Source organism: Coturnix japonica, chromosome 2 (genome assembly GCF_001577835.2).
Source record: "Coturnix japonica isolate 7356 chromosome 2, Coturnix japonica 2.1, whole genome shotgun sequence".
NCBI lineage: Eukaryota > Metazoa > Chordata > Aves > Galliformes > Phasianidae > Coturnix > Coturnix japonica.
In genome coordinates this window covers 24,264,480-24,327,946 of record NC_029517.1, presented here as the reverse complement: position 1 = coordinate 24,327,946, position 63,467 = coordinate 24,264,480, and the positions used below count along the sequence as shown (strand labels likewise).

Below are 63,467 nucleotides of genomic sequence, written 5' to 3'. Positions count from 1 at the left end.
ATAGGATAAAGCCTTACAGCTTTTCAGAAGAAAACAAAACCTCATTTCAGCTTCAGAATATGTGTAGTGCATGCTGTAGAACCAAAACTCAGGGCTGTGAGTAGCTTGGCCCTACTTTCACCCAGATTGAGCCCAAGAGCTTCAAGCATTTCCATTGAGTGGTGCCAAGGGAGTAGGAGCTGACAAGTGTTGCTGAACAAGTACATCTAATTGAAGCCTGCAGGAGCTAATTACTAGCCATGCTAAATGAAGAGGCTCAGATGTTAAAGCGAGGTGAGGTTCAATCGTTTTAAAGCTGTGATGCTAATTTTTCCCATTTCCTAAAAATTTCCCCTTTATGATCCTTCAAGGGATGGAAAAATCTGCTTTCCTCTTTGGAAGTAATTTCAGCTGTTAATTAACATTACAGGTAGAGGTTTCTACTCTAGGGCTAGGGGTGAATTTTTTTTCTTTGTATCTTATTGCCAGACCTTTTTGAGGCATTTTCTAGCTAAAATTAACCCAAATAAAATCCGATTTTATTACAGCCTAGGGGCTGTAGTTCAAAGCAAAGCCCTTGCTCATTCGGGCAGGTGGTATGCATACAGCATTTAAATTCAGGGCACCTGAATTTCACTCAGTGAACTGAGTACATTTGCTCCTGTTTCTGAAAGATACATCATTAATTAAGCAAAACGCTTAAAGCTAGCCATGAAGTAATCCATGAACCAGAAACTTCCTGAATTGACTCTTTTACAAACAACCTTCAACCATATGAATGAACATTCTTTGAGTTGGGAAAATGTATCACTTCTCTGTGCTGTACCAGTAGCAAGAAAGAAGGGCAATAGGATGGAGGCAGAGAGCTGCCTCCAAGTGACTATTAAAGCACTTCCTTAATGTCTAGGAAGCCAGCAGAAACTGAGGAGATTACTCTAAATATCGTCAGTGTCTGAAATGGCTACAGCATCTTGGCTGTGCACTGGAGGACTCCTGTATCCTGCTGCATAGGGCTTCTGTATCTGGTACATGTCCTTGTTGATGCTCAGTGGACATAATTTAAGGGAAGTGCCATGCAAATGCATCAGAGCAAGATTAAGAAATGAAAGTTTGCCATAGTTGACTGCAGAATGGAATTTATATTGCCTGTCACTTGCATTTTACGTTATCAACCCTGTGAATTTGTTAAGGCTTAGACATGGCTATATGGAGTGCTCTCATCCAGAGGCAAACAAGATGCACTCGAGATGTGGAGGCTGCCATGGAGTTAATGCAGAACTGGTTAAAAACACCCAACAGTTACCAGGAGCAGTTGTCAGGCATCTTCAGATAAGGTGTTGTGCAGAGGGTTCACTGGGATTATGGTTCATGGGTCTGTACCTCAACCAAACCCCAACATTACTAGCAGCTATAGTCTGAGAGGAGTCATCTTAGATACAAAAGAAAATTATATGCATGAAATCTGAGGAAATGATGAGATTTTGTGCATCCAGCAGAATTTAAAAGAAGGATTTCGATCTTCTGTTTGTGTTCTTTGGTTTGGCTTGTGTGGTTTATGATTACCAGCACACCTAGCAGCTCCTGATGTTGTAGAAATAGGAATTTCTTTTAATTCCATAGCAGTGTCCCAGCAAGTGTACCATATTTTCGGAGGGTGGTTACATTCTCATTTTCTGATTCATTCTGACTTCAGCCCCTAGCACAGAACAGATTTGTCTTAAGGCCCCTTTAGCCTGCTTTCATGGGCTACAAATGCTTCTTAGAAGGTGCAGCACTGAGGTTCATCCACATGTCCCAAGGAATCTGGAGATTCCCTCTTAATCCTAAAATTAAATGAGACCTGCTTAACCTTCTCCCTCTGGATCTTCCCCTCATTTCAGTGATTCTAAAGAGGACCAATAACTGTGGTCTGAAAAGTGAGGAAATGCAGGCATTTTCTTCCATGTTCATGGGAGCCTGTAGCTTCATTCTGAAGCAGCTGGTATTTTGGAACTTAAAAATGAAACACAACGCCAAGAAAAATGTGCACGTTCTGTGTTACTTGATAGCGTTTTCTATGAGTACAGGACACACTTTCAGCCCACTTACACCTTTGTGGCTTGGTAATGAAAGTGTATGTGAAGAGAAAAAACAGAGTAGTTAAGCCTAGAAGCTAGTCATTACTCTTTTTGTCAGGGACTGCATCTCAGTGAACTTTATAAGTAATTCATGATACTTTTTTTTTTTTTTCTTCTTACTCCACAGTTTTCATACTCCACTGTCCACTGAGACTGTGATTCCTTGTTGGGCTTTACAAAGAGTCAATGGTTGATCAAGAAGGGACAAAGGAGTTTTGTGAATCTGTGTTGAACTGAGGGGCTATTTCATTTTTAACTAAGTTTGAGAGGAGGAAAATGTCATCTAGTAACAAAAGGACCATGCTTAATCCATATGTCAAAGCCTAATAAATCTTGCCTTTGATTTTGTGATTTGTGAATGAATCAGTTAAATGGATCCTACATTCCTGAATGAACCCTTGTAGTTTTTATCCATTTGTGACACGAACATGCTATCCTGAGCGGGGTTCAGGAGGCGTGTTCATACAAAGAGCTGTTGAGGCCACTTTCATTTCCTTCTCAAAGAGCCCAAGTTTGAAATGGTTTCCAGAGAAAATCAAACATCAAGACTCCACACTTCCACAAAGTAAGCAGTGAAGCCTCTCAGCAACTGAAAATGAAGTCACACAGCTGGAAAAACGGTAGAAAGTATATGCAGAAGGTTTTCATTTCATTTCACTAGAGTATTTCTGTCAGGTAAAAGGTCTTCAGAAGCTATGGGCCATTTCTTTTCTCCCTTGAACTTTCTATAGGGCAGGTATATGCTCCTTCCTGCCTTCAAGGTGGTTTTTTTTTTTTTTTTTTTTTTTAGGTCCTTCAGCACAGTATAGTCCTTTTTTTTAGGTGACAGGCTGTGAGTGCCATGAAGCCCAGGGGAGAGCAATAGTACCAGGACATAGCATTTCTTCTGCTTCCTGTGACCTCAGTGGAGGCACGTTGATCAGGACAGTGGAAGGAAGGTTTAGTTGCATGTTGCATTTAGAATCACAGAGTGGCTTGGGATCCTCAAGTTACAACCATCTGTTAGTTTAAAACCATTCCCCCTCATCCTACTGCTATTAGACTATTTTAAAAGTTGGTACTGTCTTCCTCTACTTTGCCCTTGTGAGGCCTCATCTGGAATACTGCATCCAGGCCTGAGACCTCCAGCACGAGAAAGCCATAGGGCTGCTGGAGTGAGTCCAGAGGAGGCCATGAGGATGCTCAGTAGGTATGCTGAATATTGCTGAAGTTAGTCTTCAGCCACTGGTGGAGCAGGACATAAGTCTCTGAAGCTGGTGCCTATTCATGCCATCCTCCTGCACCAGCATACTAGTGACTCAGCAATCAAGCTTGTTACAAAAATTAGATTCAAATCTGATTCATCAAACTCACAGAGACTCATGAAAGATGCCTGTGTATCTCAAGAATAAGCTCATTCACTCATTCTCCCTTCATGACTACATCCTACATCTGTAAGGCGCAGGGCAGAGAGGTTGCCAAAATCCACTCATCCATATGACATTAATTCACTGAATCCTCCATGATGCTCTTCTGCTGCTGCACTGCTTTCTCAGATGCTTGAAACTCAGCACTGTAGGTCCTTTCTTGATTTTTGGACTTTGCATGAGGAGTCACTGAGCTTCCATCTCACATGAAATTGCAGGGGAAGAGGGGTTTTGAGGCCGTGGCTGAGATATGGAGAGAAAGCAAAGCAGAGCCCCATTTCAAAGGAAGCCCTGCAGGAGATTTGCAAAGCTTCTCTAAATTGAATTAATGTGAAATCACATCTGTGGGTGAGACAGTGAATATAAAACGATTCTAATAAAAAAGGGACTATTGGTTTTTAGCTTGATTCTAGAGAAACAAATTAATGCATATGCTTGGTCTAGCTGGCTGGTCTCAGCCTGCCTTTTGCCCTCAAATCCATTGGATACCATTCACCAAACACAGAGATGAGGGATAGGTTGTAGAGATATCAGGTGCTTAAATGTGCTGCAAAAACTGATGGCTGTATAAAAGAAAAGGATCCAAAAATATCTTCATTGAAGGAAAGACAGAACCAGGGCATTGCAAAATATCTGATCTATGGGAAGCTGCTGGTTTATCTTTCTGAAATTCCTGCTTTTAAGAAAGGAGAAGAAGAAAGTTCATGACTTATTACAATAGTTTTGGGAGAAGGAATATTAGGGGTGCCCACATTTCCCAAACAAGCATTCTTTTAAGAAACATGTGGATTAATAAGTGCCATGAATTAAATAAATAAATAAATAAACCCCACATTTCTGAGTTCCACAGAGACAGTGCCAAGAGTTGGACATCAGGCAAGCAAGTTCGTTGCACACCCATGGACTGGCACAGCAAGCTGACTTGAGCTTAGCTCTGTGGCCAGTGTGCAGTTGGCTGAAGAAATGTGTGGCTTGTAAGACTGAAGATAGGCCTAAGAAAGAGGAATATGTTAAGATCCATCAGGGTTGTCACTCATGTGACACATAAACAAGAAGAAACTCTTCGCCTTTCATTCCTCCCATCTGTTAGCTTTACTAAAGTGATTTGAGAGAGTTGTTAGCTCAAAATTAGAAATAGCAATCCTTTTTAATCCAACAGCTGGACAGATTTAACATGTTATTCCACAGTTCATCTGCTTAGAGGAGTGCAGAATACCTGTAGAGCCAGGAACAAGTGACTCAAAGTCTACTGTTAATTCTCAGTTCAGTCATGGTGTTGAAAGCATAGCAACAAGAAAAGCAAGTTTTCTAGCAAGAGATTTGGGAAAAACACAGTTATATTGGGTTGACACATCTATACATACAACTCTATGTCTTGATTCAGTCAAGTTGGCTGCAGACGGTACACTGCATAATGCCCGGTGAAGGGTAGGACCTATATAATAGAGCATATGTATCTCTGTGAACTCTTAGCCTAAGAAATGTATTTGTTTCTCCCTGTGAAATAATTAAAATATGTTTAAAATGTGTTACAATTTTGTGGAAGGCTTGAATTTATCACGGCACATTAACTCATCCTAGCATATGTTGTTTGACTATGTAAAACAGAATGGGAATTAAGTGCTCAGTAAGAGCCCCTGCAAATTTGTTATTTATGAAGATGTGGATGCATGGTGAATAATATGTTCCTCATTGTATTTAACAGTTCAGAAACCTACCTCACTTGGGGTTCTGCAAACAAAAGAAAATGGCACCGTCTACAACTGCTGTCATTACAGGATTTTTGTGTTTTAAATGTTTTTTTTTTTCTTTTCTCTGGTTTTCAAAATATGATCTTGGTGGAAATCTCACCAAGGAGTTCTATTAAATATTAACAGCATGTAACACATACATGATTTATTCCAACTAAATGCAAAATGACCTAAGGGTACAAGGACATGAGCGTGCTTATGAGAGTGAGTAAACACATGCACAAAGTCACTGCCTTCAATGCAGGCATGGATTAAGATTAAATAAACAAATGACTTCTGTCTATGGACATCAAATATCAAAAATGACAGGAGCTGACAAGTGGAGTTTGTCACACTGAGTATAGCAGCTTCCCGGGGAAGGGCTCAAGGGACATTCCTGCAGAATGTGTGCCTGTCCCTTATGTCACCTCACTCCAGTGAAGGATCCACAGGGACACTGGTAGCACCTGCTGAGGAAAGGCAGAAATGTGCAAGAAGTTGTGGACACTCAGGGAGGACCACATGAGTACCGTGCGTTCTTGAACCCAAATGGATGCCCTGAAACCAATCAATCCTGCCCATTCCCTCAGTCCTCACATTTCCTGTGGTGAAATTGACAAATTCACCAGATGAGCAGGCTTGAAGGTCCTCTGAACTGTAGCTAAGGGCTACGTTCCAGTTGTCCAACAGGACTGTCACGTCACATACATGCCTAAATGAAAGGGGTCAGAGTGTCCAGACAGTACTTCACATTACATTACTACCACTGGCTTTTACTTGGTTCAAGCAACATCTCTTGTTTTCCTCCTCTCCAGTTCCAGCTCTGCATAACTTCTGAGCAGAATGCAAACGTTATCACAGCTCTAGAGGTGCCAGCTTTTCCAGATCACATTAAAATCATTAGCAGAATTACGAATGTTTTTCACCCTTGTCACCCCCCTAAAAATATTTAATGAAGATTTATCTAGCATCTACAACATTCATTTTGTTTTCAAAAGAAAGCAGCTACTTTTTTTTTTCTTATGTGAATTAAAAACTTTCCATAACTTTTGACCAAATATCTAAAAGAAAAACAAAACAAAACAAAATCCCATATCTCAAAACAACAAATCCAACCAACAACCCTAAAAAAGACTGCTATTATTAAGTATGAAATATGCATTTTATTGAGTCTTGGACCTAGTCCATAACTAGTTCACAGCAGAGCAATGCGCAATTTATTCTCCATCTGCTGTTCAACCAGGAAAAATGTGACATGAAAGGATGGTCCTGACTGAATACTGTAGGTTTGAATGAATGAAGTTTACTGACTTCACATTGCAGTGCACAGCTGTTTCTGAAGCTCCCTTCGCAGTGCAGCTTCTGTATTCTGAATACCTGCACAGCAATATGCATTCACAAGAATAAATGGAAACAGACAATGTAGGAAATGATGTTTCAAGCAATTTTCTGCCAGCAAAATATATAATTATTTTCATTGGAAAGGGCAAATATTTGATTAAAGAAAACTAATCATGAGACTGCTCTGTTGGAAGATACTCCGGCACAGAGGTGACTGCAGAGGTTAGAAACCTGCGAGTTGGAACATCTCTAATCTTGTTTTTTTCCTTCAAGTCTGTAAATGCACTTTGTGGATATCGAGTAATTAATTTCCAGAACCTAGACATTTCTAATGTTTGTTCACCTTCAGCGTATCATGCTGGCTGCCTGCCTGGAGAGCCATCACTGATGGCGCTTGCTCTTTATGACTTCAGCTACAACATCCAACCTGTGTATGACAGTGTAAGGCCTGGAAGGCTGTAAAATGCATTACATGTATAAACACGCGGAAAGATTTGAGTCTGGATATCCCAGAAAATACACAGGATATTTATATAAATGTCAGCTCCACTATTCATTTTCAGTGCTTCTCAAATGACAGCTAAACCAGAAGGTACATTTCCAGCATCCTCCACCTGACACTGCCATGGTTGTGACCTCTGGGCATTATTGTGTTTTAACTTATTATGCTTTCAGGTACAGTGTACTAGACAGATGTTTCCATCACATATGTTGCAAATGGATACTGTACCATTTGTAGCCAGGAGTAAGGCCAGAGGAAAGTGAGAAAGGCTGCTGAGTAAACTAAATCAGGAAACTGTTTGGACAGCAGCTCTCCCAGCTGAGGTGATGTATACCGACATGCAGGACCTGCCCTCAGCTCGGTATATTGTCACATGGAAACTTCAGTTTGTATGTCAGTGCAGCTTGGGCCATTAGCCATTTTTTCTCCAGTCACCCATGTTCCAGGGGGAACATCGCTCTAGAGAGTACTGGCTGATACAGTCATTATTTATCATCATGACATCCCTCCTGGGACGGTTAACAAATGAGTCCCAGATGTCTCCTGAAAAATCTGTCAAGACCATCAGTATATTACAAAGAAGGCACAGACAGCCTTTATATAATAACTCTTCTGGAAAAAAAAAAAAAAAAAAAAAAAAAGGAAAAGGAAATAGAGTCTAGACAATGCAATACTAAAGCCTAATAGCTTACTCATCAGCTAAATAAAACACAGAATAATTGTTAGGCTCTGGTATGATCAATGCCTGTTCTCCATCACGGGTCTTCCATGCTTAATAACTGGAATGTGTGTTCATGTATGCCTACGAAGACACATGCATGTTGTCATGATGCACCAGAGGTCAAAGTTACAGCGCTCTTCTGTTCAACTGAGAGAAAAAAATCTACAGAGAAGTGTCAGGATGTCAGCAGTGTTGGCACTATTGCTCTTCACACGTACAGACTCAATGTCTAGTCTCATTTTTAACTCAGCAGACAAAGCACTCATACTGACTGATCTCACACTGGAGCCTTTACCAAATTCAGATGCCCACCGTCTCAATGTAAACCTTTTGCATGGGCTCCTCAGGTCTTGGGTCCAGCTTTGCCTGTGAAATTGCATACAAGCACTGGTGTTTCTTTGTTTGCCCAGTTCCCCCAGTAAGGAATAACAACAGGAACTGAAGCTGCCTCTGAAGCCTTGATCCTGCAGCACTTTAATCTGAATTTTGCTTCCTGAAAAAATTTCTACTCCTCATTCCTATTTCAAATAAAACCTAAATATTTCTAAGGATACCAACTTTTAGCCAGCACTGATAATGTCATTCTAAGAATAAAGCATTGGAGCAGTAATCTGTAAACGTCTACAAAAGGAGAAAGAAAGGATAAACAAGCCCATGTAAGAAAGATCAAGATGCTGCAATGACAAAAGCCAGATAAGGCTCTGCATCTCTGGAAAACTATTTTAGATTGAGGTTTGAGGTGCACCAATAAGACAGCACTTCCAGTGCATCTGGGATAAAAACCAAACATTAAACAAAAGTCAGACAAAATTTTAAGCTGGGTGTAGCTGCAAGCCTTGAAAACACATTTTCAAGGCATATGACACTGCTTCCTTGTTTTCTGATTGTTTTGTATTACTTTTAATAGAATTAGGGATGAGGAGGGTAACCTGCCCTTCCTTCCTCTCTTTAAAAACTCCACAACTGAAAGATGAGCTGAGAATTACATGAGTTGCAAAAATCAACTTTACAGCACTGTTAAGCAAAGTATCTACTTTACAATTCCTCCCTCTCACACCTACATGCTGATAGTACTGCTATGCTATGCAGGATCTCTTACAGTTATTATTAACTCACTTCAGGGGCAGTGATTCTTTGCACAATTTAATTTGTACAAGTTGCACAGCTTTCTATTACCAGATGCCAAACAGAGAAGTACAACATTTAAATCTGCGTAATAAGAAGTGATATTCTCACTAAAGATTAAAGCACTGAAGCCAGAAGTTGGATCAGATGTATTCATTTGTCTTTTAAGTGAATAGCTTCATTTCCTAAAGCGCTGTATAAATGCAAATATCTTTCGCTTTCCATAGGATATTTAAACACTGGTCCACCTTGTCAATATACCCAGCATACGTTCAGCATTTTAGTGCAAAGATCTAACTGAAGTAACACATCTGTTCTTCCCTCCTGATAGCTTCCACTGGGATACTGGATGTACCTTTACAGCTGGTAACTTGTTTTCCAAGGAGTAGCCAAAACACCTATTAAGTAACATCACATCAGCTCTGAGGTGAGTTGGTTTTCCATTCGAGAGAAGGTTTTGTTTATAAAAACAGTATTTCAGCGGCATTTTTATGTACAAATTCACATCTTTTATAAATTACAACGCTTTGCACATTTAAGATCCAATATATAACTTCTAAACATTATATTTTCAGGGACACTCAATGCATTTCAGTGCTCATTGATCTCAGGTTAATGTTGCAGCACCTTGTGATCAGCAGTGATTTGTAGAAATAAAGGTCTTCTATGTCTTTTTATACCATCATCAGCTGCAAAGTAAGCTCGAAAGTCACTTGATGACATCACTATTCATATTCATACAATCTGAATCGATTCTTCTGAGCAAAATTTGTTTACTTCAGCTAATGAGCAGTCAGAGATAAATGGAAAGTATTGTTTTACCTTCAAATGACAGATCCCCAAACAGCTGTTTTAGAACAGTATTATGCTAATGATCAATTTTCTGACCATTAGATTTCAGCAGAGCATTCACAGGCTTAAAGGCAAGACTGCAGACGCAATGGATCAGTAGCCCACATGGGAAAATGTGTGTATGTGCGAACACACACACACAGGCTGAATCACCAACCATCTCATACAGCTCAGTAATAAAGTAATTGCTCTTCTTGACATTTCAGATGAGATTTGGTCAGATTCTGTACTGTCCCGCTTATGTCTCCTGGCAGTTCCTTGCACACTCCCATGCTTCACTCCGCTCCTGCTATCAATCAGCCATCCTAATGGAGTGACTGCTGCAAGGCAGTGGCATTGTTTGCAGCTTGCTGTCCTGCAGGAACCCACACCCACTGTACCTGTGTATACTTGTATGTGGTGTCTCTTCAAGTAACTAGTTGAAATGAACAGATTAGGCTTGGGGGGAGGATAGAGGTAAAAACAACAACAAAAACCACCAACCTGAACAAACAAAACCTAAACAACCCCCATATAACAGCAACAAACCTCATACTGCTGCACTACAGCGATTCAATACAGGCTGCGTGCCTAGTGAGATGAATGTAACTGCTTGAGTCTCACAATAGCAGCTGGGAAATCAATGTCAAATTTTCCTGGAGACACGGTAAGAAAAACTTCGGACTGCTGGAATTAGTTCACTAATTAGTTCACAGACTAAAGATGTAAATTATCAAGATGTATTAATGTATTTGAAATTCTACCCATTACTTATGGCTCAGTATCTAAACATTAGTAGTATACAAAGGCTGCCCAGACTGTTTACTCAAAACAGAAGTTGTTCTATCCATGAATGTATTTTGTGAAGCCCGTCATAAGCACATCATGTTGTCAGATATTACCCCGTGAGGTAATAGTACTGATAGTACCTATTATTCAAATAGCTCAGGAGATTAAATGGGGGCAAAAAAAGAATCCAGCAAAACATTGCCCTCATTAACCTAATGAACAGGTTGTCTGCTGTACGATCACTGCAAATATATTCTGTAGTGTCAGAGATGTTCTTCCATGCCTTATGGATATCTGAAAACTAGGGAGGAGCACATGCAAAACACTCAAGCATCTGCTCATTGCTTTTGTTGCTATATTAAACATTGCTTCTCTCCCAGAGTACTTCCCTTCCACCCAGCTATTAAGAAATAATTCCATCGCTCCAGGCTATTTTCATTGGCCAAATATCCATTTACTACAAATTGAAGTGTCTACAGAAAAGAGATGCAATTCCAGCTACACCAGCACCTGTGACTCCCAAATTTAATCTAGTTTATTCCATATAAAAATTGCTTTTGGAAAACTGATTTGCATTAAGAGTAATGCTTAACATATGTATCTTAGAGACATTATATCACAGTAAGTCTCTCTGTAGCAAAAGGGGAAGAATATCCATGTTTTCAAAACAAAGGGAGTTTGCTTTTTGTAAGCCACAATTTGCGAGATATGGAATGATTTTAGGAACTTCTGGTTTATAATAGTAGGTGAGCAATACATCTGATTTAAAGTAAATTACCAGATACAAGCTTCTGGTTTACTATGAAAGTGAGTGCATTAAGATCTACACAGGGAAGCATGTTGGAGACTGTATTTCAAATAGAGTTCTCAGTGTAATATTAACAACTCACTACTGCTGTCTAAGGAGGATCATAGGGTATCAGTGAAGACATCTAGTAGGGTCAAAACCACATTGCTTAACGGTTCTCTGGTCTTTTGAAAAAGCCCCAAATCTTTGATTCACTGCTGATAACCGCAGGCAGAATGCAAAGGCAGTGCATAAACAACTAGGCAAAGGACTTAAGTAAAATAAAAAGAGCTCAGCTTGAGTGTCAGATCAGGCTGTAGCAACCAGACAGCCCCAAAAAGAGTGAGAGAAAGGAAAATGGACTTTGAGTGTGGTAAGCTTTGTGTATCTGCACTGACACGGAGTGGGTTGCTTGTCTTCCTGCTTCTGCTCAGATAAAACATGCTCAAGTCCCACATGCTTTATAATCCTAAATGTGTGAGCGAGAGCATTTCACACATGCAGAGTGAAAGCCACATACCACATTTTTTTTTTAGGTTAAATATCCACTCCCTGCTAACAGTTAACTGGAAAGCACTGCTCCTTTCTTAAAGGTTATTCTTACTTCTGGTTGCATTTAAGTGCTGGTGGTGGAGCGGTCGGGAAGGAAGAAGGACGGCAAGCAGGAAACACTTCACCAGGTTCCATTCCTCAGGCAGCCCTCGGGTCCTCAAACAGAACCCGAAGCATCTCATCTCGCTGACACGGCCGCGGGCGCTCAGCGAAGTCACGGCACCACCTATTGAGAGAAGGCAGCAGCGCAGCACGTTTTCAATTTGCAAAAAGCACGAATCCCCTTAAAAATGGAAGATAAGTTGTCAGCCACCAATTATGCATATCAATAAATCGGCAAAAGAGCGGTGGGCTTTTTTTGTGGGGGGTGACAGGAGGTTCTGCACTTTGGGACAGGGCCCACATACCCTTCCTTCATCCCTACCTTCCAGCTCTCACTCTTGCTGCTCTCAAGGTTACTTTGAGTTGTATTCAGTATTTCTGCTGCTCTTTTGAGACAGAACCCCTCCTTGAAAACCTCGCTTTCAGTTTAAATTGGAGCAGGACAGAGGGTATGTCCATGCACATCAGCTTCGTTTCCTCACAGAAATCAAAGAATGGGAGCTTCTAAGAACAACACTGGCCTTCCCAAAGCTCACAAGGCAACACTCCAGCCACGACCACAACAAACACCACTACTAAAGAGCTGGATCCTGGCACAGAATGGCATGGATGTCAAAGCCACAGAGCTCTCCTGACCATAAACTGTTCACAGGTTAGTCTGGCCTGTTGGGTCACAGAGCAAGATAAAACAGAAATAGCAGCTCTACCCTATCTCTGGGCCAGGAGAGGCAGCAAGAAAAAGTGGCTGCAGATGGTGTGAGTTCTGGAATCTGCAATAATATTTGGACTTCTAAGGTTTATTTTAACATTTCTTTGCATATTCAATGAAAAATTCACAAAATCAGTGTCAGTGTGGGAAGTGAAATAGTTCTCAACTCATAATAGCGATGACATGTTTAAATACACTGAAAGGAAAATATGGTCACAAACTGAATGAGCAGATTCAATCATTTAACTGGAACTTCCAGGCAGACAACCAGTAACATTCCTAAAAAACAAAATTAAAAGAGATTTAGCATTCAAGAAATAATACATATTCCTGTAGAACATCAACATCTAAGAACTGATCTGAAAAACAGTCAGTAGATTTTTAACCTCATTTTTCTGGACATTGATATTCATCACAGTAACTCTTCCATTAATCTTCTGACCACTACGTGAACAACAGCGTTATGCCGTGGTGGTCAAAAGAATAGTGAGATAAAGGCAAATTATGTTTATTCTTCTACCTCAAACATATGGCTGCTGCAGTTACAAGTATTACTGCTTCCTGAAAAGCTCCAAGGAAAGATAACTGCAGTCAGTGAAATGTTACGTTACAGCGATGCTGAAGCTCCTTAATCAAGTTCTAGTTTTGCTGTATTACGTGATCGACTGCCTCAAGAAAATTGACTGCCTCAAGAAAAAGTAGCTCCATTATGGAGCTGTGTCAGCTCTGCAGAGCCCATGACAGCTCATTAAACTGTTTGGCACCTGCTCCCCATAGACAGGAAACCTGAGCGAGTCATCTCAGCTTTCAGGCTTAAGAGGCAGGGAGGGATTCCCGGAGGAAGAAAAAAGAAAAACAAACAAAACCAAAACAAAGATGTAGAGGGATCTTTACCTTATCTGACATCAAGAGACTTCCAGCAAAATTAAATGTGTGATTTGGAATTCTTTACATTGCCAGATAAGACACCATTTTCACACTTGAAGGCAATTAGTGTCATTCATCACTGGTGTACACAATCTTCCCTCAGGTGAACACATTAGCACAATAATATCTTCTAGGTATGTTCTCACTTACACAGTCATATAGAAAGCTATATGAAATTGAGAAATAAAAGGAAAAGCAAACTACAGTCAGCCAGAGAAACCTCCAAAATCATTCAGAAATTGTCACTGTCAGATCTTTGAAACTAGATTATTTTAAGATCATAGAATCACAGAATGGCCTGGGTTAAAAAGGACCACAATGATCATCCAGTTTCAACTACCCTGCTACATGCAGGGTTGCCAGCCACCAGACCAGGCTGCCCAGAGCCACATCCAGCCTGGCCTTGAATGCCTCCAGGGATGGGGCACCCACAACCTTTTTTTTCCTGTGGAACAGTAGCCTGTTCCAGTGCATCACCACCCTCCATGTGAAAAACTTTCTCTTAATCTCTAACCTAAACCTCCACTGTCTCAGTTTAAAACCATTCCCCCTCGTCCTATCACTATCCATCCTTGTAAACAGCCATCCCCTCTCCTGTTTAATATGCTCCCTTCAAGTACTGGTAGGCCACAATGAGGTATCCCCAGATCTTTTTCTCTTCTCCAAGCTAAACAAGCCCAGTTCCCTCAACCTTTCCTCACAGGAGAGGTGCTGCAGCCCTCTGACCATCTTAGCGGCCTTCCTTTGGACCCACTCCAGGAACTCCATGTCCTTTCTGTATTGGGAGCCCCAGGCTTGGACACAGTACTGCAGATTGGGCCTCACAAGAACTGAGTAGAGGGGGACAATCACCTCCCGCTCCCTGCTGGTTACCCCTCTTTTAATGCAGTCCAGAACATAGATGACCTTCCAGGATGCAAGCCCAGATGTCAAATCTTACACCGATAAATCTACATTGCTAGGAATTTTTGGGTCTTTAAACTTGTCCAAATTCATATTTGTTTACCTATTCCCATCTAAGAGTATTCTTCACACTGTTCAGAATTTGACAAGATAGTGATTAAAATTCATCTGGTAGCAACTTGCATTCACACTCCTTTAACTGCTCAGGCTGGAAAAAATAAAACAAACCAAGAGAGGAATCCAAACTATGTAAAGTATTTGGATCAAATACAAGTTTTTTCACTTGCTGAAGGTAACACAAGGCGGGCAACACAGGTAGCACAAGAGAGAAGCAGCTCTCCACAGTTCTTTCAGCTCTTACTTACACAATAGAGAAACAGTGCTTGAAGTTTATCATTCAATTTATAGTGTTAAACAGAGGGCTCATCCAAATAGGAAACTCTGGACAACTCTGGGAAGGAAAAAGGAGTATAGAAAATAGAAAGCATGATTGTTATTTCCCCCCCCCCCCCCATCTTAAACTGCAGTTCAAGAAGTACTTTTTCCTTTTTTAAAGAAATCCACAAACTGGACTCATGACTTCCATTAATTGCACGCTAAAGTTAGAGCAGAAAACCAATGTAGCCCTCATAAATAGGCCTCATAAATACTTATTTTCGTATAAGAGCAAGTAAAATAAATAAATAAATGATCCAAAACATCTGTAACAGATTATCTGCAGCATGAGAACATGCTATGAATACATCAAATAAAGCCTTGTTTCTTGTTTCAATCTTTCTTAAAGATTAAAGCTTTTAGGCAATAACACTGTAAACAGGTATTGTGAATCTGGCTGGGATGGAGTTAATTTTCTTCATAGCAGCCCTCACGATGCTGTGTTTTATGTTTGTGGCTAGAAGACTGTTGATAACACATTAGCGTTTTTGGCTAAATCTGAGCAGAGCTCACACAGCACTGAGGTTTCCTTTTTCATTGCTTCTAACCCTTTCCTCCTTGCCACACAGGAATTAGACTGCTGGGGAGGGAAAGAAGCTGAGAGGGCCAAAGTCAGGACATCTGAACCTGCACTGAGGGATATTCCACATAATACCAGAAGGTCATGCTCAGCAATAAAAGCTTGGTGAAAGTAGGAGAAAGGGGGACATTAGGGGTAATGGTGTTTGTCTTCCCACTGTGAACACCTGCCTGCTGACAGAAAATAAATTCCTGATTTACTTTTGCTTCTGCACACTGCTTTGCTTCACCTATTAAACCGGCTTTATCTCAACCCATGAATTTTCTTAGTTTTGAACTTCTGGCTCTTTTCCTCACCTCAGAAGGGCAGAGGTGAACAAGCAACTGGGTGAGGGCTTACCTGCCTGCTGGAGTTAAGCCACCACAACAGCCTCAGCTTTTGAGTCAGTTTCTTTGGTAGTCCAAAGTCAGACAACAGTCAATCACTCAAATTTGCTGCTTTGCTTTACTAGACTTTATTACAGGTCTAACACATTAAAACATAATATCAAAAAAAAAAAAGTAGACTGGTGAGTTTTTACACCACAGAATGCCACTAGTTATAAAAATTGAAGAAGTACTGTTAGTTTTAAGAAAGAACAAAAGATGCATGATCCCGACTTTTTTTAATAGAAAATTTAATATCATTCTTTGAGTCAAACAATTCTGTTTAGAACCAAATACCCATAATGAAGTTAAATCCAGATTTTGAACCTCTAAATAAGATCCATCGTCTCAGTTAACTTGTATTAAGATAGCATGTGTCTTACACACCCCAAATACCCCCTAGAGTGTTTATTTATCATGCTGAAGTTGACAGACTGTTTGCCACACAGTTACAAGAACAGGTTTACAATTTACAAGTTACAAAAATAGTTATAACTCATTAGTATTTCTATACATATTCCAAGCTATTATATGCACACTCTGTACAGTGGATGTTAACAGTGGTTAAGTTCACTTACTTGAAACAGGAAAAAAAACCCACAAAACTAAATCACTCATGGTCAGACCCAAAATATTTAGGCACCGTAATGCTTGCATGTCTGGCAGTTAACATCCCTACTTACAAAGCAAAAGCAGTTTCAGTATCCAAAAAACACACACATCCACACTGCAAGACCCTTAGCACAGGGTCTCACACTACACCTCAGGGCTGGACAGCTCTAACTGTACAGATTTCTTACAGAGAACAGCTCCTATCCAACAAGCCAACCCAAAGGCAGAAAACCAGGTTTGCATGACAAAAGTATTAGGGGCAGCAAAGCAATCTTCTTTATTAATTACCAGAATCTCCATTTAAAGGTTAACAAAAAAAGAAAAGAAAAAGATGGCTTCTTGAGTAGACAAATACCAGATGTTTCTGTCATACCCAAATATTTGTTTCAAACATGTTTGGTTGGATTTTATTACATTGGCTGCACTCACCTTGTTCATTCCTCCCTTTCAGAAGTAATAAGCCTAGAAGCATTGCTAGGGTTTTGGCATTTTGTTTGAGACAACAGAAAAAATTAGTTCAGAGGAGAGTATTACTGCTAGTCTTAGTTGTATCTTAACTACACCTGTCCAGTCCCACTGATGTGGGACTTCATGTAGGTGCCTCACTCTGAAACAAGTCACCCTCCTTCATAAGATGATAACACGCAGATATCCCACTACAGACCAGAGAGAGAGAGGAAGGAAAATAAGCAAAACCACCACTAAATCTCCCATCAGCTCTCCACCTCCCAGCACGAAGCCATAAATAGCAAACAAGAAATAACATTATTTTTTCAAGTCTACAAATCTCTCATACTGCTTCAAGCAACATCCTTCCCATCATGTGGGCACAGTATTTTAGTCTGATGGTTAAAGTCCCTAACAGTTCAATCCAAGTGCTCAGAAATTTTGTGGTTAGCCATACAGTAGAAAGCCTAGTCATATCTGCAGTGAACTGCTATGAAGAAATTTATCCACTTGAAGGACTTCAAGGACAAACTGAAACAAAGTCAACTGAGGCACGTACTTAACTCTGTCAGCACAAGGCTGCAAAATATACCACAACGTTAACATCAAGGTCATGCACAAACCAGAAATGCATTACGAACTTCAAAGCCACACTACCCAGGATAATATATTTAATGCTTGTCTTCACATGAAATTAAGCAGCAACTGCCCCCTAAACACCCAAATGGATAAACAAATCTTCAAGTTTTAGTGGTTTCATTTATTCATTTTTAAAGTATCATATTTAAATCCAATTTTGTTCTGTGGGCCAGAGCAGCAAAACATCTAACATTCTTACTCATTTAAGTGTTTCATCACCTGCCTTTGGATTTTGAAATTTTATGGCTATTGTAGATGGAATACATTTAAGGTTCTTATTTTGGATTGTGCCATTGCACGACAATACCTGAACAACTGTTCCAACAGATAACTAACGGAGCTTTACGGTAAAGTGCAATAGGATTTGCTACAGGAATTGCAAGGAAGAGTTCAAGTGAAAAGAATACCAGAAATAAATCCCGTGAAATATAACAGTACAATGTTGTCATGCATGCATTTGATCACATTCTAAGATTAAGGGATAAGTTATGAGTGAATAAATAAGTTAATCCATCAGAAAGACATTATACACAGACTAAAACAAACCAGGAAGGACAACGGTTGTTCAAGCTGAACTTCTGGAAAGAATTTAGAATCTGGACCATATTGAACCATAGGGATAAAATATAGAAATCAATAGAAATAAATGAGGTGGTAAGAGGTCTTTCATTTGAATCTATTTTTTTCATAGCTTGTTTGCACAACTTGGTTTGGTTAACAACATGCTGACTGTTATTGCAAGCACAAAGTACCACACTTTTAATGCTCTTGTAAAATGATTTAATTTGAAGATTCACCAATACTACCAGATTCCACTTTCAGGTAAGAACTCTTAGTTACTCAGTAATCCCACCACAAATTAACACTGTTAAGATTTACACCCACAAAGTAAGCCAGGTAATAAACAGTTATTAAAAAATAATATTTCATCCCTCCATATCCATGAAAAGAATAATCCCACTTCCCACTTTTTATTTTAAAGAAGGCAGCACAGAGCATTTTAAGCAGTGGGAGATTCACAGATTAAGTATGTGTTTTGCTCAGCACATCTGCCAAACTTTCACATGTCAGTCTGAGTTGTGTCACAACACTGCATAAGCAAGCATAAAATCCCTAGAAACCCTCTCATTCAAGCAGCACCTGCTACCTACTGTGACCAAATAAGTACAATGTTGTGCCATTCCAGTTATTTTAGATTACTTTTTATCCTTTGAAAACATTTTGGTTTAAACTGGTACAAAAATAAAATAAATATATGTATATATATACATATATATGTGTATATATACACACACATATACACACACACATATATATATATCTGACTAGGACTGTTTTCTTTTTTCTACATCAAAATGAAACAAGAAAAAAAAAAAATACAACCAACTCAAGGCTTAAATACCTGGATGTAGAGAAAAAAGAAATACAGCTTACTGGTTGACTTCAAATCTGACATGGCTTAAAGCAGATAGCTTTCCACATGCTCCAACAGAAACAAATCCTTCCATGTCACATAAAATACTAGATGTTACTTCTCTGCTCCTAGCATGCTCCCTTTCCACCCTGGTCTTGAGTTACCAGCTGTATCATTTCAGACTGTCAGATCAGCTTCTGCAAGTGTTGTACCATCCACAAGACTGAACCTGATCTACAGCTTAGGAAGACCAGGAGAGCCAGTTGTGAACTTCTTTGCCTTGTGGTTAAGATATAAAGAAGATTTTTAAGTGCCTAGATACAAGAAAAACTTTCAAATCATAAGTCAGTCATCAGAATCAATTATTCCAGTACCAAAACACTCCTAAACCAAAACTCAACTTTTCAGTCCTATCAAAAACTATAGAAAATTGACAGTTTATGTTCCAATATAATAGTCAGATTTTTCATAGACATTCAGGATAAATGCTCACTGCATTCAGACATTCTTTTTTTCTTTTTGTAGAGTTACTTATTCTTCCCCTCCCCCTTAAAAAAAAAAAAAGATATCTATCAGACTCACCTAACTGGTACGTTTCCCCACCACCACCTTTAGGTCCACCTGAGGAACACTGATGAATAATACAGACACGTAACTTCACCAAATTACTGCAGCATAAAGGATCATTAGTTGCAAGAAGTTACTCCATAGCCTTTTTCCATAGTGTTTATTGCTAATTCATTTCATATAGCTTATTTCCAGGAAATGGGCAGCATAAAAACCACAACAGTTCAGAAAATTTAGTATTTGTTACAATGCAATGTCTCAGTAGCACTTCCTTGAAGCTCCATCTGATTCAGAATTAAAACAAACCCGAACTAGTTAATTAAAAAGTTTTGTACCTAGCCCTTAGAACAGTCAGTTTTCAGAAGTCAATCAACTTCAGACCTGAAATTTACAATAGCTGTGCTTGATAGAGCCCCCCAGAAATTCTCATTGTGCAAACTAAACCAATTAAACTATTTTTTATTAGTTTTGTTCTAAGTCAGCTTTTCTTCTTCCAGAAGGAGTTGCTTTATTCTAACTTACACAACAGATAAGAACTATGAGCGCTCAGGAGATTCAGGTAACTACTTCACTGCATACTGAGCCTGTGTGCTAACTACACACACACCCCAAGGTATTAGCACTGACAAGTAGCTTAGATACAAAGTATATCAAAGAATAAAAATGCTGAAGATTTACATCGAGCTGCCCAAACAGTTTTCCACTTAGTTCCCAACTACACAATTCTGATTTCAATAGTTGTACTCCAAAGTTGAGCTGAAAAAGAATGGAATGACACCGTTGAAGTCTTAACTCCTTTACTTTACATAGTCTTGAATTTTTCTTTTGTCAGTAACGATTGTGGGGGGATTTCTTTCTTTAACCTTGTTTTAAACCTGGCAGCATACATTCTACTTATAACATCCCAGAGATGGCAGGGGGCAATATGAACAAGAAGAGGCTAGACTCTAGAAGTTGTACATTCAAGTATAGTGTGGCCCACAAGAGCTTTCCTGGCTTTCACAGACCACATATCACTTCTGATCAAGTACAGCAAAAAGTAGAATCCCAAACCAAAGAAATATTGCCACTGGTTTACTACTACTAATTTCACACCCAGGTCCCTCAAAGCAATCTTGTTACTTAAGTAGTTATGCTGCGAGTTTCAAGAGTCAAATATCAAGAACTGAAAATATAAACTTAGAAGTGATGAGTACCAATTCTTCTAAAATGCTCATTAGTGACACATTTCACCTAGACAGACAACACACAGTTACTCTAAATTGATATACCACACTGTAAAGCAAGGTCCCAGTTCGGCTCAAGAGTCTGTAATTCCCCCCTCTCCCTCCAACCACATGACTTGACTGTGTTTACAGTAATGGAAAGCGAACAGAAGGGGAAAAACACAACACTTAACAAGTGCATCTATATACATTTTGAACCTTTTCCCTCCTTGCAATTAAAGTGAACAGGCCACCATGTTTCCTATGCATTACATGCACATATTCTCTTCTTTACAAAGTACCAGTCCTATTTAAAGGATTTCTGCAAGCATTAAGATCAGTGATTTCCACACCAACCAACAGGTGCTTTTACTGTGGAGGCTGGAGTACATTTAAATATTCTGACTGGCCCAGCTGGTAGGTTGTGTTTCCTCCACAGTCCACATACTGGTATTTCTCTCGGGATATTTGCTCAGAGTGGCCGAAGTAAGAGGTTGTCACCGTCACTCTTAAAAACACAAAAGAGATGCTTGTTTTGTAAAGGACTGTAGAGTTCCCTATTCTAAAGTCACTAATAGGTTTTTAAAGAAGTTCATGAGCAAAACATGTAACATGAGGAACAAAGTTTTTTTTTTTTTTTTTTTTTAAATTAAGAAATAATACCTGTTAAAACAATCTACAGATTTTTCCTATAGAATAAAAAGCATCCCCTGAGCAGAGTTTTTTCCTAAAGACAGTAAAGCCAAGGTTTAACCATTAATACCCTGCTTTGAAAAGGGAACAGAACTGATTACAAAAGTTACACAAACGTTGTTCAACACACCACCCCTCCCAGCCCCCAAAAACAGGCAGCTGTTGATTCAATCTGCTACAAAAAGCAGACTCTGGCAGAGTATCAAAAACCTTTGACTAACTCAAGGCCATGAGATTTTCAGCAAGTTTTGGACAGCACCTGATAAATACAAGCTCATAACAAGGTTTAAGAGACCATAGGAACTCCATGCCATAGTCCAACTGCAGAGCAGATGCAGTACTAACAGTTGCAGCTACTCAAGTATCTTTACACTACCAGACCCCACCAAAAGAAGTTATCTTTCTACAGTTCCATTTAAAGAACAAATGATACTACAACAGAAAGTAAATTGAGTAATGTTTCAGCAAGGACTATGTGACTTTTAACGTTTCTTCCAACAGATAGAAAATTCCCATACTTACTGCATCATCACTACAATGTTGTGCACCTTGATTGATGGCAAAGTACAGAAGTCACTGAAAAAAAGAATAACAGCTATTAGATTTACATCAAACTCTTATAGACAGCAATCTTAAAAGTAAGAATTGTTGCTTCAACCAGAAATCCTATATCAGTACACATAAAGCCTGTAGAATCACTAGTAATGGCAATTAAAACACTCATTGAAAAACCACTGCCCGCAAGCATGTACTCAGTCTAGGTCTATTTGTACATACAGTCTTACTTTTACAAGAAGTATGTTCACATGTGCTTGCTTACATGAAATGCTTGCCAACAAAGATGTCTTGTGAAACAACATCCACTCTCAGAAGCCAGCTAGAAGCTGACATGAAGAACTACATCACAGCATGTCTTCCCTGGTGAAGAACTTTACTATAAAAGCATATGGGCATCATTTGCTGCAATTCCACTTCACATTACCAGATTTAAATATAGAGAGGAAATTTTACCACAAAAGATTGTTATTCTAGCTTCAATATCTGTTCATGTAAGATCAGTGATTTCTATTAAAAAAAAGACCCAAGGGTTTATTCTAGTCCCCAGAGTTTCACCAACTTAAAAAATCCCCAGTGCGTTTTTACAGTAATTCACTTCTCTATCATGCAAAGTGATCTTTGCAGATAGCAATACCAGTTACTGTTCTCTTACAAGATAAACTCTACAGACTGGTATTTTCTGAGCTATACCTACATACCAGGTACAAAAAGAGTTACAGAAGCACATATGCTTCCTTTTGAAATTAAGCTTCAGCAAATGCTGCAACACTCACAAAGCATTAATGGACTTAAAGTAACAGAACAGAGAAATAGTATTCAGAGGGTGAGTAGATCCAGAAGATTCAGGACCACTTAACCGCTAATCCTCACGTCATTAAGAGGTGACAGAAATACAATGCTTTATATTTATTTGAAGTTGCCTCCACTTCTCAGTCTCACACCTGTTCCATCTTACTCCAACTCTTCAAGGCTATAAGGTTCTCTTATAGCTCCCTACTCAAAAGGGCTGGCATCCACAACTGTGCATAGCATCAGAGTCTCAACAGTTAAGAGTTCAGACTGAATGGAACGAGTTAATTTCAGCACAGAAGAACCAAAACTCAGTATTGTTACCAAAACATGAGTCACTGGTCAAGTAAACTTTCAGAAGCTACAAACTATAACAGCTTGAAGTTTAAATAAAGGCTATAAATACTGCTTACCATGATATACATATGGTCTGAAGAGTTGAAAATAAAAGCTAGCCTCTTATTTGTATAAACTTAAATATAGACTTCCTCTACAAGAGTAAATTATGAGAAACTTACTAGTGAATATATTACAGAAACATACTTATGTTCCCAACCCTGAAGTAGCTGGCCCATGCTATTCCAAAGGCCTATAATAGCTGAAATAGAGATACCATTCAAAGTGCAGAGCCATGTACAGCAAGCCACTATATGAAACCACAAAATGAAACTAACTAAATAAATAAATAACAAAAAAAAAACCAAAACAAAAAAAAAAAACAGTTTAAGTAGTTTTCAGTACTACTAAATTGATACCAAAAAATAGCACACTATCTCTGTAAACACATCTCAGCTCTGAAATTCATTTCATTTACAAGAGCACCATCATAACTTTTATGAAGACAGGCAATATTTAGAGGCTGGTATGCTTACAACATGTAGCTCATTTCATCTTGTATGACTGTGGGCACCATATAGTCAATCTAAAAAAAAGGGGGGGAAAAAAAAAAAGCAAGAAAAATTAACTGAGCAGAATTGCATGTGAAGACTTACATACACCCGACTTAAAAAGCCCATTCTACTTACCTGTTTCATATCCAGAGGACCAATGTTGGTGATGTTGTTTAGACGTGCTTTGCCAATAACTGTTTTTGAAAACTGAACTTGGGCTGTGATGTTTGCGACCTCAACTGAATAATAGTTGTTGTTTGTTATATTTAACGTGTTCTGTAAATAACAAAAACAAAAAAGCAAATAATAAGAACTTCTCATTCTTTGTATGTTGAGGAGCATAAATTTTTGAACTTACATATGAAACAATTATACTGGCATAATTTCAGATATTCTTTCCTGTCATCTGAGGTTTCCTTGGGGTAAGGTGGAAGGGAACCAACAATTCAGCCCCTTCTCAGGGGCACTTGTGCAGAAGATTGTGCTTTCCAGTACATTCACAACTCCACTGATGACTTCCTTCCCCTACAAATGCTGACTATTTCATTCTATTCTCAGCTATCGCTTCCATGAACTTTAACTACTTCAGAACTTTTTGTATCATAGCTACATGTTTTATTTAAAGACACCATGAAGAATTCCATCAAAAGTGTATGGAAAGAACTTCTCAAAGGTTTGAGGTGCATAGGAAATAATTTTTCTTCAAAATCAGTTCTGACAGATATACAATACCAGTTGCTGAATGGTATTCCTGTATCTACATTCCATCTATATTCCCATAATAACCAAAAGAAATTCAAAGTCACAGTTCCCGTGAAATCAGAAGACTCAGTGGTAGCCTGCAACTACAGCTGTATTAGCTATAGCTACAGGAAGCAGTCACAGCAAGTCCAGTTACATTTTCAAATTGCTCATTGTATCTGCTGGTATTTCTTAAGGCACTAAGTTCACCAGCTAGCCCACAATTTCTATGTATATTAAACTGCCCCAGCAGAATTTCTCATTGCACATATTGCAAACAAGCAGACAGCCTTACCGTAATATTTAAATATATTATACGTCTGCTCTGTTCATAGTTGACATAAACTGACTTCACGCCAATGTATTCAACATCGACTGAGCGAGGAAACAAGAAAAATACAGCCAGTCCAGAAAGTAGGAGACATACAATTACAGAAGCAGTCACATAGAGTTTTCTGTGGGAAGAAAAAAAGAGCACACTTCAGAGTTAAAAGCACATTAAAGGCAAATAACACACCACTCTTTTTGTTTAAGCGATAAGGAACACGACTAAACAATATAACTAAGTTCAACCTGATTCCAACTGCAACTAATTTCCAAAGGGGGGGATGGGAAGGGAAGTTATACTGCACTTCATGTCCATGTCACAAATAGAGATGATACTCTTGTATGTATATTAGAAAATAAGTTCCAAAACACGTGGTTATCCCAACATTCAGAAATTTGAGGTAAACAGAAGAGGAAAATGTTCATTTGTTTTGAGATAAAAGCACTTCCTTTAAAGTTTATTTATAGTAGAACCTTACTCATTCTGCAGGAATCTTCAGCATGCTGTACTTGTACCAAAACATACCCAGAAAAGAAGAATAACACTTATGTTTTACTTGGGATTTTTTGTCAACAAAAAAAACAACAAAACCACCAATAAAATAACCCAACACTTTCTGGGAAAGTATCAGGAACATCTTAGAACCCTGCTATGAAATGCAAATCTGCAATTAAATTAACACAAAAGGAGGAAGGGACTTCAAGCATCAAAAGTGCACAAACAAAAGGCTCTACAACAGCTGCAGTTTTCTTAAAGTCAGGATACTAAGGGAATATTTCTCAAATTTAGAATACTGCTACATCAAATTCATTATGTATGCTATCTATTATGTGAACTTACTGTATTTTTTTACATTATTATTTTCTGTTTACTACAAACACCCAAAGACTTAAAACATGTATGTGATAAAAAGAAACCGTTAAAGATTTAATTACAGTGTTGAGTAGATCCTAGAAGAAAATACATCACTCCAAATTATGTTATATGAGAAAGATAAGCTTGTTTATTCTACTAGCAACTCAGATTCATTTAAAAATGAATTTCTAGGTGACTTATTTTGTAGTAGAGGCCCAAAGTTAACACCTTCTCTGCTTTAAACTTTAATAATGAAGATGTATCTGCCTAGATCCATTACTATCTTACAGAGAATGATAAGCAGTTGCATAGTTGTGATTCTATGATTCTATGATATGAATAACCACTGACATTCAGACAAATATTGACATGAAAACATTGTGCAGTACTACCAACTTTACAAGACCTACTTTGATGGTTGTGTACAGGCCTATTAATAAATAACTCTCCTAAGAGTTAGAGGCAAAGGTTGATAGTACAAGCAGAATTCTTTCAATACCAAACGCAAGAAAAAAACAATCCAGAGTTGAGAAGAATCAAGTCAAATCACTATCTCCTTTAAACTGCTACATTTTAGCTAGAAGAGAATGTGAAAACTGTAGGTTCACATATCACAGCTATTAACTTACGTTCTTCTTGGCCTTAGTCTCTGATCACTGTATGGAATTAATGCTACCAGCTGGTTTTCCTGCCCTAGAAATAAAAACACTGTTTCAGAATTTAAACAAGAAGAGTCATTACTTTTGCAATTACATCAAATAAAAAGTGGCCTTTACAACTTTATAGCACTGAATCTGAATGAACATTGCCATAGCACACATACGTCTGCCACTTTCTGAAATAAAAGATACTAACCTCAAAAGGAAAAAAACCAAAAAGCTGAGTAACACTAAAACAGCAGTAAATTCTGCCTTTGCATTGTACTCATGCACAGGTGGCAAAACACCTCAGGTACTTCCTTTTCTCTCTAGCAAATGGTGCCAAACAGATTTCAGCTCTCTGTGTTAGACTATAGAGAGTCAGAAACCAAGAACAAAAGCACAGAGGATCTATTGAAAAACACATGGATGAAACCTGTCATTATGTACTTTGTGATTTGATATAGAAACAATGTAACTGAGATTCATCTATACCAGCACACAGAAGCCTCAACAGGAACTCTGATCTGCATTTCCAGCCAAATGCAGAATCTGACCAGCACTATCACGTAGCTAATTAATTGTGCTGAAGTGTTTTCAACATGAATCACAAAGCTGAGCCTTTGCTAAGCATGAAGTAGTATAAAACATCAACCTTGTAAACAGCTCTACCAATTTAATTTTCAGGTCAGCAACCTTACACTGAAAAGTTAAAGCTGTCCAAATACCAAAATGCAATTTCATGCCAGTATTAAACAGTTTAATCATCATAGTCTATACTGTGGCCTTCCATAACAGACATGCAATGATCCACAGAACCCTTAATTTCTCATCTCTCCCCTTAAAAAACAAAAATATGATTTCTTTCTTAAAAGTACTGAGAAGTAATTAAGACAGTCCTATTTATTTTGATAACCCACTTGAAGTTTCAGTTTTAGTCAAACGATTTCATTATAATTTATGAAAAACAAGCATTTTTGATATTCAGTCAGACGTTTAATAAATGGTTTGTATCCAGAAATCCTCCAGCCAAAGAAATTAGTTTATGAGCACAGAAGTCCTACAATAACAGAATTTTCCCTTGCACTAGAATGAGTAAAAAATTGCCATTGGTATTATTAAATAATTCAAGTAAGAAAGCAAACAAACTTTCTTTTCCATAGTCTTCTAGTTACTTCACTGTACTTCCTATTCAATGAATTTGGAAGAATTCAAAGTCGAAGAATTCACTGTGTTATAACACTGAGCAGCTCCTACATAAATCCCCCTTGATATTTGCAACCGTTTAAATATCCTGCGCCCCAACATTTGCCTCCAAGGGAGACTTGTTATTTGTGAACAATGTGAAAACTTCCAACAGAATCACATGCATCTGTGCCACATCAGCCTGGTACAGCAGTCAGTTTGTCCAAGCTGCAAGTTAAAATCAGTTCTGTGAGCTCTTACAGCCAATATTATGACTACTTGGGATAAGAGTTCTAACAAAAACAAAGCCTTCCATCAGTTCCTCCCCATCGTAAAGGCAGAAGGCCATGCCTCAGCACACTGCATTCACCACTTTCTCCTGCCCGGTTTCACATACCCTGCATTTTCCCTTAAAAGGTCAATTTCTAAATAGCTATACAAGATTATTACCATACAGGAAGGAACTGCAATAAAACAGAACGTTTTATTCAATGAAAAGTGAACAATGAAGTCAGCAAATAAAGAAAACTTTTAATCACAAAGTTGCAACATGCTCCTTCCTGCAGCAGCCAGAGAATACATGTGTTTCCATGCATAGCAAAGGCAAATTTGACAACCGAAATGTGAAGCGAAGCGCAGGGCACTGAAAAGAGTGAGGGCAGAAAGACACCTACACATGAACCAGAAAAGATGCTTTAGGAAAAGCTTTCAAAAGCTTCTCTCTGGTACACAGCAAACCAAGATTTTAATCTTCCAGATGCTCTTCTAAAAAATAATCCAGAACCTTGTCTATCAACACTCTATAGACACAGCCTTTCCAAATGATAACCTGAAACTCTGGCTTCAATTAAGTTATGACTCTAGATGATGTTTGACAAGCACAGGATTCACCTGTCGAACCAGTTGCTCAAGTGTTGAAAAATCTGACATCTCAGCATTGTTGTTTAAAACATCTGTACTGGAAGCATCTTTCTATTGCATGGACATCCTAGGCATGCCAATCATCCTGGAAAAGCACGTCATGTTTTAGAATGCATTTTTCAAACAAATACTTGAGAGTTGGTTTTCAGTATCCAACTGTAAGAAACAAGCAACTCTCCTCCAAGTTATAACAATACCAAAGCATGATCTAAGAAGGAGAGCTGAGTGTTGTTAACTACTTACTACCTTTGCGCCTTCACCAGCACACACACCACTTGTTCTTCTAAGACAGTCAGCTGGCCTGCTGCCCTTATGCCAGTTGGCGAGAAAGAGAAGAACGAGACTGCATTGTTCTTCATAAGTTTTACCATAAGTAACCTCATTTTTATTAATTCTGTTTTTTTACATGAAAACAACAGAACAGCTTTAGTTTATACAGGCCTACACTCTTCTTCTCCCCATGTCTAGTGATATTAGAATGTTCTCTATACTTGCAATTACTTTTGCAAAGTTGTGTATTTCTCCAAATAGTTTAAAATTGTTACTTAAAGATACATCAAAATGTCTCAAAAATAAGAGGTCAGCAAATTCAACTTACAAAAGCTAGGGATTAAAGCATAGAAGCAAGGCATGCTGCACTGTACAGGCAAGGAAAGAGCAAGCAGGTGGTAGTCAAAGCTGATAAGGCAATATACATTTTGTTCACACAGTGTAATAACACTAAAATACTTAGTGCTAAAATGAAAAGATGACTACAAAATATCTTTACTGGAGTTATTTGCTATGACTTATTATAGTTACTACTGCATTCATTTATGAAGTAAATTTATGACTAAAATAAGAAAAAGGAAAGAAATGAAGGGAACTTACCTCGTGGAATTCTTCCCGTTCCCTGGCAGGTAGGACAAGTGACACTATCCCTTCCTGTGAATTCCACGTATGGAAACTGTGACACATCCCCACACCTGCCATCCTCACCGTGTGATTCTGAGTGAACTAACCCATTCCTCATATTATCGGACACTGTACCTCCATCATAGCCATCTTCCTTACACGTGTGTATCGGTAGATGAGAAAGAGATTTTCCCATTTCTAAAATAAAAGGCAAAAGAAGGGGTTTTTTTGTGGAGAACAATTCAAATATGGCTTGCAATTTATTCATCTGTATCAAGTAACTCTTAGTGTATAATCTACTATTTAGACTAGGCTCCTATTAACTTCTGCTGTGTTTAGACTCTATCAAACTTGCAGTGTTAAGGCCCAATTAAACTGGAGTCTGTCTCAAACAAAAAATCTGATCTACAGGGGAGGCCTGTTCAGGTGCTGAGCACACACAGGTTAAACAAGGGTGGGTGAGAGGCTCCCAAGGCAGAACAACCAACTACTGCCAATGAGTTACAGCAGTCAAGCATCACTGGACAAACTATCACAGGACACGTGGATCTCAATGAAATAATTTCAGTACTTAACATGCTCCACAAACCAGGCTCACAATGTTCTGCAGAACCTGCACATGCAACTGAGTCAGTTCTAATAAGCTTTTTTAGGGCAAATTTGTTTGGACAACACAGGATCAGCAAGCAGTCTCTAGGCTAGTAATACATATCTTCAGGTGTTGAAATTGATGATTTCTTTAACACCAAAGAGGACTGTTTCACAGTAAAAATCAAGGTGAAAAAAAAAAAAAGAAAAGTTAATACTATAAATATATTGCATTTCTAAAGGCCTGGTAAAATAATAATCACAAAACCAGATTGTGTTAGCTATGTGAATTCATAATTTTCCCACAAATGTCCCTTTTCAGCCACACCACTGGAACTACCATGAAACAGTTGAAACCAAAAGCCACAATGATGTGATAGAAGTGGCCACCCTCCTAATTTGCAACGGATATGAAACAACTCAGAATATATATATATATATATATATATATATATGTCCAGAAACAGCAGTCAGCTGTCCAGCTTAAACCCATAACCTCTTCTAATTAGCCAACAGAAACACTAAGCACCCAGTTCACTGATGATGCCTTTGAGAACAGAGGGATTTAAAGTATGCAGAACTTTTGTTTCTCTACTGCATTTGGAATTTTTGCTAGTAATTATCACTCTGGCACACCAAGAGAGGAAGCACAAGGAGGATTATTAAGACAGTAATGTAAGTCAGACTATTTTAGACCAACCACTCCAGACAGAAAAATATCTGAAGTAAGGTGATGGTAACATAAGCCCAGCATTAATGAATTGCATTGCCACAAAAGCTAGGTGAATGTAGGAGGAGAAATGTAATTCAGCTATTGTGAGCAAGTCCCGGTTACTGTTTCAGCAAACATGAAATTTTATTATTATTTATTATAAGGGTAATAAAATCCATGCAAGAAGGAAAACTGTGTATCCTTTTGTTGCTACAGCAATTTTTTAATACTCTAAGTTAGGGAGCCATTCAGTATAATAGAAATTATTGAAATAAAAACTGAAACTACTGTGTTATTGAAAAAAGCTTCCTGAAAAAGCAGCTGAAGTAATTCCACATGCATTTTCCTTCCTCTTATCTTCATAGCTGACTTACAGCCTCTACGCTACAGAACTCAAGTCTTGCAGCTTAGGTAACAGCTGTCACATGTATAGATCAGTCCCTGGTCCTCCTGCATTACAACCTCATTCACTTTACCTATTCTACTGATGAGAGAGGCTATATCAGCATTAACAAGCAAAGACAAAACAATAAAAACAACACTAGAAGTAAAAAACAGTTGCTGAGGATTCAACATCCACTATACATATTTAGTGAGTTTTATTTCATACTAGCTTTAGCTGGGGCTGAACAGCCACTAGCAATTGAAGCACATCATCTAGTTTTAGTTTCTCTCAACAGGAAGACAGTTCACGCACTTTCCAATCTCATCACTATGTGAACTGAAGAGCAGCATGCAAGGGTAGCTGCAAATTCATTTCACACCCTTGATTTGAATTAAAATATCAGTGCAGATGTATCCTTCAATGCCATGCACACAAACTTCAATAATTAGAATTTAATAGCTTTTTTTTTCCTACCACTAGTGATTTAGTAGATTAATATCCCAATTTGCAGATGAGAAAATTGGCAATTTCAAGTGAAACGCATTCCTCTATAATTCTCTCTTTACCACCTTCCAACCACACAAGCATTGAAGCTTACAGCAGCTGACCAACACTTTAGAACACCTTGTTCTTTCACCCCTTACAGGTCAGACAACAGTTCTGAGAAGGAGTTATCTTTGTATCTGACAGCTTCTACACTGTCAACAAATTCTCACATCCTATTTTCTTTTCCTACCAGCTGTGCTGGGACCCAGTCTCTCCCTTGTAACTGATGCCTATACTCCTTAAACTTGTGTAGAGTTTCCTTGAATTCAGAGTTTGTCAAGAGAGAGCTTTGCAAATTTAAAAACAACGTTGATAAGGCAGTTTTGTTTAAGACTTTGCCCTTCAGATAACTGATATGCACCACAGAACACAACACCAACAAAACCCAAATAACATGTGAAACAAATAAAGCAACCACATCCTGAGCTATATAAAGCAGTTATGAAACTCCCTTTTAGTTTTGGATCTTGAAGAAATCTCACAGAGTTTAACTCAACTGCTGCAGTTCTCCAAAGAAAGAGTCAGGATGCCATTCCTACTTCTTATGTGCAAATACACAAACTTGAGGTTGGAAACCTACTTAATTTTCATAACAAAACAAGGCTCCTAAGCATGGCGATTCTCCATTGGTCCATCAGCTGTGGGTGAAACACTGCTAGCATCCAAAACACCGAGGAGAGGCACAGCAATGACTTGGCACTCACAAACATGCCCTGCACGGGAAGGCACGTCTGACAACGCACAGCACCAAACTACCTCTCACCAACTGCTCAGCGATCTATCTCTCTGTGCCCTTTGCAACACTGGCGCTTCCAAAAATTAACCAACAAGCCGAGACCCTTCCCGACACCCCCCACGTTGTGCATCGGGTGAGCCCCGCATGCGGCTGCTCCACGCAGAGGTCCCAGCCCTCCGAGCAGGGCAAAGCCGAGCTCCCCCCGCAGCCCTTACCGGGGCTCAGCGCCGAGGGGCCTGGGGCAGCCGTGTGTCTGCCCGCACCGCACCGCACCGCACCGCACCGCCCCCGGCCCAGCCCAGCAGGGCCCAGCTCCTGCCGAGACACAGAACCCCAGGCCGCCCTCGCCTCGGCTCCCGCCCCCATGCCCTGCCGCTCTCCGGCTCTCCCCGTCCCCACCTGCTCGGCGGGCCGGGCCGGGCTGCGCCTGGCGCTGGGGTATGACAGGGCCGAAGGCTCCGAGCGAGACGCAGCTCCCCCAGCCCTAAACACAGATCCGGGCCCTGCGCAGGCGCGGGGGGCGGTGACGCTGCGGGCGGGGAGCGCTTCGGTTGTGGCTGCTGCCCGGCTGGAGACCTGCGCTGTGCGGGACGGGGAAGGCTGGGTTGGCTTGTTTGTTGCCATAGCACTGTGGTTATTTTCTCTTCCCTGTTTGATCGGTGGTAGTGGAGGTAAATGACCCCACTGCGCTCCTGTTAGAAGGGAGGGCAAGGAGAGCTGTGGCAGGCCGGCATAAAGGCAGCAGGAAATAGGCACAGCGCCTCTGTTGGGGGTGGCCATTTGGTTCTGTAGCTCACGTCTCGTTTTACAAGGATCTTGCACAACTCACGTGTATTCGGGGCATGAGCAGTGAGATGTTTTCCAGGCATTTTACTGGAACAAAGTAAAGCACATTGGAATGGAATGAACTTGAGGTTGTTGCTCTCTCTCCGTGCCTGCAGCTGGTCTATGAAATGGCTGCCCGGGGAGACAGCTCGAGGAGTGCGGGGCAGCCAAGGGACGTGAGGCCATGCAGTGGGGCACGGCTGGGGATGAAGGATTTTGAAGGGCCAGGGTGGAACTCAGCCCAGCTTGGGAGCCTCAGGCCAACGGCAGAAATGGGGCTGTGGGAGGGAAGGCCTGAAGGAGGTCACGTACCAAAGTCCAAGGGCAAACATAAGGGCAGACTTCAAGGGAGAGGATAAGGAAGTAGTTATTATGACAGCATGGGATAAGCATGAGGACAGGGCATGGCTCCAGGCTGCTCTGGATACTGGGAGGGGGCACACGGCCTCCAACACCAGTCCAGAGCTGCTGTAGATATGAGCTCTGCTGGCAGCATCACTTGTGTTGGGCTATGTGGATAGGCAAAGAAAATAACTCACTTGCAAATATATGCACTCAGAAAGAAATGGTCTGCACGTATCATGACCTGAACCAATGTCATTCTGTTTATTTTCTTTACCCTTCAAACTTCCTGTTTTTTGTTTTGTTTTGTTTTTCTGTGAGTATAGAAGCTCTTGTTTAGCAATCATCCTCACTCCTAGTTAGCCAGTTCATGTGAAGGAGAGGCCTGTGTGCTGTTTGCTGGAGACTCTACTACTGTGGACGGGTATGGTCAAGTGTCTGAAAGTAGTGGCATAGCTGCCATGTGGTGGTCTTTGTCCCTCTTCAGCCAACACTTTTGCCAGACTTCAAGTTTCCTGAGGTCCCCATTAAAGGGATGACCATGGTACACTGTGGATTCCCACACACAAATTTATATGTATAAGAACCTTTGAACAGAACCCTGGCTTGTTTGGAACCTGTTAAACGTGACATGTTCAGCAACAAATGCCAGATTATGTGGATTTGGTAAGCCTGGCTACTGGCTTAACCGGCTATTGACCTTTGGTTCAGTCTCAAGTTTATATTGATCCACATCAAACAATGTCAGAATGTTTCCAGCTATCGAAATAGAAAATGAGAACAGTCTTTGCCTTTTGAATACTAGCAGAGAATAATGTCAGTCAGTCACATTAATCTGAATCATACTACAGGAGACACGTGGAATAAGTCTAACAGAAAGGTTTTTGGAATGGCTTTGGAAAGTCACACTGAATTCTGTCTACTCAGAGTTACTTAGTCTGACAGAGTATCTCAATATAAATTTACTTTCCTAGCAAATTTGAAATGCAGTGAAGTCTTGGGCCAAATTACACTTTTACACCTTTGATTGCAGCAGTTTTCATCCAAGGCTGAAACTAATCTAGAAGGCCAAATGCAGGTCAGGATGTTACATTGTTTCTCTTTCCATGATAGATCCCAACAGTTGAAGTCTGCATGAGGTTTTGAGTCTGTTACTTTAAACAATAGATCATTTTGTATTAATTACATTTCCAAACTGCCATAGCCTTTCCTTTTGTAGCTTTGATACATTAAGAAAGCTCCTCTCCTCTCCTCTCCTCTCCTCTCCTCTCCTCTCGCTCTCACTCTCCTCTCTCTCACATACTCCTCTCCATCTCCTCTCTCTCCTCTCCTCTCCTCTCCTCGTCCTCTCCTCTCCTCTCCTCTCCTCTCCTCTCCTCTCCTCTCCCTCCCCCCACATATCCCTTCTCTCCCTCTTTGTTTTATGCTGCTTTCATTTAGAAAGTGCATAAAGAAAATTTAAGAAGTTGAAAAACTGAAAAAATCTTGCTCACCAGTTAGGTGCCTTAAGCTCCTTAATAGTTATCTTAAATATAATTTATTTATTATAGGCTAAAGTTATGCAGTAAGAGTTGAGAATAAGCAATAATATGAAAGTTCTGTATGCAAGAGTGAAAAACATGAGAAGTATGTGGTATTACTGATAACAAGATGTAAATGTTGCAAGCACATTAGAAGTGCTTAAATATGGGATGAGATACTTGAAATTGTCACTGAAGTGGGCCACTGAGCTTGGACCGATTGAAACAAAATAGCTCTGGTTATAGAAGGAGTATTTTATACATTTTACACTGCACAGCATCCGGTATTGCCAGTGCCTGAAACTGACTGGACTGTGCTAACCACAACTGGACTGGGACTGCGTTCTTAAACGCAGATACAAAAATTAATAAAAATGCATGATAGGCAACTGATGTACAGCACAAATGGCACTGTGAGGGGTATGAAATGGAAACAGTCAAATGACAAGAACAGGGAATTTGAGATCATCACCATTGAACTGAGTTATGGGACAGCTGCAAATGCTCTTAGTTTTCATAGGTCACTAACCAGGTGCATTTTATACTTCCAGTAGTACATCAGTAAAAAAAGCCAAGTGATGAATCAGGTTTCAAGTTGAGTTTTGTGGCTCGGATATGACAAGTGAGTCAGTTTCTTGCAAGAACTGGAATTAGCAATCTCAAGAGCAATCAACTGCACCAGTGTGCAGGCTCCCAGTGCATATCTGCATGACTTCAGGTGCATGAGAGACTAATTAATTTTATTACTTCTTCAACCCCACTGCATTACTTATCTGAAGAAACTTCAAACTGACTGCATTTATTTCACCCTTCAGAAATAAAAGCCACTAGTTCGGTGAGAACTGAAACTACTGCAGCCTAATTTCCTATAGATTTACCTCTCAGATGACTATTTACCCAAATTATGACAAAAGAGCTCCATACAACTCACATCTTTTCCTGCAGAGTATTCAGACAGCAACATGCAGGCTGCCACATTCACAAATATAACTTATTAGAAATTTGCTTACTGGATAGAAAGTTATTACTCATTGACTTCCAAACATTCAGTCCCTTGTCTCTCATCTGTCTGGTTATCTGTCTTTATGAAATTTGTATAAACTTTCTTATTTCTCAGACTCAGCTGAAACTGGCTAACACCTTCAAAGTTATTGAGTGATTGTGTAGATCTTGTTTTCATACAGTCAGCCAGCCTGAAAATGGGTGGCATGCTATCTGAATGCTAAGGTAGATACAACATTTTAACTCTGTTTTAATCTCCAACCTATATCCAAGCTTCTCCTCAGCAAAAATCAAACAAACCAGAAAGAACCTAAACTACCAAACCCCTAATAAATAAGTAAGTAAATAATAAATAAATAAATAAATAAAGCAACATAAAAACAATTATTTCTGTCTAATCTAGAATACAATGTAGCTGTGTGGGAGAGTGTGGGCACTGACCAGTTGTTGATAGGTGAGAAGTTCTTTAAGAAAGCTTGTAACTGCTTTAGACTGGTCAATACCATGGGTTTATGTAAGGCACAGTAGGCTTTGCAGATCTATTACAGCTACCTATGTGGACTACTTTCTTCCTTCATCAGTCACAGGAACAATTTTATAGACTTCTATCATCTGCCCATTGGGACATCCAAGAGAAAATGGTGATTCCCTTCTCTCTGAATTTCTTTTTGAGAAACTCAGGAAAGAGAGGTATCAGCTATCCTAATAAAACTAAGAACCACTACATTTTTAATTGATTTTGTCCTTGATTTATTACAAGGGCAACAGTCTTATTTTATTCACAAATCATCCTAATCCCAGAATACAACAGACCAATCAATACAATAGTTGCAATGCTCATGTAGGTGTATGTAATCTGAGGCAGCTCTGCTCCAGGCACAGGACTACAGAGCTCACGGCCCTGCCTGTTGTCTGATCAGCAACTTAGCTGTCACTACACCCCAGTGTTCCTTCAAGCTGTGGCTGTACTAAATGTTAATAATTAAAAACATGAATATCAAAAATTTCACTGTATTTATTTGGTCTGTTTGGATTTTTAAAAGAGTTCTGTTTCTGACACATCCTTTTCCTTCCCTGTGAAGAATTCTCTGTATTTCAGAATTGGTGGTTTTAATGATATTCTGTGGTAAACATTTTTAGCTGCATTTAATGTTTAAGCATGGTGTGTCACAGGTACTTTCATTGCTGTATATTTTCTGATCATAGGGCCTGTGCTCTGAGTTATTTTGCATGAATAAAACATAAACAGCCTTTTATAACTGATGTTTTTCTGATATATTACACAGCTATGTACAACTGTCATTCTTGCAGCATTCTGTGGTCTTCTGCAGAGTATGCTTTATAGTTTCTCCTTGTTCATTACATGTATGCAAACCTTAAATTGTGCATTAGTTGATGAATTAGAGGATTATGTTCTGTAGATAGAAGAAAATTGAATTAGAAATTGTGCTCAAACCTCCACAGTTCTGGTGCTATGTATTAACCATGGGTTGCTTGCTGCATTGTGTGTTTCCAGGAGTTGAAGAAAAATAGCCCATCTTTATCCTGTTTGTATATTCTCACCTTTCATTTAGAGGAGGAAAAAAAATCTGGAAATTCAAGAAACTGGATATTAATGAGGGGATACAAAAACACCAACAACCCACAGATCTAGACAAATAATAATAAATCTTCTGATCAGTTGGGTGGATGACCCAGTGATTAATGCTTTTGAATAGCTTCTTTCAGAACAAGGTTTTTACAGATCACATTCCAAACCACTCGTCTTTACCTTAGAAACATGGCAGCAGCTACAGCTGTGGCTTCATTCAGCCACATACCAACATAGGATGATACCTACTGAGCATCCCCATTGATTTTTCACTCATCTAGTTTACATGAGATCTGTGTTGCAGTCTCTTGCAGAGGAAAATGTGAGCAAAGAGATTCTAGCTTTATTATTTCCAAACTGTGGCTTGAATATCTTTAATCAAATGGACTATGTGCAGTTAAAAATCTTGTTGGCAAGCCTTTCCACTTGCTCATGGCCTACAGTGGAATTAATGAAACATTTTGCCTTCTACAATTCAAATTTGTGACTTAAAATACATAAATATATTTATATATATACATACACTTCTACTTATATTTGGGAAAAGTAATGACAGATGTATAAGTTGCATAAACGTTTGAGGAGAACTTCCTGCATTAGTTAAGACATTCAAGTGATGATAGCCAGTTTCTCGCTGGCTTTTCCAACACAATAATATTAGTATATCATGATGACTTTTTTCTTGTTATGTAAATTTTATTTTTATTTTTATTTATAAACACATACATGGAAATCCACTTATACTTTAAAGGTTTCCATGTTCTTTCACTAAAGTGTTTTGGGAGAAGTCTGGCATTCTCCTGCCTTTAGGACTGGTTTGAAGACTCAGAACCTACAACTTTCTGTACAATTCATGCCACCATTTATTCATAGATACCTATTTATTGTATAAACAGATAACTGAATATACAGCATCAGAAGTGCAAGTATAAACAGATAACACTGAGGAAATTATTTCACATACAGCCTGAAACCTGTTTGCCCCTGGCTTTCTAAGTTAAATGCTTTTTATTGTAGGTATTGCAACAGTAAATATAGCATTCCTCAGTAGTTAGGGACATAAGTATTCACAGTGGTCCAAGAAATGGAACACTCTGAATCCGCTCACCTTTCAATAGGATCTTCCATGGAATGCCTATTGTTATTTTCTTTTTTTTCACCTGTTCAACTGGTTCTACATTTAATAGTTCATTTAGTAAATAAAAGCTTTCTTTTTTCTATATCCTTTTGAATTTTTTCATGTGATAAAATTCTGTACTATAAAAAACCAACATCATAACATGTGAAGGCAAATAAAAACAAAGATATGCAAGTCTGTCTTAAGGGACTATTCAAAGATTGGTAATTCGCAACTATGTTTTCTTTCTTCAGGAAAATACTTCAGTAGTCATTTTAGTCAGGATATTTGCTGTACAAAAGTGGTTCTACTGTTTATGTTTCTATTCACAACAGAGTAATACATTCAGCAGAATTGTAATGGATACACATAGAAGAGATGAAATTAGAAATTAATATTTTGCCTCATCATAATCTGAAAAATAATTTGTCACAGAAAATATTGTCATTTAATTGCAATGAAATTATCTTAATGAGTATAATCTGTTACGTCTGCTTTTTTGTCTACTTTTGCATTACTTTGAAATAGTATTCTATTAAAATGCTTTTCATTATCATCATGACAATGATGTCAAAATATTTTATTGAAAATTTAATCACCCTATTACTGTCTAATTTCTTATTTCAAAAGTAGTTTGTCCTGAATGGCCTTTTTACAGAGTGCATTGCTACAGAGTAGTGTTTCTAGTCAGTTCATAATGAAAATGCATTAATTAATTCCTCTAATATAGAGTATAATCTTATTCTTTTTAAAAAGTAGAGGATTCTATTGCAACAAAGAGCAATGCCATCAATGCCATCTTTAAACAGGAAATATCACAAGATATAATCCTACAATCACAAGAAATTATCCTTTCATATAGCTTAACTGCTTGAAGAATATCTCCTGAGATGAGCACATTTAAAACCTATAGAAGTTGCTGGAATAATGAAGAAATTTTGGAAAGACAATTTTCTTTTTTTTTTTAAATGGAGATATTCACAGCTTGTTTCAAAAGTGAAAAAATTTCACTGTTGTAATGCAGCCATTGAGATCTCAAACTCTGGGAAAGTTTATGCTCAAAGCAGAGCATTTGGGTATTTCTGTGAGCAGTTGTAAAGAACAAGAATGTTTCATCTCTCCATTGGAATTAAATGTACGGAGGCTGAAGAACATTTTCCCAGGCTGCTGATCTGATTTGTTTTCATTTCATTTCATGTTCTAAGAAGACCATTGTTCTCCAGGGAAGGCATGCAGCCAGTGCAGGGCTATATGGAACATGAGGAGATCTGGCTAACAGCTTGTGAGAGTAAAGCACAAGAATAAGAAACAAGAATAGTAATAAATTAAACATTCTGATACTGCAGGCTCTGAGGAAGAGGAGATAACAAGACAATAACAAATATGGGAATACTTAGGTTGCTGATTGATGGGCCATTGGAGGACCTGATGAAGCATAGTCTTGAAGAGGTTCAGGCAGAGCCATGTCACTGATAAGAACAAGGAAAATGAGATTATCATAGATACTATGGGAATAGGGAAACTTTCAGCTCAGTCTTTGAGAGGACTTGTGAAGTTCTGTAAAATTTACTGTGGCGTGTTTTAATGAATGTGGGAGTGAGTCAAACTTATGCCATGCTTAGGGAAGGAGTGAAATGTGGGGAAGATGGATAATTATAAGGAGATGGATAAGGAACAAGTGGGAAAATGGAGGGGAAAGGAGGTAAGAAGGGTTGGTTGTATGTGAACAAGCCACTAGCCAGTGAGCATGTCTGACCAAGGCCTGTGCTTGATCGCCTCTGTGTTCTCCATCTTTTTGTTAAATACTGTTATTCCTGTCTATTTAGCACATGAATGTGCCTGACTAACAGTGGGCCTCATGACAAGTTAACTGGTGACTGGGACAGGAGTGCCAGCTTCTGAATGCAGAGACCATTTGTTGAAGTGATCCATAGATCTGGGGGCAGATGGCCACAGAGCTTGCTGCCAGAGAAGAACATGTATATGTGACATGCTAGCAAGCTCTGAGCCCAATTAGCTGGTAGGTTAGAATACGGTCAACTACATGAAGTGTTCAAGTCAGCACAAGTGCCTTTGGTGCAAAGTAGCAACAGTGTGGGTGCAGGAAGAGGGTTGCTCTCCTCATGTTGGTCTCTGTTGCCAGATGTAAGCATTTGCATCTTTGGACTTCCTGACTGCTGTTGGACAGGGGAATGGGAATGGCAGCATGCACATCAACAGAACAAAAATCCTGGGGTCTTGCAGGCCACCTAGCTAAGTTTCCCTTCACCTTACCTTACCAGCCACCCCAATCTCCTTTCCTCCATGTCAGCTTTGTGGCCTACTTCATATCTAAACTGTGTGCAAACATAAGATGAGCTGGGTGTCAGCAACTGCAGAAAGCAGATATACATATGGAGAAGTCTGTGTATCTGCTTTTTACAGCTTTGCTTCTTAGCACCTTCTCAGAGGTGGTATGATTTTATAAACATACATATACCACAGAATTTTAAAGCTTGCCTTTTTGGAGAATAAATTAAGCCAATGTGTAAGTGCAGTGGAGATTTCAGAAATGTCTATCTGAAATCTTGGTGCGTTTGCAGGAGCCCTATTCATATATTACAGTAGCACATTGATTTAATATCTCATTTCAAGTCCACCTCATGGATCTCTGGGAATGACATAGCTTTTGCCATCAATGTGATCAGGCTGAAAAGTTGCTTTTCTATCTTCATTTTTGTTCCTGAAAATACACTTTTGACACTTGATTTGTGATAGCTGACACCTCACAGCTGATAAATGACTCAAGAGCTAAGAGGCACAGGGCCAGACAGAATGAGCTAGCTATAATCTCTAAAACATACACCGCTCTCTGACACCAAATGTGAAAATCATCAGTGTGTAATTTCTGTCATACAGAAATAATAATAAAATGAAATGGAAATTTACTTGAATTTTGACTCATAGCTTTCAAACTACCTGCTATATGCTTTTCACATTTTTTCCCCCTTTCTTGACAAGGATGTAGAAAGCAGAATTATATTTCTCTATTTTATTTTCTGTATTATATTTTCTGGATTTTGTATTCACTTCTGTGTTTCTATGGGCATGACATCCAAATTAAAGAAAAATGGAAGGAGCCATCAAAATGCCACTAAAATTTCCTTCATAAATACATGAAAAATATATAGGGGGACATCAGGCACAGAAGAGAAGATGAATACATGATTTCAGGCATCAGTGTGATCAAATCTCCTAAACATGTTTTGAGAGCAGCCACACTCATGGTTTGGAAAGTGAAATCTGAGTGTATGGCAAAGGCTATTTCAACATCTTTGAATTACAAAATTGTCATAATGTGTGAAAGAGATTCACAACTGCACAAAAGAAAATTTGTGTTAAGTCAGTAAGCATTTTGTGGTAGCCAAACTGAACTCCACTTCTGATTATTTATTTGCCTCATGGATCTGAAATCAGAGGAGAGATCACATGTCATTACTGCCTCAAACCTATCAATAAGTAAGTTTCAGCCAAAAGAGTGACACAAAGATGCACCAGGTGGTTTGTTTCACTTAAGTATCCTTGAACAGGACCAAAAATGACCACTGTGTCAGGAAAGGACTCGTTTCAGTCCAGTATGAGATCTATTTGTCATTCTGACCTAACAAAGAGAAGCAGAATTGTTTGGCTCACTAGAGGCTGGATTAGGAAACTGAGATGTTTTATGATCCTGTTGGAATAGTGTCAATCCCAATGAAGCTTGCTGCCTAGCAGTAGGAAGAATACTGTTTATGACCATGCCTTAAAAGCAAGGAAACTAGTGCAGTATTTTATGGAAGGCTCAGTTCTGCAGCTGAATGTCAACTGTGCCATGCTCCCACCTGTAGTTAGGTTTAAGTTATTCTGTTAAATTTCTAGGTTTCATCAAGGGTTACATCTTGCATGGACATTCATTCTTTCTTTGTGCTAGCTTCTAAGTCCTGATGCATAATGTTTTCTTCAACTATCAAGCTGTAAGGGGTTTAAACTTGATTGCATTTGCTCTTGTGCAACAAAAAGCTCCAGTAAGCTAGGCTACTTAAACACATGTAAAGATAACACTGCTCTTTGCAGCCTGGCTGTAGCTTTGGAAAAGATCCTGAAGTCTACTAGCAATTGTAAATCAGTACATGTCGATTAAATGTACATTTGCTGCCAGTTTAAATTTGTTCTATATTTATTTCCCCAGGTCTGGCTTCTACCAGCTATTTCACCTTTTATCAACTACAAGCAGCAGAAACCTAACAATGAAGAATGATGCAAATGTAACAATCCTATTGATTGAACCAGAAATTCCTCTCCATGAGAAAGATTGAATGTACCTACTGAAACAGAAACCACTTAGGTAATGGACTTAGACAAGGTAAATAATATCAGCTAAAACTCCCACAGAATGGACAGCATGTTATATGTCTCATGGGGATATCCTGATAACAGTTCTTGTCAAAAGAACAGAAGTTGTACTGAAGTCATGCTTCAGAGAAGCTTAAAATGCATCCTCGTGGCCTTCACAGATTCGAATAGTTCAGATGTACTAAGATGAAGGTCTTTTCACTTCAAGATACTGAGCACAGTGTATAGCTATGGTTTTCCTCAACCTTAAGGAAGACATAGACTGACAGCTCTTCTATTGCCCTAATAAATAATTAAAGACAGGATGATATCCTGAGATGGTCACCAGAATCAGCCACAGCCCCATGGTGGCAGGACCATGTGTCTGGGGATGGGTTGAGGCCAGGATGGAATGTCTGCCACAAGGTTAGTGGCCTCCCTGCAACCAGTTCAAGAGCTTGCTTCATGGATACCAGCTGTACCAGCTCGAGCCTGACCCTGGGCCTGTGCAGTCACACTGGCAAATCGTAATGTGAGGTTTTTAGAGGAGAAATTCATTTTGTGTTTATGTAGAGGAAGAGGATATTTTTGGAGCGTCAGTTTATTTTAGCTGGCAGGTTAGATATGTAGCTCCTGTCATTGTTTTCAGCTGCTGAAGGCTACCTAGAGAAAGGATGGAAACATTATGCAATCTGTTCTGCAATGTGCACGTGTCCTGTGGGCTGCTCGGTGCTGTGGGGAAATTTCCCCAGAGTTGTGATTCACCAGAGGAAGGTGCACTGTGTATAACTGTGCTAGTACAGCGGTCCCGTTGCTCAACACTCAATGCCTTGTGTCATGTGGTGCTGTAGGGAATGACAGGTGGTGCAGTGTCATCACTCCTGTTCTTTTCAGGTTTTTTTTTTTTGGTTTTTTTTTTGGTAGCCCTGCCTAGCCTTACTATGCTTGAATATATCCATACAGGCAATATGTTTAAGATTCCATCTTTCTTATAAAACCATATTGGGAAAATCCCCCAACAAGAGCAGTTGGAGGAAGCAACTCTCTTCTTACTTTCTGCTTCTTCATTAGCAAATATTTGTTCTGCTATTGATGATATTCACTTAGAATATAAAAGGTCAATTTAAAACAGATCAGTTTCATCATAGGTCAAATTGTTTTATTGATTAAGACTGAGAAGAGCATAACAGATTAGTTATGCAGAGAGCACAAAGCTGAACTGTGTATATTTAAGGGTAATATTTTACCTCCAGCAGGTATGACTAGTATTCAGCTTTCATTAGCTGAAAAAATACAAGTAGATATATCCAAGAGGAGGCGAAACTGTAGGCATACTGCTGGATGTAATGACTGTACTTCAAGTGCCCTCACCCAGTTTATTAGGGTTCATCAGTTCTGGCGAGAAAGAGCCATGGAGCATTTAGCTCCAGCACGGTCAGTGACTGGGTGCAAAGCCAGCTCTGCTCTCCACTGACACTGAATTTGTCTTCTCCCAAAGAGAGCTTCCCAGCACATCAGCAGGTGGACTCCTGTATATTGCATTTCCAGGTTTCCACCTGTACTATTCATGATCCAATGAATTCTGCTGGAATTCCTCAGTGTCATCTGTACATAGCTTTGGTCATGTCTTTGTCATAGTCACAGTCAGCTATGTTACTCACAGAAATAAAGTTGATTCTGTATTCCAGGTCAGGGTGCACAGCTGGCACTCACTCACACCCTCTTCCCAGGCCATGTGGTGCCTATCTCAAAGTTCCCTGTTGCTTAACTGTATGATTATGACTCACATATAGGTTAACATCATAGTGACCCAATTATTCAGTGCTGTTACTTCACCAGTGTTTTTCAGAGCAATAGGACAGCCACAGCAAGTCAGTGCTCAGTCTTTCATTGGAAAGCCTCATTGGTGCTAAATAGTTTGTGTCCTTGCTCTGCTTTCCTGCTATACTGCTGCCATTTCTTACCATGGCATGGTATTACAGCCTGATTAAATCACTTAATCTGCATCAGTTTATCTCCAGATTAAGAGTGTAAAGGCATCAGAAACATAATTACCTTTTAGCTACAGCTTTCCTGAAAAAAAAGTACTGAGGATGCAGACAACACATGGATCTTGGTGTGATGTTAAAGCCCTGGTCAGTGACTCTTGAAGCTTTAACTGGATCAGACAGAACAAAGCTGGGCCTGAGCATAAGAGCAGGGAATTATGGAAATGTGGTTTATGGGTTGTTACAAAGGCCTTATTCTAATAAGCATGAAAATTAAAATAAATACAAAAAGCTATAGAGCACATCAGTTTCAATTATACATACATAGTTCCATTCAGAATCTGGGGAAGAGCATGTGCAAACATATTTTTCAGCTCTGTGTGAGGATATGATGATTGGGATAGAGAGGACCAACCCTTGATGAACTCTTTTAGGCTCTGTCCTGATAAAATAGCAAGTCACATTGTTCCTACTTAATCAGTGTTGGCAGTCAAGTGCATAAAACAGAAAATGTGGTTAACCAGTAAAACTGCATAGAAGCAGTTTCACACTGAATTGAAAAGTGTACAAAATACATAAATGAGAAAAAGATTCTTTTTTCTTTTTCAGTTTGTTTTCCTCCAGGTAAACAAACAAGTAACAGGTATAGTGTAACTATGTATGGTAAGAATACGTTAAAAGATTGTGATGAAAATGTAGTTATCTATTATAAGTCTTGTTAAAGTATTACATATGTGGAAGTAATTGTATATCAAATGTTAAAGTTTTATTTCTGCCTAATACTACTTGTAATTTCATAGGACATCCAGTGGTTTGCTTTCTCTACAATGTGCAGTTTCTACTAATGATCTCTCAAATTACAGCTTGACATCAAATATTCATTTACACTCTGATTATGCTGCTAGCTGGCAATTTCAGTATTTTACTGAAAAAAAAACAAAAACAAACTAAAAAAAAATCCAAACCACCAAAACCAACAACAACACATCAAACAGAAAAAGCAGATAAGAAACAGAGAATAGGAGATTAAGCAAGTTCCACAAGGCAGTTGCCACCAGAGATATTTTTGATTTTGGTTGATAGGGGATGAGGCAATAATATATCAGACTGATGAGCTTAATTATGGCAATTAGGAAATGTAAGGTTTTGCTAAAGTGTCATTCAAGTTTGCAGATATACAGGTAGCAAATAATGAGAGACTACTCACAGGAAAAAGAACTTACTTTGATAGAAGTGGGTTTAAAAATGTTTGCATTGGTAAGAGACATTATAATAATTTGTTATATTTAAAACACATGAACATTGGTTGCAGTTTCTATGGATTTCCTAAAGAACACGTGCTCTTTTTTGGGTTCAATAAGTTGAATATGGTTTATGTCAGGTAAGGCCTTACCCCATTTCTGAGATCTATTTATGTGAAGTTGTAACTCAAAGTAAAGGCTATGAAATTTCATACCGCTGTGCTTCTAAGGGTTTCTTATAGGAATAAATCAGTCTGGTATCTTAAATGCCATCTTTGACCGTTGTAACCCATCTGTCCCTGAGGGCACATTATGTGAACAGCCTTAAGGCAGGTAAACCCATCCTCCTGTAATTCCAGAGCTCTCACGAGAAGAAATACTTTACACATTTCCATGTCTTTCTAAGTCTCACTGGGTGAATTGCTGACCCTGTGCAAGCCAGTGCCAGGCTACAAAGTTGGCTACAAAGGTACTGGAGCATCACCAACTTTAGGTTATTTTTTTTCAGTAATTTCAAACATTTGTGTTGATAACACTGTTCTTACATTGTTTTTCCAAAATGACTTATTCCACTTAAAAATGTTCACAATTTTTGATATAATCATTACTATTCTGATTTTTATTGCTCGTAACATACATGATGTTTATAAACATTAATTAAATGTATTGCCATCACAAATAATAATAATAAAAAAAGCAAACAACAAAAACCACTTCACTGGTTTCACCATGAGGTGTCTATATATTTGATATATCAGATAGCTTGATACATTTTGAGATCATACCGTATAACTATTATGTTCTGTACTTAAATTAATGCCTTATGACATTGGACTATTGTATGCTACTTCAGTAGGACAATTTACCCTGCTGGCCAGGTTCCAAAGCTCAGCATTTGAAAGACCTAGTAATGGTGTTGTGGCTGAGCCAGACACCTGTGTCCTCAAAATAACACATTCTTTATATAAATTCAATCAAAAGGGAGCCTAACATAAACTACAAGTTTCTTCCGTTGGTGTTCTATGTAATGTGTCTGCTGCACAAAGGAGAACCATATCTGGTGATACATTCAGCAGAACACAGTGAAAGTACAAAGCTTAGAACAAGAAAAACAAGCCTCCATTCAAAATTGTAAGTTGTCATGTGATTAAGATGTGAGATTATTTTTGCATTTAGGGAAGAAGCATGTGCAACGTGTGGTCTTTCATTGCAGCATGCAGCATGACTCATGTGATACAATTCATTTCAGTTCATTTCTGCAAGTTCTGTTTTTCCATTTTTTTAAAGAAATTATTATTTTTTTTCTTACCAAAACTATGAATATGAAATATAACATTGCTGTCTCCATTTTATGTGAGAAGAATGTATTTAACATAACACAGTGAGACTAGAAAAGGTAAACAGAAGAGCAACAAGGCTGCTGAAAGATACATAACAAACAGAAAAGAAGAGCAAGAGTGGTTTGCCTCAAAATGAGAAAACAGATGAGTAATAGGAGTATATAAATAATGAATAAAAAGGTAATGATGTATAGGGAAGGAATAATTATTCAATATATCTAGGACATAAAATGAAATTATCAAGTGACAAGCTCCAAACAAATAGATGTTCCTTTGCAAAGTTCAAATTACTCAGGAGAAATCGTTGCTATAGATTTTTAGGGATGCTAAAACTTTACAAAAGCAATTTAACACATTCATGGAAAAATCCATCAGCTGGATTAAGTTCACACTGGAATTTCAGGAGGATGTGTTTCACACCTTTAAGCTGATCTGATTTTATACCTTTAGGGCCAGATATGTTGTGGTTGTCCCAGATGGCATTTACAACATCAAAGTGATTTATTCCAGTAAGAAACACTTTATTAAAGTACATCACAGCAAAATTTCATAGCCTTTAGTCTAATTACAGGCGATTTACAAACATACAATTTCTGGTTGAGGAAGCCTTCATCTGCAGAGCTATGGAAAAAAGAATGAGTGTATTGGAGAATTATCACTGGATGCTTACCTTTCCTTCCGTCTTTGGCCATTGTCAAGGATAGGCTACAGACTAAGTGAACCTTTACACTGACTGCCATAGAGTCTTATTAACATGAACACAGCTATCTTGTATATGGCTTGGACATACGTAAAGTGCAAGGTCATTCACAAACTCAGAAACCACAATTATATGTAAATAATTATACTCTCTTGTAAAAGAAAAGAAATTTCAAGAACATTTTATTTATTTTTTGTGTGTTTTGTTGCTGTTGTTTGTTTGTTTGTTTATATTCTGTTGAGCGGACTTAAAGATGCTGGATGAATCTGTACCAGAAGATAAAAATCTGACACCTGATAGATTTAATGTCTCAAGTCAGTGCATATGACATGTATGAAGCACATCCATGAAAAGGTTACAGCTTTACAAATTTTTGAGAGCTGTGTAAGGGGTGAGATTCTCTTCTAAACATTGTCTGTGAAAGACTGGGAATGGTGAAATGGGATATGACTTCTTAATGGGCCCATTTCACTTTCCAAAAGCTAGACATGCTAATATTTATATTTTTTATAAATTGATTTGAAATTCAATCCACACTCATGCTAGAGTTATTTTTCCTTTAGTATACATTATCATGAAATATATAGTAATGATAATTGAAATAAATGAATATATGAATATTTTCATGGTCTGATTCACTAAAGCTCTCCTCCAGCCTATTTAATGTGTCTTTCTTAACACCAAAGATTTCTCATTGTACTGAGAGGAGCTTTCAGATTCTCTCATATGAGATCAGTCCTCCCTACTAGCAACATGTAACTGATGCCAGAAATAAAGGGCCATCTTTTGCATAGTTTGTAGCATCTCCTTCCTGAACACATAAGGTTTTGAACATATAGTTTAGCTAAATGAGTGAATCTTGTTGCACCAGAATCCCCACACCAACGGAGGAGAGGCATTAATTATATGTTAGCCTCCTCAGGTACAACGCTGCCCACAGGGAAGGGTTGAGATCACAGGTGTGAGAGTGTGCATGATTTATCTTCCCTCTCCTGTCTCTCTGGTTATTTTGCCTCTAAATGTGGATGGATTGCCAGCAGTATGCTGTGATGGGTTTTGTCTGGAGGGCTATACAACAGTGAAGCAGATGTGAATGCACAAAGCTGGGTGTGTTGGCACTGATGTGGCTCTGTTTCTATGGATTTTTTTTATTACTAGCAAAAATTTAGGTTTGAAGTAATTTTGTAGACACACTAGGTTTACTCAATGAATTTCTGGCTGAGCAGAAAAGCCATCAGTAGCATATAATATCCAATGCAAATGTAAATCTGCTCTTTCCTCTTTAGATCTAGATGTATTTTATTTTTGCATTATATGTTTGAAAATGAATGCTAACCAGGTAAAGCTGCTTATGAAGTGGATGAGCCTGCCTTCAAAGTGCCAAGATGAGACAGAGAAACAAAAGACTAGGAATCCTTGAGGCTTGTATGCACAGAACTGGGATACTGTGGACGTATTCATTTCCTCTCAAACACAAGTGGGTACAGTGCTGTGAAGTTCAGCTTCTTACAGTGTAGCAACTGTACTGTGCTTCTTTCCTTACCTTCTAGTGTTACTTCTACAGGACTGATACAGCTTTGATTGTAAAGACTCTTCAAAAGGACAGGCAGGAATGCAGATTGAAGAATATAGACCAAGCTAATGACGTATTTCTGTATAGCCTACACTTGGGGAACTAGCTACCACTAAAAAGAAGACTCCAAAAATAGTGCCTCACATTTGTTTCCATGGATGCTACAACTAATAGCACAATTACTCTGTCTGGTAGAGAACATCTGCAGCTAAAAACATTATTTTTCCACAGTCACCACCACTAGCTATGTGTTTTCACAGGTGATGAACAAGAGCCTCCATGCTGTGCTTGCAAAAATCTACATGGCCATCTGGAACACCGCTTGTATTTCACATCCATTTGCCACTGCTGAAACATACTGCCCACCACATCAGTGTGCTCACATCCACTCTTTGGGCTCCATAAACACTCAGCAAGCTTGGATGAATGTCAGTGGGTGCAATTTGTTTCTCATGGAGGAATTCAGTGACGCATCTTTGTTTCATACACACTTCCATGTCTTTTACCATTCTGTCAGACTGCCCCTCTGCTGCCATCTGTCACATGGCAACAAAATTAAACTGAGTATTGATGGGAAGGTTCAACCTCTACTGCTGTACCACCAACATCCACCTCTGACACTGTGGGCCACTATAATAAAATGGGAGGCATTACTTCTGGACTAGATCTCATACACTCAAAGTCTTGCCGTCTCTTATTTCAGAAAGTAGTTACAGCATGACTGCCTTAGTTTGCTATGTGTACATTTCTCATCCTCTGGATGTATGTGCTACCTTTTCCTTCGGTGTAAATAGACTAATAGACTGTAGATAAGGAGAAAAGTGTGGCAGAAGAAAAGGAAGTAGACTATATACAAAATAATCCTCTATTTAAAAAATGTTTGTAGGTTCTTTTGGATATAAAAACCAAACAAGTCACATTTTAAGATACTTCCTTGTGGCTGCTATACTTCTTTTATGCAATAAAATATGTAATATTTCTTCTATTTGCCTGTAACTTTACATACTGACTGTAACAGGATGGTTAAGATACCATAATGCTGACATTCTGGATTTAAACTAAAATGCAAATTCCAATCCTTCATTAAGAAAAGAGCCTTAGGGCAATCAATTAACAAATTAAAAATGTTGCTAGGCTAAAAAAAGTCTTAATTTATTTGTATGCTAATGTAAATCAGAAATAAATATGCTTTTGAAACACTTGAAATCAGTTAGTGTTTATAGACTTGTTCAATATTTGAAATTATGCCTGCTGAAGTTTGCCTGAACCACATGTTAGCAAGATGACAACATCTGGATTGCTTTTAATATTTGTTTTTAGTTCACCGTTCTTTCAGTTTTTCTTCATAATTGATCACAGGAAAGATGTGGGATTCCTACAGCTCCCTGAAACAATTTCCAAGTATCATCAGTTCATCCTTCATGTATGGTTACACTATTACTGTGACTCTCTAAATATGTAAAATATCACAGGAAATTTCAGGGGATTTTTTTGTAGTGTCATAAATATTCCAAACTTTCTAATCATGGTGTTGGGAGAAAAAAAAAAAAAAAAAAAAAAAAAAGTTAACATAAAGAAGCATAAATACAGAAGAAGAAAATACAGAGGAAGTTATATAAGGGAAATGGAAAGCTCACTAGGAGAAACGGGTTCTTCTGACATTTGACAGCTTTCTATGAAAGAAACAAGTCCTTATTTTATGGTGGTAGGCAAGACAGAAGTACAGAAACTGCTGTTTTCTTTCTAGCTCAGAAATCTTTTGGCAGGAGAGAAAAAAAAACCAAAAAAAAACCAGCACAAAATAATCTGAAGAGACTTTCATGGATTTCTATGGATTTCTTATAGACTGATTTTAATCTTACTGCATCCTTTCAGTGGTAAGAAACAGACTCCTTCAGTGCCACTTCTGCCTTCCTTACTAATTGCTCCCTAGTCTGTAAAATACTTTTTCTCTCTTTCATTATTATTATGGTTAATCTTAAATGAAATAGGTTATCTGAGTATATATGAAATTTGAGATGAAGTTTTTGTACAGATTAGCAATCAGGTTTTGAGAAGAAACTGAAGGGAGACTGTAAAGCACAGACGAGGGCAAGATTTCTAGAGATGTTGGTACCCAGTTTGAGCAAAATGCCCATAACATACTGAAGAAACCAGCTGGCTCCTTGAGATCAGGGCTGAGTTTCTTGAGAATGCCTTGTCATTCCACTAATCCATTGCTTTATAGCACACGTGTGAACACAGAGTAAATTTTAATATTCTAAAATTACTTTATGGATATGGAGATGACTTCTAATTCTTATATACAATGTATGATGAACTGAACTCCTCAATAAGCACTTCCTTCCCTGTTTCTCATTTCCAGTGTGAGAAACTACTTCACCGTAGTGATTATTCAATATATAATCAGTTATTTATCAATTATTTCAGGTTCTTAAGGAATTACAACTTCTCCTTGAGCCATTCATCTTGCTGTAGAGGAATCCCAGGTGGTATTCTAATCATCTTGGTTGTTTATTCTAAGTAATTATCTGCAGGGCACTGATACTGTGTATTTTATATTTACATTCACCCAGACAAGCACAAGAGGGAGAAAATCTCAGCAATAATTATGCCTGCTAATGCCAATAAGGCCATATGGCTGAAACTGGAATGAGATATTGTATCTCTTACTAGTTGAGGGCAGAAAGAAATTTCTTGCATTCACTAGCTGTGTTTAAATTTTAAGATGCTTTATTTGTTCCTTATTGCCTATCTATGTAGCAAATAGACTGATGAATGGCCTGAGTTATGAAAATGAACTCCATTTTTCAATTCTTGTGTTATAACATATGAAAAACAGCTGAGTAGATGTTAGCACAAACACATATAAAAAATTTAAACATCTGAATTAAAGCACACATATACTGCTCAATTGAGGAAAAAAATGCTTCAGAAAAATTTATGTTCAAAAGTTTGAGATTTACTGCTACACAAGTGGTCTTGATATGGTCCTTACCAGAAGGTTTACTGCATGAAGAAAAAGTTCAGGCTGGAAGTTATATAACTCCACATTAGAGCTTAATTGCGGGGGGGAGGAGGTGTTAGACAATATGTATGCATTTCTTTTCATTATTCATTTAGAAATTCAGCTTTTCCACTATTACTAATTCAGTTTAAGAATACAAAGCAGTATTTAAATTAAAGTTCTTTATGCTGAAGCTTCTGCTCTCCCAGGTAAATCCATAAGAAAATAATGGCATTTTGCAGTAGAATTATTGTTAAGTGCTTGTGTGCATACATTAAATAAACACATTCCAAACATTTTCCTGGCACTAATATCTGATTAGGTGTTAACAAAGAAATTAATATAAAATTTCCGGAAGCTGATTTTGGCCTGTCTTAGAACTTGGAAGATGCATAAAGATAAATAAATTGAGATAACAATATGGCCATGTTCTTTGTCAAGGATTTCACCAAAGATTAATAATGACCTAATAAAATATGTCAGTCTTTGGATTTATATGAAAGCAGCAACAAAACAACAAAAGAGTAAAGAGGATAATCTCCACTAGTACCCTTAGTTTCTATTTATTTATTTATTTAAATATTATTGTACTCTGAGCACGACTAGAACTAAAGCACTGTAATAAAACATAAATAGTGTTTAGCCACATTTACTGGAGGGTTCTGAAAAGCAACAAATTAGTTGAGGTAGATTTATGCCTTAGGACATGCCATAGGATACAATATCTGCGGCAGTTTGTGTACAGTGATGATGTGACTGCAATGTCAAATGAAATAAATGCATCATTGTCAGGTTTCAATATGTGAAGTAGAAGAATAATGAAATCTGAATACAAATATCTGCTACATTTATCTTTATTTAAAGGCTGGTCACTCTAAATAAGGCACAAATATGAGATAAAGTGTTTAAAATAAACAAAAAGAACATAAACATACCCTGATCTACAAACTCTGCAAAGTTTTGCCTGAGGTAGCACTGCTGTCTAGCAAACTGATTTAAGTTTATCAAACTCCTGAGAAAAGAAAACTGAAACATGAAAACACTTTAATTTAAAAAAGAAAAGGATTATTAAATTAAATAGAATAAGTGTGTTCTTTGTACTTAGAAGTCATGAAAACATGTAAGTTCAATATAAACTTGTGCTTGGCATCACTGTCACATAAAATGAGCTCAGTTATACCGGAGTTAAGCCTTTGGGCCTTATAATGTTCTGTTTGGCCATAACCTGTATCAATATATTCTACGCATACACATGGGGGCTGCTTTGGAGTATTTCTTTTAGGATCATCAAGAATTCAGAGATGAGTTGTTAGAGAACAGCCCTGTTGATCTGGCTCAGGGCTAAGCTCTGAAAAGTGTAAGCTTTTCTAGGTTTAAATTTTAGAGTTAAGAACATGATAGGAATATGGCAGCACTTAGTAGTTATTTATAGGTTCTTTCATAACTTCAGTCCTGCTGATTAAATTAGGAGGAGAGAAATTCAGTTAACAAGGTAAAGTGGACAAGTGGGTTACACAGAGCCACCCTCTTGATTTTTCTTTCTTTCATTCTTTCATAAATAAATGAAGAAAATTTCAAGCTGTTTGTGCTCAGATCTTTAAGGTAATTTACAACAGTAGCAATTGCATTTCAAATAGGATTGAGGGCATTTTTGCCCTGGATTTTGAGGCCAATATTAACATTTCATAGTTTCCTTAATAACAAAAGGTACAACAGGGAAAACTGGTATCTATCTAATGAAAAAGAATTTCTAGTGATAGCTATGAATAAACCAACAGCTTTTCTAAAGTGTGTAATGGCAAGCTGTAGAGCTAAATGAAAGCGAGTGGTGCTCATTAGAGTGCGCTATGACACCTAGTTAGATTCATTAGTGCATAAACAAAGGTTTAAACTGCAGAAGACAGCCGCGCAGTTTCATCTGCAATGGGCTGTATTTGAACAAAAAGAAAAGGGAATAATCATGAAAGAAAACGTTATTGCTAAAGTGTCATATGGGAAACTAGTTTCTCTTACTACTGATAGCTTATCCTTAAAGAAACAAAAATCCCTTTGGCTTCCTGGTGGTATAAATGATCATATAATATCCACAAAATCCATACAGAAATAATCAAAGCTTCTGAATTGGCCTTCTGATCTTCAACAAGCTTTCCACCTTAGGACTGCCTCTCTTGGATCCAGAAAGCAGCTGCCCACCAAGAAATGTGCCTGGCCCCTGCTTGCCAGTGCCAGAGCCTGGATGAAGATTTCTCAGTTTAAAGGAGAAAAATGCCAAATTTCAGCACGCTTTTAAAATACTTCTTGTTAACAGTAACAGATACTAATACGAAAGAAATTAAGCATGAGAATAACTTGACATTGTTTATACTACTGCTTTACTTGACACGGGCAAATACAATGGCCCAGAAGGCTTCATTGTGATTTTTTAAAGTTTTTTATTTTTATGTTTTTGCATTTTTTAAGCTGCTAACATAGAGGCATTGAATTTAATCATATAGCTGCAGCTCCAGCTCCTTACAACAGGAAGGGAGTTGCTGAGAACTCCTTTTGAAAGGGTTTCCTGCATTCATGCCCACAGCAGCAGGCAGGTTGTGCACATGGGCACGCCTCGTGCCTAAGGAGATGCAGGAAGCCCTGAGGCAGAGGAGAGAAGCTGAGCAGCTGGAGTTCTTGCCTCGTTTATGTCTTTTGGGCACCCCTGCTGGGGAAGGGTAATGGAAGAAAAGCAGAAGCAGCTGAGTGCTGTGGAAGTTCCCTTTCTTGTTACTGTGCTGATTAATATTTCCCTTAGCTTCTCCAGAGGGGAACTCCCACCATGGGGTATATGAGTTTCAGAGGATCCTCTTTGCTCTGTGATTGCTATAAACCACCAGCAGTCACAAGGCAGAAATTATTCTTAAATTTTGTAGGCTATAGGCTGTAGTACAAATGTTGAACTGGCCTCAGGGATGGAAGTATTATCAATAGAACTATAGCTCTGTCTGGAGCTTTGCTCTTCTTCCTAAGGATATTTTTGGCTGTGTACAAGGGGATACTGAATTTATAATTGGCATTCCTGAATTAAGTCTGGGTTAACTGGACTTACAGCTATCACAGAAGAGCTGCTGCATATACAACAGGCAGCCCTGCAGCACTCCCATGGCGGCAGCTATTGCACTCCCTGCTTTGCCATGTGGGAGGAACTGCTGCATAGGCCTGGCTGTTGGAGCTGGAACCTGTTCTTCAGGGAAGTGTCTGGGAGGAGGTAATGGCGTGGGAGCTGCCATGTTAGAGTGTTACCTCATCTTAATTAATATTTACTGATTGAATGAGTCTGGTGAGACTGGACTACTGCATACCTTAGGCATAGAAAATTTTAAATGTTTTTCTTAGACATTCTAAATTGGCCCCAGTTCCAAGGCTGCAGCTGAGTTTATGTTGTAAACTTAATGCTATCAGTCAGTGTTGCCTGTCTTCACAATTCTGTATCACAGCTATACGGGTTTCCAAGTCATCAGGCTAGTTCTGGGGCATCAGGTTTAAAGGATTTGCAAATGGGCTTATTCCATGAGGGCCAGTACAAAAGAGTCTTATTTTATGCTATTCTGTAGAAAAGCAAATGTTGATGACTGCCTTAAGAGAGAAGCAATTTTGATTGTTGGTCTTAGTAAAATAAAGGGATGCAAATTACCTAAGTAATGCCAGGTTAACTCCTAACACAGTAAATCATGCCTTGTAATTTTGTGTAGAGACTGTTCTAAGTAATGCAACTGGTTTTTCTATAAATTTGGGGGAAATTGTTGTGTATTGTATCTATGTTTTGTAAATATTGTAGGGTTGAGCTTATGTATATAGTCTATTCATTCATTATTTGAGGCTTAAAGCTGTAATGAAAGTATATTCCCAAGGAAAATGCTAAATAATGATACATTACAGCACGTAGTGTTGAGTTCTACCTCTATATTGCATTAGTCTTATTGAGTGAAATGACAGTGTCATTTTTTTTAATTTCACCTCAGAATCACTCATTTTACATTATATTACATAGTTCTCTTCGCTCATTCTATCCCTTGAGACTTTTTTAGCCTTTTTGTTTTCTAAACAGATGGCCTGGTTATATATTTATGCGAAGACAGAGCAAACTGTCTAAATTTTAGTAGAAATTAGCATGGATCCTAAATGTTTTTAGAATCTCAATGTAGTAGTGCCTTTTTCTGATCTTATCTCCTATCACACTTACCTCTACATAGCAACATTATCTAGAAATAATCACACACAGACAAGTATGTGGAAGGGGATTTTTTTTTAAAGAGTGTTTTTATAGAAAGGATAAGATCTACATTCAAACAGTAGTGTGGCGCTGGTGAGCAGGGGCTCGAAAAAGAAAGGAACTACTGTGCTCCAGTAGATCATCTGTGGTCTGTGGTATATTTAAAGACAAAGAAAATGACAAAATCCCCACTGAAATTCGTGAGAAGTTCAGTTATTTGGAAAAGACGAATGTGTGAGCTCAGAACTTTGTGCTGCAAACACAACCTGAGTATAGCCAACACAAACACGGAAAATATGCATGTGTTTTGAATCCAGCATTTTGGGAAGCTGTTTCTTTCTAATTTCCCCCTCCTTTTTCTTTTTCTTTTTCTTTTTCTTTTTCTTTTTCTTTTTCTTTTTCTTTTTCTTTTTCTTTTTCTTTTTCTTTTTCTTTTTCTTTTTCTTTTNCTTTTTCTTTTTCTTTTTCTTTTTCTTTTTCTTTTTCTTTTTCTTTTTCTTTTTCTTTTTCTTTTTCTTTTTCTTTTTCTTTTTCTTTTCCAAAGCCTTCAGTTACTTCAGGAGTCATCCCAAAAGCCTACTGTGACATCTTGGTGGATCTAGGATGCTTAAATGCTTTCTAAACGAGTTCTAGCCATAAAATTATCCAGCTTCATATGCATATAGGGATAATGTAAGTAGTTGCTCTTTCACTGAGTAGGTAGTGTGAGTGAACATGTAATTTACTATGGGTAAATGCAGGAATAAGCTGTTGATTTAATGAGACAATATTATTCCTTTTTACCAGAGACTCCAAAAGATGGAAGTTTATTTCTGTTTGCTCAATTATTCTTTTTTCCTGTCCTGTACAGTACATGGCTTCTAACTAATGACCCTGACTCATTTAAGGATAAACAAGTACTACCTCCCTGTCCAGTCATGTATGGTCATGCTATGACCTACCTTCCAATTAAATTCAGTTAAAGCCCAGTTTTCAATTAACAAGTGTCATTCATAAAAACAAATGCTAATCTTGGATAGGTGACTTCCATCAAAGTTAATTTTAAGCGTAGTTCAAAAGCTAAAACAAGAAGAAAAAAAAAGTTGAATATTTAAAAAAAAGTAATGATATATCTTTAAAATACATGAAATGTAGATGGTGGTTAAGGAAACTTTCTTCTCTAGACGATCTTAAAATAGACTGCTGAGCATAAATCAATGGGATTTTTAGTATTTCATAAAATAATATGAAGAATGTTATTTCCATGTAAATGATTACAATCATGTTTCATACATTTAAATAGTTCAATTGTAATCAAGCACTTTTGGAAAACAGACGTATTTGTAAGTATTATAGTTTACAAGATTTGAGCTATTTTTACACTGACTATGGTTTTAAACATTGTGACTTACTGTATTCATCAGCAAATCACCTTTCAGAACATCAGCAGAAAGTGCTGTGGTTTGGAGCATGAAGTGCAGTTAGATACAGTAGCCCACAGATGGAGATGGTGCTTTCCTTTGATATTTATCATTTTCAGGATGAATAACTTCCTAGATGGAGATTTAAAATAGGAGAGGGTCTTAATGTTTATCAGTAGATGAGTTTTTCTTTTTTTTTTCCCTAAAGAAATGCAAAATAAAATCTATTGTAATGTTTTTTCTTTGGAGCTTTATTAAAATTCATAATATGTTCCTAAAAGATGAAATAAAAGATGAAGTATTCTGTGCAGATAATATTTTCAGCTTTGGATACAGGAAATGACATTTAATTTTAATATCCAGAAGCAATAATTTGTATATCAGGTACTTTCATTTTTGAATGAAAAATTTTTGAAAGAACAAATAAATGATAGTTTTGCCAGTTATGAGTGGGTTAATATTTGTATATTCTTTGTCAGTTTATCTTCTTTTCATTGCACTTTCTATCCTTCATGCCTTGTAGCTCTGCCTCATAAAGCCCTCTGTCATCTATTCCCAGATTAGTATTACCGTGTGGGCCATTACACACTTTTATGGGATTTCTGCATGAAAAAGTGTTTCTTGATATTTTCTGCTTTCATTTCATGCTGTCTAAGGTTTTGTAATTCAGTTAAATTCTTTAATCAGTGTCACTAAGAGAAGACAAGTTTCCTCTGGTTTGTTTGAATTATTTAAAATTTGCTGTTCTTTTACTCAAAGGTTTAGGAATCTACAGCTGGTACAGAAAGGAGGGATGACCCAGCATGGCAAAAGGTTACAGGAATCAAGGAAGAAAAAATATGGATTTTTTTTCTTTTTTTTTTTTTTTTAGGTTACCAATGCTGGCTTGAGAACCTGCATTAACTACTTTGGGAATTCTGATGTAGGAATGCATGCCTCTACAACATTTTCAACACAAACTTGACTCAGAAAGGAGGACCTTGGGAATAAGAGGATGATGTGTTTGTAAGTGACCTGAAAGCTATCTTACAACAGAGTTAGGATTCCAAGAAAAATTTATAATTCCAAGCTTTTCCCAAACTTCAGACATTAAAATTTCCAAATGAACTGTCTTCTGCATCATGATGTAACCCCTATGGCAGAGTGAATAATGGTATATTCTCCCTATGTTGTGGGAAAGAATGCAGGGGGAGCATTCGAAAGGATGCTAGTGTCCTTTCTATTGAAGTATGGAATATGAATATTTCCCTGCAGCAAGTGACTGCTACAAAAATACCCACAGTACTTAAAGTCATGTATTAGACATTTGCCAGCCACTTCGTACCTTGTGTCAGGTTTCAGGTATAACTTCCAGTGCTTTAACACAGGAGCTCTGAATGTCTTTTAATGGCATTTCTTCTATCAGGTTAAAGCAATAGGTCAAGATGAATTATCAGAATTACAACACAAAAATAACAACTGTCGTATCGACATTAATAAGAAATGACTGTGAACCTCAAGGTCAATTAATGGGAACTTTAGGCATAATTAGTTAGCTTATTTTCATGCTTGTTGGTTTAATCATTGAAATCTTATGACAAAAAAAAATGTGTTCATTTTTTCCTTGTAAATTAATGAGCTCTCCATGAGCTCCAAGTAAAGACCCTAAGTAAAATTCTGAAATAAGCATTATGCTTGTCTAACATACAACTAAAGTGTAGGTTCACAACATCTGTGGCCTTAACTGTAGCTTTAAAAGATCAATCATTCTTCTGAAAGCTTCTTTTCCGATCTTTGACATAGCATGAATTTTCTCCTTGCTGTTTACTAAGTAAACTTTGGCCTTGTGTAACTGAAATAGTCAAGCTGAAAGGCAGCTGGAGGAAAAGTGCAGAAAGCCAGATGAAAGTGAGCAGCATGCTGGCATAGTGCCTCTTATGTGGGGAGTATTTTGCTCCCAGGACTTAAAAGCACTCTATTAAAAGTCTGCAAAAAGAAAGTGACCAAGCCTGACAATGAAATAGATGATGAAATTATTGGGATTGGTTGCTATGCAATAAAAGCTCTGATCTACTAAAGCTACTAATTGCATTATTGGTTCTTAGCAGATGCTCTGCATATTGTTTCTAAAGAATGCAGTCGTGGCTAAGGGCTGCTTTTCAGTGAAAATGACTGTACTTAGCACTCACAACTCTATATCCCATTAGAAGTTGCTTCTCTGAGTTTTGTAAAGCGCTGAACAGTCTTCTATGCTTGGAAGTTTCCAGACGAAAGACGAGTATTTTAAGAAATAGTATTCTTTACAAAATATGAAGTGTAGTTAATTATCCAAACTTCAGATTATTATGAACGCCCAAAAATCTGAGGAATGATTTGTAATAAATCAGTGCTGTGTGTTCACACCTATTACCACACATTATCTAAATTAGACAAAAGTGGGAAAAAGGCTATTTTAGATCACATCTCTATTAGTTGCTCCTGATGTGAGTCACTTGGGTGTCTCATAGCTGGGGGAAGAGTGTCTGTGTCTGAGCATGATACAGGTATGTCCCTTTGCTTCACAAGGAGAAGATGACTGGCTTGATAACATTACAACTCTTCCATTTCATTGTTCCTGGGACAGCAAATCCTGACTAATTTACAGATTTTCTTTAGTATCTTACTGGCTGCTGAGGGTGCTTTTAAAGAGTGCTTGTGGTCCAGTGGATAAAATACTCTTTCCTGGATAACCAGCCTGATGGTTTGCTCCAGTTGCAAGAACATGTTCTCCTGTTTTATTTTATTCTGGAAGGCTGGTATTTACTGTGAAGCACTCACAGAAATATTCCTGTGTTCTCTACTCACTTTAAGCGTGAACTGTTTACCTCATTGCACTGTCTTCATCATTCCTTTTTCACCCCCCCTTCTTTTCCCCCAACAAAGATAGTAGTTGCAGATTTAGATTTAGTAGTTGTAGATTTATATTCATTCAAATATATGTAGATTCATATATTTCTGTTTCACAAGGTGGTCTTTTGAGAAGAACTCCGTAAGTACAGCTGTTTGTGAAAAGGATGTAAGTAGATTTTAGTTCTATAGAACACAAAGCAGATAGGATTAAGCTTTCAAAAAAAAAAAAAAAAAACCAACAAAACAAACAAACAAAAAAAAACCCAAAAACCCACAAAGCAACAACAACAAAAAAACCACCAAAAAATACCAAAAAACCCCAAAAGCATTAGTTCTAGAAACTTAAACAGTCCTTCATTGTTTAATGTTATAAACTTATTTTTCTTAATGTTCTTCACACAATTAAAATGTAACCAATGCATTCATTTCTATAGGAAACAACATTAGAATTGACCAGGATTGTATTAGTAAAATGAGTGAATCACAGTGCCGCCTGAAGTCACGCAACACTCTACTTCTGTTTCATAGTAATTAGCAGACCATCTGCGCCCATACCACTCTACACAAACAAAATGCACTTTAAACATCAACTTACTGTTCCAGAGTAGATTTCTGGGTTTGTTTCAAGAAGAAGAATCTTATTAGGGCTGCTCTGAAAGTAATGCCTCCCACTTTATTATGTTGGCCCAGGAGGTCAGAGGCAGATTTCGTTGGAATGGCAGTAGAATTTGAGCCCTCCCACATATAATCGTTATGTTCTGGTGCCATGTGACAGATGGCAGCAGAGGGGTAGTCTGACAAAAAGATGTCTTACATGAGAGTGCATATGAAGCAAAGGTGTGACACTAAATCTTCCGTGAAGAAAAAATTGCACTTGTTGACATTCATCTACACTTGCTGAATGCTTATGAAGCCCAAGGGATGGATGTGAGCACAGTGAGGTGGTGGGTGGTGTGTTTCTGCAGTGGTGACAGAGATGGGAAAGACAAGTCACTTTTGAGATGGCCATGCAGATTTTTATGAGTGCGCATGTGGTCTCATGCAGTTAATTGCTGGAGAAAATGCACAGCTAATGGTTGTGATTGTGCTGAGGAATAGTGTTTTTAGCTTGAGGATTTTCTCTATCAAATATGTTATTGTTCTCATTGTACCTGCTGTATTTGCTGTGGAAATAAATAGGAAGCCTCCAAGCAAACTCAGGTCTGAAACTTGTTTTCCCTTAAAGGCCTTTTATATAACAATACACATATATTTCTACCAACTTAGATTAGTTCAATCATAAACCAGAACTATTAAAATAACTTTATATGAATGTATTAAATGAAATTTATGTTATGCCAGTGTTACGTGCACTTGGCCTAAACAAAGGGAACAACTCACTCAGGATAGGAATCTGGATTTGAGACTAGTTATCCTTGTTTTTTAGCCTGTTCTTTGCTTTCTGATGAGGTAGTGATAATGAAATTTATTGCGCTTACCACAGAGCCGTCTGTGACCAACTCTGTAAAAATAATGAATTTGATCAGATTATGCTGTGGAAGCATGGTCAGCAAACTTCCTTGGTAAAAAAAAAATGAATTGGTCAAAGCAAGGCAAATGAAACCTTCTTCCAGGGAAAGAAATACGTAAATTATACCTAAGGTAACAGGATGAATTATTGATTTTAACAAGCAGTTTTTAAACACATATTGCAGAAGTTAACTAAGGAATTTACTGATGCTATAGAACCTAGAATTTGTCTGAGTAAACCTTGACGCTTACTAAGTAGCTGAATCAACCAGCCTTCCATGTAACAGATAGATATGAAAAGACAAGGTGAGCAAGAACACTTATTTCAGTTGCACTGTGAACACAACGATGATGGCGCCAAATGCTTGGGACTTATTTTTCTTCTTTTTCTTTTCTTTTCTTTCTTTCTTTTCTTTTTTTTTTTTTTTTTTTTTTTTTTTTTTTTAGGAATAAGGAAATTACTAGAAACTTTAAAAACCTCTTACACTATTTCTGTGTTATTTTCAAGTGCAAAATGCTAAGGGAAATACTTGACAGAGTGACATTTCTTTACCTCCTTACATCTCTGGAAAAGGAGAGTATCTTGACATTTGAGGTGAAAGAG

At 38.1% G+C, this 63,467-nt stretch overlaps 1 protein-coding gene across 2 annotated transcripts; it reads right to left on the bottom strand.

The window, feature by feature from the left end:
* Positions 1-15,971: 15,971 nt before the first annotated feature.
* On the bottom strand, positions 15,972-32,777 carry TMEM106B (transmembrane protein 106B). Of its 2 annotated transcripts, none has more exons than XM_015853611.2 (8): positions 32,644-32,777; positions 29,254-29,475; positions 26,269-26,332; positions 24,752-24,911; positions 23,851-23,991; positions 23,698-23,747; positions 22,001-22,054; positions 15,972-21,293 (listed from the first exon to the last, which is right to left on the bottom strand). In XM_015853611.2, the coding sequence occupies exons 2-8, from the start codon at positions 29,471-29,473 to the stop codon at positions 21,155-21,157; spliced, it is 828 nt and encodes a 275-aa protein (XP_015709097.1). In that variant the 5' UTR covers positions 29,474-29,475; positions 32,644-32,777; the 3' UTR covers positions 15,972-21,154. The 2 variants fall into 2 exon arrangements, with proteins under 2 accessions (XP_015709097.1, XP_032299057.1); XM_032443166.1 differs by lacking the exon at positions 32,644-32,777 and adding an exon at positions 32,460-32,479.
* Positions 32,778-63,467: the final 30,690 nt, after the last annotated feature.

Coding starts and splice junctions, on each gene's coding strand:
- TMEM106B (XM_015853611.2), bottom strand. CDS start 29,473: ATGGGAAAATCTCTTTCTCATCTACCGATACACACGTGTAAGGAAGAT. Junction 22,055..23,697: donor GATGAAATGAGCTACATGTT/GTAAGCATACCA, acceptor TCTTTTTTTCAG/TGACTTCTGTACTTTGCCAT. Junction 21,294..22,000: donor AACATTGTAGTGATGATGCA/GTAAGTATGGGA, acceptor TGTGTTTTTAAG/AGTGACGGTGACAACCTCTT.